This window comes from Myxine glutinosa, chromosome 12 (genome assembly GCF_964187855.1).
Source record: "Myxine glutinosa chromosome 12, kmMyxGlut1.1, whole genome shotgun sequence".
NCBI classification, from domain to species: Eukaryota; Metazoa; Chordata; class Myxini; order Myxiniformes; family Myxinidae; genus Myxine; species Myxine glutinosa.
The window spans coordinates 6,153,474-6,225,562 of NC_136272.1; the positions used below are offsets into that span (position 1 = coordinate 6,153,474).

General features: G+C 40.8%; 1 protein-coding gene across 1 annotated transcript; it reads left to right on the forward strand.

The window, feature by feature from the left end:
• The first annotated feature begins 24,069 nt into the window (after positions 1-24,069).
• On the forward strand, positions 24,070-57,525 carry LOC137418521 (ubiquitin-conjugating enzyme E2 E1). Its single transcript, XM_068104605.2, has 5 exons — positions 24,070-24,309; positions 25,131-25,181; positions 47,510-47,642; positions 47,864-48,011; positions 56,158-57,525. The coding sequence occupies exons 1-5, from the start codon at positions 24,221-24,223 to the stop codon at positions 56,253-56,255; spliced, it is 519 nt and encodes a 172-aa protein (XP_067960706.1). The 5' UTR covers positions 24,070-24,220; the 3' UTR covers positions 56,256-57,525.
• The last annotated feature ends 14,564 nt before the right edge of the window (positions 57,526-72,089 follow it).

The following is a 72,089-nucleotide window of genomic DNA, read 5'->3' on the forward strand; positions in this document are numbered from 1 at the left end:
GATAATGGGTAGTTTATAAGATTAAACTCTGGGTAGATTATGCGTAGTTTATAAGATCAAACTCTGGGTAGATTATGGGTAGATAATAAGATTAAACTCTGGGTAGATTATGGGTAGATAATAAGATTAAACTCTGGGTAGATTATGTGTAGATAATAAGATTAAACTCTGGGTAGATTATGGGTAGATAATTTTAAACTCTGGGTAGATTATGGGTAGATAATAAGATTAAACTCTGGGTAGATTATGGGTAGATAATAAGATTAAACTCTGGGTAGATTATGGGTAGATAATAAGATTAAAATATGGGTAGATTATGGGTAGATAATAAGATTAAACTTTGGGTAGATTATGGGTCGATTATAACATTAAACTCTGGGTAGATTATGGGTAGATTATAACATTAAACTCTGGGCAGATTATGGGTAGATTATAAGATTAAACTCTGGGTAGATTATGGGTAGATAATAAGATTAAACTCTGGGTAGATTATAACATTAAACTCTGGGTAGATTATGGGTAGATAATAAGATTAAACTCTGGATAGATAATGGGTAGATTATAACATTAAACTCTGGGTAGATAATGGGTAGATTATAACACTAAACTCTGGGTAGATTATGGGTAGATTATAACATTAAACTCTGGGTAGATTATGGGTAGATTATAACATTAAACTCTGGGTAGATTAGGGGTAGATTATAAGATTAAACTCTGGGTAGATTATAGGTAGATAATAAGATTAAACTCTGGGTAGATTATGGGTAGATAATAAGATTAAACTCTGGGTAGATTATGGGTAGATAATAAGATTAAACTCTGGGTAGATTATGGGTAGATAATAAGATTAAACTCTGGGTAGATTATGGGTAGATAATAAGATTAAACTCTGGGTAGATTATAGGTAGATAATAAGATTAAACTCTGGGTAGATTATGGGTAGATAATAAGATTAAACTCTGGGTAGATTATGGGTAGATAATAAGATTAAACTCTGGTTAGATTGTGGGTAGATTGTAAGATTAAACTCTGGGTAGATTATGGGTAGATAATAAGATTAAACTCTGGGTAGATAATGGGTAGATAATAAGATTAAACTCTGGGTAGATTATGGGGAGATAATAAGATTAAACTCTGGGTAGATTGTGGGTAGATAATAAGATTAAACTCTGGGTAGATTATGGGTAGATAATAAGATTAAACTCTGGGTAGATTATGGGTAGATAATAAGATTAAACTCTGGGTAGATTATGTGTCGATCATAAGAATAAGCACTGGGTAGATTATGGGTAGTTAATAAGATTAAACTCTGGATAGATTATGGGTAGATTATAAGATTAAACTCTGGGTAGATTATGGGGAGATAATAAGATTAAACTCCAGGTAGATTATGGGTAGCTTATGGGTAGATTATAAGATTAAACTCTGGGTAGATTATGGGTAGTTTATAAGATTAAACTCTGGGTAGATTATGGGTAGTTTATAAGATTAAGCTCTGGGTAGATTATGGGTAGATAATAAGATTAAACTCTGGGTAGATTATGGGTAGATAATATTAAACTCTGGGTAGATTTATGGGTAGATAATAAGATTAAACTCTGGGTAGATTATGGGTAGATTATAAGATTAAACTCTGGGTAGATTATAAGATTAAACTCTGGGTAGATTATGGGTAGATAATAAGATTAAACTCTGGCTAGATTATGGGTAGATAATAAGATTAAACTCTGGGTAGATTATAAGATTAAACTCTGGGTAGATTATGTGTAGATAATAAGATTAAACTCTGGGTAGATTATGGGAAGATAATAAGATCAAACTCTGGGTAGTTTATGGGTAGATTATAACATTAAACTCTGGGTAGATTATGGGTAGATTATAACATTAAACTCTGGGTAGATTATGGGTAGATTATAACATTAAACTCTGGGTAGATTAGGGGTAGATTATAAGATTAAACTCTGGGTAGATTATGGGTAGATAATGAGATTAAACTCTGGGTAGATTATGGGTAGATAATAAGATTAAACTCTGGGTAGATTATGGGTAGATAATAAGATTAAACTCTGGGTAGATTATGGGTAGATAATAAGATTAAAATATGGGTAGATTATGGGTAGATAATAAGATTAAACTCTGGGTAGATTATGGGTCGATTATAACATTAAACTCTGGGTAGATTATGGGGAGATTATAACATTAAACTCTGGGCAGATTATGGGTAGATTATAAGATTAAAATCTGGGTAGATTATGGGTAGATAATAAGATTAAACTCTGGGTAGATTATAACATTAAACTCTGGGTAGATTATGGGTAGATAATAAGATTAAACTCTGGGTAGATAATGGGTAGATTATAACATTAAACTCTGGGTAGATTATGGGTAGATTATAACACTAAACTCTGGGTAGATTATGGGTAGATTATAACATTAAACTCTGGGTAGATTATGGGTAGATTATAAAATTAAACTCTGGGTAGATTAGGGGTAGATTATAAGATTAAACTCTGGGTAGATGATGGGTAGATAATAAGATTAAACTCTGGGTAGATTATGGGCAGATAATAAGATTAAACTCTGGGTAGATTATGGGTAGATAATAAGATTAAACTCTGGGTAGATTATGGGTAGATAATAAGATTAAACTCTGGGTAGATTATGGGTAGATAATAAGATTAAACTCTGGTGAGATTGTGGGTAGCTTATAAGATTAAACTCTGGGTAGCTTATGGGTAGATAAGATTCAACTCTGGGTAGATTATGGGAAGATAATAAGATTAAATTCTGGGTAGATCATGGGTCGATAATAAGATTAAACTCTGGGAAGATTATGGGTCGATAATAAGATTAAACCCTGGGCAGATTATGGGTAGATAATAAGATTAAACTCTGGGTAGATTAGGGGTAGATTATAAGATTAAACTCTGGGTAGATTATGGGTAGATAATAAGATTAAACTCTGGGTAGATTATGGGTCGATAATAAGATTAAACTCTGGGTAGATTATGGGTCGATAATAAGAATAAACTCTGGGTAGATTATGGGTAGATTATAACATTAAACTCTGGGTAGATTATGGGTAGATAATAAGATTAAACTCTGGGTAGATTATGGGTAGATTATAACATTAAACTCTGGGTAGATTATGGGTCGATAATAAGATTAAACTCTGGGCAGATTATGGGTAGATAATAAGATTAAATTCTGGGTAGATCATGGGTCGATAATAAGATTAAACTCTGGGAAGATTATGGGTCGATAATAAGATTAAACCCTGGGCAGATTATGGGTAGATAATAAGATTAAACTCTGGGTAGATTATGGGTAGATAATAAGATTAAACTCTGGTGAGATTGTGGGTAGCTTATAAGATTAAACTCTGGGTAGCTTATGGGTAGATAAGATTCAACTCTGGGTAGATTATGGGAAGATAATGAGATTAAACTCTGGGTAGATTATGGGTAGATCATAAGACTAAACACTGGGTAGATTATGGGTAGATAATAAGATTAAACTCTGGGTAGATTATGGGTAGATTATAAGATTAAACTCTGGGTAGATTATGGGTAGATAATAAGATTAAACTCGAGGTAGATTATGGGTAGATTATGGGTAGATTATAAGATTAAACTCTGGGTAGATAATGGGTAGATTATAAGATTGAACTCTGGGTAGATTATGGGTAGTTTATAAGATTAAACTCTGGGTAGATTATGCATAGTTTATAAGATTAAACTCTGGGTAGATTATGTGTAGATAATAAGATTTAACTCTGGGTAGATTATGGGTAGATAATATTAAACTCTGGGTAGATTATGGGTAGATAATAAGATTAAACTCTGGGTAGATTATGGGTAGATAATAAGACTAAACTCTGGGTAGATTATGTGTAGATAATAAGATTTAAATCTGGGTAGATTATGGGTAGATAATAAGATTAAACTCTGGGTAGATTATGGGTCGAAAATAAGATTAAACTCTGGGAAGATTATGTGTAGATAATAAGATTAAACTCTGGGTAGATTATGGGTAGATAATAAGATTAAACTCTGGGTAGATTATGGGTAGATTATAAGATTAAACTCTGGGTAGATTATGGGTAGATAATAAGATTAAACTCTGGGTAGATTATGGGTCGATTATAACATTAAACTCTGGGTAGATTATGTGTCGATCATAAGAATAAGCACTGGGTAGATTATGGGTAGATAATAAGATTAAACTCTGGATAGATTATGGGTAGATTATAAGATTAAACTCTGGGTAGATTATGGGTAGATAATAAGATTAAACTCCAGGTAGATTTATGGGTAGCTTATGGGTAGATTATAAGATTAAACTCTGGGTAGATTATGGGTAGTTTATAAGATTAAACTCTGGGTAGATTATGGGTAGTTTATAAGATTAAGCTCTGGGTAGATTATGGGTAGATAATAAGATTAAACTCTGGGTAGATTATGGGTAGATAATATTAAACTCTGGGTAGATTTATGGGTAGATAATAAGATTAAACTCTGGGTAGATTATGGGTAGATTATAAGATTAAACTCTGGGTAGATTATAAGATTAAACTCTGGGTAGATTATGGGTAGATAATAAGATTAAACTCTGGCTAGATTATGGGTAGATAATAAGATTAAACTCTGGGTAGATTATGTGTAGATAATAAGATTAAACTCTGGGTAGATTATGGGTAGATAATAAGATCAAACTCTGGGTAGTTTATGGGTAGATTATAACATTAAACTCTGGGTAGATTATGGGTAGATTATAACATTAAACTCTGGGTAGATTATGGGTAGATAATAAAATTAAACTCTGGGTAGATTATGTGTAGATAATAAGATGAAACTCTGGGTAGATTATGGGTAGATAATAAGATTAAACACTGGGTAGATTATGGGTAGATAATAAGATGAAACTCTGGGTAGATTATGGGTAGATAATAAGATTAAACTTAAAGGTAAGATAATAAGATTAAAAATAAGAAAAATAAGATAAAACTGGGTAGATTATGGGTAGATAATAAGATGAAACTCTGGGTAGATTATGGGGAGATAATAAGTTTAAACTCTGGGTGGATTATGGGAAGATAATAAGATTAAACACTGGGTAGATTGAGGGTAGATAATAAGATTAAACTCTGGGTAGATTATGGGTAGTTAATAAGATTAAACTCTGCATAGATTGTGGGTAGATAATAAGATGAAACACTCGGTAGATTGAGGGTAGCTAATAAGATGAAACTCTGGGTAGATTATGGGTAGATAATAAGATTAAACTCTGGGTCGATTATGGGCAGATAATAAGATTAAATTCTGGGTAGATTATGGGTAGCTAATAAAATTAAACTCTGGGTAGATTATGGGTAGATAATAAGATTAAACTCTGGGTAGATTATGGGTAGATAATAAGATTAAATTCTGGGTAGATTATGGGTAGATAATAAGATTAAATTCTGGGTAGATTGTGGGTAGATTGTAAGATTGAATTATGGGTAGATTATGGGTAGATAATAAAATTAAACTCTGGGTAGATTATGGGTAGATAATAAGATTAAATTCTGGGTAGATTATGGGTAGATAATAAAATTAAACTCTGGGTAGATTAAGGGTGGATTATACGATTAAACTCTGGGTAGATTATGGGTAGATAATCCGATTAAACTCTGGGTAGATTATGGGTAGATAATAATATTAAACTCTGGGCAGATTATGGGTAGATAATAAGATTAAACTCTGGGCAGATTATGGGTAGCTTATAAGATTAAACTCTGGGTAGATTATCGGTAGATCATGGGTAGTTTATAAGATTAAACTCTGGGTAGATTGTGGGTAGATTATAAGATTAAACTCTGGGTAGCTTATGGGTAGATAAGATTAAACTCTGGGTAGATTATGGGTAGATTATAAGATTAAACTCTGGGTAAATTATGGGTAGATTATATGATTAAAATCCGGGTAGATTATGGGTAGATAATAAGATTAAACTCTGGGTAGATTATGGGTAGATTATAAGATTAAACTCTGGGTAGATTATGGGAAGATTATAAGATTAAACTCTGGGTAGCTTATGGGTAATTTAGAAGATCAAACTCTGGGTAGATTATGGGTAGATTATAAGATTAAACTCTGGGTAGATAATGGGTAGATAATAAGATTAAACTCTGGGTAGATTATGGATAGATTATGGGTGGATTATAAGATTAAACTCTGGTCAGATTGTGGGTAGATAATAAGATTAAACTCTGGGTAGATTATGGGTCGATAATAAGATTAAACTCTGGGTAGATTATGGGTCGATAATAAGAATAAACTCTGGGTAGATTATGGGTAGATTATAACATTAAACTCTGGGTAGATTATGGGTAGATAATAAGATTAAACTCTGGGTAGATTATGGGTAGATTATAACATTAAACTCTGGGTAGATTATGGGTCGATAATAAGATTAAACTCTGGGCAGATTATGGGTAGATAATAAGATTAAATTCTGGGTAGATCATGGGTCGATAATAAGATTAAACACTGGGAAGATTATGGGTCGATAATAAGATTAAACCCTGGGCAGATTATGGGTAGATAATAAGATTAAACTCTGGGTAGATTATGGGTAGATAATAAGATTAAACTCTGGTGAGATTGTGGGTAGCTTATAAGATTAAACTCTGGGTAGCTTATGGGTAGATAAGATTCAACTCTGGGTAGATTATGGGAAGATAATGAGATTAAACTCTGGGTAGATTATGGGTAGATCATAAGACTAAACACTGGGTAGATTATGGGTAGATAATAAGATTAAACTCTGGGTAGATTATGGGTAGATTATAAGATTAAACTCTGGGTAGATTATGGGTAGATAATAAGATTAAACTCGAGGTAGATTATGGGTAGATTATGGGTAGATTATAAGATTAAACTCTGGGTAGATAATGGGTAGATTATAAGATTGAACTCTGGGTAGATTATGGGTAGTTTATAAGATTAAACTCTGGGTAGATTATGCATAGTTTATAAGATTAAACTCTGGGTAGATTATGTGTAGATAATAAGATTTAACTCTGGGTAGATTATGGGTAGATAATATTAAACTCTGGGTAGATTATGGGTCGATAATAAGATTAAACTCTGGGTAGATTATGGGTAGATAATAAGATTAAACTCTGGGTAGATTATGTGTAGATAATAAGATTTAAATCTGGGTAGATTATGGGTAGATAATAAGATTAAACTCTGGGTAGATTATGGGTCGAAAATAAGATTAAACTCTGGGAAGATTATGTGTAGATAATAAGATTAAACTCTGGGTAGATTATGGGTAGATAATAAGATTAAACTCTGGGTAGATTATGGGTAGATTATAAGATTAAACTCTGGGTAGATTATGGGTAGATAATAAGATTAAACTCTGGGTAGATTATGGGTCGATTATAACATTAAACTCTGGGTAGATTATGGGTAGATTATAACATTAAACTCTGGGTAGATTATGGGTAGATAATAAGATTAAACTCTGGATAGATTATGGGTAGATTATAAGATTAAACTCTGGGTAGATTATGGGTAGATAATAAGATTAAACTCCAGGTAGATTTATGGGTAGCTTATGGGTAGATTATAAGATTAAACTCTGGGTAGATTATGGGTAGTTTATAAGATTAAACTCTGGGTAGATTATGGGTAGTTTATAAGATTAAGCTCTGGGTAGATTATGGGTAGATAATAAGATTAAACTCTGGGTAGATTATGGGTAGATAATATTAAACTCTGGGTAGATTTATGGGTAGATAATAAGATTAAACTCTGGGTAGATTATGGGTAGATTATAAGATTAAACTCTGGGTAGATTATAAGATTAAACTCTGGGTAGATTATAAGATTAAACTCTGGGTAGATTATGGGTAGATAATAAGATTAAACTCTGGCTAGATTATGGGTAGATAATAAGATTAAACTCTGGGTAGATTATAAGATTAAACTCTGGGTAGATTATGTGTAGATAATAAGATTAAACTCTGGGTAGATTATGGGTAGATAATAAGATCAAACTCTGGGTAGTTTATGGGTAGATTATAACATTAAACTCTGGGTAGATTATGGGTAGATTATAACATTAAACTCTGGGTAGATTATGGGTAGATAATAAAATTAAACTCTGGGTAGATTATGTGTAGATAATAAGATGAAACTCTGGGTAGATTATGGGTAGATAATAAGATTAAACACTGGGTAGATTAAGGGTAGATAATAAGATATAACTCTGGGTAGATTATGGGTAGATAATAAGATTAAACTTAAAGGTAAGATAATAAGATTAAAAATAAGAAAAATAAGATAAAACTGGGTAGATTATGGGTAGATAATAAGATGAAACTCTGGGTAGATTATGGGGAGATAATAAGTTTAAACTCTGGGTGGATTATGGGAAGATAATAAGATTAAACACTGGGTAGATTGAGGGTAGATAATAAGATTAAACTCTGGGTAGATTATGGGTAGTTAATAAGATTAAACTCTGCATAGATTGTGGGTAGATAATAAGATGAAACACTCGGTAGATTGAGGGTAGCTAATAAGATGAAACTCTGGGTAGATTATGGGTAGATAATAAGATTAAACTCTGGGTCGATTATGGGCAGATAATAAGATTAAATTCTGGGTAGATTATGGGTAGATAATAAAATTAAACTCTGGGTAGATTATGGGTAGATAATAAGATTAAACTCTGGGTAGATTATGGGTAGATAATAAGATTAAATTCTGGGTAGATTATGGGTAGATAATAAGATTAAATTCTGGGTAGATTGTGGGTAGATTGTAAGATTGAATTATGGGTAGATTATGGGTAGATAATAAAATTAAACTCTGGGTAGATTATGGGTAGATAATAAGATTAAATTCTGGGTAGATTATGGGTAGATAATAAAATTAAACTCTGGGTAGATTAAGGGTGGATTATACGATTAAACTCTGGGTAGATTATGGGTAGATAATCCGATTAAACTCTGGGTAGATTATGGGTAGATAATAATATTAAACTCTGGGCAGATTATGGGTAGATAATAAGATTAAACTCTGGGCAGATTATGGGTAGCTTATAAGATTAAACTCTGGGTAGATTATCGGTAGATCATGGGTAGTTTATAAGATTAAACTCTGGGTAGATTGTGGGTAGATTATAAGATTAAACTCTGGGTAGCTTATGGGTAGATAAGATTAAACTCTGGGTAGATTATGGGTAGATTATAAGATTAAACTCTGGGTAAATTATGGGTAGATTATATGATTAAAATCCGGGTAGATTATGGGTAGATAATAAGATTAAACTCTGGGTAGATTATGGGTAGATTATAAGATTAAACTCTGGGTAGATTATTGGTAGATTATAAGATTAAACTCTGGGTAGCTTATGGGTAATTTAGAAGATCAAACTCTGGGTAGATTATGGGTAGATTATAAGATTAAACTCTGGGTAGATAATGGGTAGATAATAAGATTAAACTCTGGGTAGCTTATGGGTAATTTAGAAGATCAAACTCTGGTCAGATTGTGGGTAGCTAATAAGATTAAACTCTGGGTAGATTATGGGTCGATAATAAGATTAAACTCTGGGTAGATTATGGGTCGATAATAAGAATAAACTCTGGGTAGATTATGGGTAGATTATAACATTAAACTCTGGGTAGATTATGGGTAGATAATAAGATTAAACTCTGGGTAGATTATGGGTAGATTATAACATTAAACTCTGGGTAGATTATGGGTAGATTATAAGATTAAACTCTGGGTAGTTTAAGGGTAGATTATAACATTAAACTCTGGGTAGATTATGGGTAGATTATAAGATAAAACTCTGGGTAGATTAAGGGTAGATTATAAGATTAAACGCTGGGTAGATTATGGGTAGATTATAAGATTAAACTCTGGGTAGATTATGGGTAGATAATAAGAATAAACTCTGGGTAGATTATGGGTAGATTATAACATTAAACTCTGGGTAGATTATGGGTAGATAATAAGATTAAACTCTGGGTAGATTATAACATTAAACTCTGGGTAGATTATGGGTAGATAATAAGATTAAACTCTGGGTAGATAATGGGTAGATTATAACATTAAACTCTGGGTAGATTATGGGTAGATTATAACATTAAACTCTGGGTAGATTATGGGTAGATTATAACATTAAACTCTTGGTAGATTATGGGTAGATTATAACATTAAACTCTAGGTAGATTATGGGTAGATTATAAGATTAAACTCTGGGTAGATTATGGGTAGATAATAAGATTAAACTCTGGGTAGATTATGGGTAGATAATAAGATTAAACTCTGGGTAGATTATGGGTAGATAATAAGATTAAACTCTGGGTAGATTATGGGTAGATAATAAGATTAAACTCTGGGTAGATTATGGATAGATAATAAGATTAAACTCTGGGTAGATTATGGGTAGATAATAAGATTAAACTCTGGGTAGATTGTGGGTAGATAATAAGATTAAACTCTGGGTACATTATGGGTAGATAATAAGATTAAACTCTGGGTAGATTATGGGTAGATAATAAGATTAAACTCTGGGTAGATTATGTGTAGATCATAAGAATAAGCACCGGGTAGATTATGGGTAGATAATAAGATTAAACTCTGGGTAGATTATGGGTAGATTATAAGATTAAACTCTGGGTAGATTATAGGTAGATATTAAGATTAAACTCTGGGTAGATTATGTGTAGATAATAAGATTAAACTCTGGGTAGATTATGGGTAGATAATAAGATCAAACTCTGGGTAGTTTATGGGTAGATTATAACATTAAACTCTGGGTAGATTATGGGTAGATTATAACATTAAACTCTGGGTAGATTATGGGTAGATAATAAAATTAAACTCTGGGTAGATTATGTGTAGATAATAAGATGAAACTCTGGGTAGATTATGGGTAGATAATAAGATTAAACACTGGGTAGATTATGGGTAGATAATAAGATGAAACTCTGGGTAGATTATGGGTAGATAATAAGATTAAACTTAAAGGTAAGATAATAAGATTAAAAATAAGAAAAATAAGATAAAACTGGGTAGATTATGGGTAGATAATAAGATGAAACTCTGGGTAGATTATGGGGAGATAATAAGTTTAAACTCTGGGTGGATTATGGGAAGATAATAAGATTAAACACTGGGTAGATTGAGGGTAGATAATAAGATTAAACTCTGGGTAGATTATGGGTAGTTAATAAGATTAAACTCTGCATAGATTGTGGGTAGATAATAAGATGAAACACTCGGTAGATTGAGGGTAGCTAATAAGATGAAACTCTGGGTAGATTATGGGTAGATAATAAGATTAAACTCTGGGTCGATTATGGGCAGATAATAAGATTAAATTCTGGGTAGATTATGGGTAGATAATAAAATTAAACTCTGGGTAGATTATGGGTAGATAATAAGATTAAACTCTGGGTAGATTATGGGTAGATAATAAGATTAAATTCTGGGTAGATTATGGGTAGATAATAAGATTAAATTCTGGGTAGATTGTGGGTAGATTGTAAGATTGAATTATGGGTAGATTATGGGTAGATAATAAAATTAAACTCTGGGTAGATTATGGGTAGATAATAAGATTAAATTCTGGGTAGATTATGGGTAGATAATAAAATTAAACTCTGGGTAGATTAAGGGTGGATTATACGATTAAACTCTGGGTAGATTATGGGTAGATAATCCGATTAAACTCTGGGTAGATTATGGGTAGATAATAATATTAAACTCTGGGCAGATTATGGGTAGATAATAAGATTAAACTCTGGGCAGATTATGGGTAGCTTATAAGATTAAACTCTGGGTAGATTATCGGTAGATCATGGGTAGTTTATAAGATTAAACTCTGGGTAGATTGTGGGTAGATTATAAGATTAAACTCTGGGTAGCTTATGGGTAGATAAGATTAAACTCTGGGTAGATTATGGGTAGATTATAAGATTAAACTCTGGGTAAATTATGGGTAGATTATATGATTAAAATCCGGGTAGATTATGGGTAGATAATAAGATTAAACTCTGGGTAGATTATGGGTAGATTATAAGATTAAACTCTGGGTAGATTATTGGTAGATTATAAGATTAAACTCTGGGTAGCTTATGGGTAATTTAGAAGATCAAACTCTGGGTAGATTATGGGTAGATTATAAGATTAAACTCTGGGTAGATAATGGGTAGATAATAAGATTAAACTCTGGGTAGATTATGGATAGATTATGGGTGGATTATAAGATTAAACTCTGGTCAGATTGTGGGTAGATAATAAGATTAAACTCTGGGTAGATTATGGGTCGATAATAAGATTAAACTCTGGGTAGATTATGGGTCGATAATAAGAATAAACTCTGGGTAGATTATGGGTAGATTATAACATTAAACTCTGGGTAGATTATGGGTAGATAATAAGATTAAACTCTGGGTAGATTATGGGTAGATTATAACATTAAACTCTGGGTAGATTATGGGTCGATAATAAGATTAAACTCTGGGCAGATTATGGGTAGATAATAAGATTAAATTCTGGGTAGATCATGGGTCGATAATAAGATTAAACTCTGGGAAGATTATGGGTCGATAATAAAATTAAACCCTGGGCAGATTATGGGTAGATAATAAGATTCAACTCTGGGTAGATTATGGGTAGATAATAAGATTAAACTCTGGTGAGATTGTGGGTAGCTTATAAGATTAAACTCTGGGTAGCTTATGGGTAGATAAGATTCAACTCTGGGTAGATTATGGGAAGATAATGAGATTAAACTCTGGGTAGATTATGGGTAGATCATAAGACTAAACACTGGGTAGATTATGGGTAGATAATAAGATTAAACTCTGGGTAGATTATGGGTAGATTATAAGATTAAACTCTGGGTAGATTATGGGTAGATAATAAGATTAAACTCGAGGTAGATAATGGGTAGATTATGGGTAGATTATAAGATTAAACTCTGGGTAGATAATGGGTAGATTATAAGATTGAACTCTGGGTAGATTATGGGTAGTTTATAAGATTAAACTCTGGGTAGATTATGCATAGTTTATAAGATTAAACTCTGGGTAGATTATGTGTAGATAATAAGATTTAACTCTGGGTAGATTATGGGTAGATAATATTAAACTCTGGGTAGATTATGGGTAGATAATAAGATTAAACTCTGGGTAGATTATGGGTAGATAATAAGATTAAACTCTGGGTAGATTATGTGTAGATAATAAGATTTAAATCTGGGTAGATTATGGGTAGATAATAAGATTAAACTCTGGGTAGATTATGGGTCGAAAATAAGATTAAACTCTGGGAAGATTATGTGTAGATAATAAGATTAAACTCTGGGTAGATTATGGGTAGATAATAAGATTAAACTCTGGGTAGATTATGGGTAGATTATAAGATTAAACTCTGGGTAGATTATGGGTAGATAATAAGATTAAACTCTGGGTAGATTATGGGTCGATTATAACATTAAACTCTGTGTAGATTATGGGTAGATTATAACATTAAACTCTGGGTAGATTATGGGTAGATTATAAGATTAAACTCTGGGTAGTTTAAGGGTAGATTATAACATTAAACTCTGGGTAGATTATGGGTAGATTATAAGATAAAACTCTGGGTAGATTAAGGGTAGATTATAAGATTAAACGCTGGGTAGATTATGGGTAGATTATAAGATTAAACTCTGGGTAGATTATGGGTAGATAATAAGAATAAACTCTGGGTAGATTATGGGTAGATTATAACATTAAACTCTGGGTAGATTATGGGTAGATAATAAGATTAAACTCTGGGTAGATTATAACATTAAACTCTGGGTAGATTATGGGTAGATAATAAGATTAAACTCTGGGTAGATAATGGGTAGATTATAACATTAAACTCTGGGTAGATTATGGGTAGATTATAACATTAAACTCTGGGTAGATTATGGGTAGATTATAACATTAAACTCTTGGTAGATTATGGGTAGATTATAACATTAAACTCTAGGTAGATTATGGGTAGATTATAAGATTAAACTCTGGGTAGATTATGGGTAGATAATAAGATTAAACTCTGGGTAGATTATGGGTAGATAATAAGATTAAACTCTGGGTAGATTATGGGTAGATAATAAGATTAAACTCTGGGTAGATTATGGGTAGATAATAAGATTAAACTCTGGGTAGATTATGGATAGATAATAAGATTAAACTCTGGGTAGATTATGGGTAGATAATAAGATTAAACTCTGGGTAGATTGTGGGTAGATAATAAGATTAAACTCTGGGTACATTATGGGTCGATAATAAGATTAAACTCTGGGTAGATTATGGGTAGATAATAAGATTAAACTCTGGGTAGATTATGTGTAGATCATAAGAATAAGCACCGGGTAGATTATGGGTAGATAATAAGATTAAACTCTGGGTAGATTATGGGTAGATTATAAGATTAAACTCTGGGTAGATTATGGGTAGCTTATGGGTAGATTATAAGATTAAACTCTAGGTAGATTATGGGTAGCTTATGGGTAGATTATAAGATTAAACTCTGGGTAGATTATGGGTAGTTTATAAGATTAAACTCTGGGTAGATTATGGGTAGTTTATAAGATTAAGCTCTGGGTAGATTATGGGTAGATAATAAGATTAAACTCTGGGTAGATTATGGGTAGATAATATTAAACTCTGGGTAGATTATGGGTAGATAATAAGATTAAACTCTGGGTAGATTATGGGTAGATTATAAGATTAAACTCTGGGTAGATTATGGGTAGATAATAAGATTAAACTCTGGGTAGATTATGGGTAGATAATAAGATTAAACTCTGGGTAGATTATGGGTAGATAATAAGATTAAACTCTGGGTAGATTATGGGTAGATAATAAGATTAAACTCTGGGTAGATTATGGGTAGATAATAAGATTAAACTCTGGGTAGATTATGGGTAGATAATAAGATTAAACTCTGGGTAGATTATGGGTAGATAATAAGATTAAACTCTGGGTAGATTATGGGTAGATAATAAGATTAAACTCTGGGTAGATTATGGGTAGATAATAAGATTAAACTCTGGGTAGATTATGGGTAGATAATAAGATTAAACTCTGGGTAGATTATGGGTAGATAATAAGATTAAACTCTGGGTAGATTATGGGTAGATAATAAGATTAAACTCTGGGTAGATTATGGGTAGATAATAAGATTAAACTCTGGGTAGATTGTGGGTAGATAATAAGATTAAACTCTGGGTAGATTATGGGTAGATAATAAGATTAAACTCTGGGTAGATTATGGGTAGATAATAAGATTAAACTCTGGGTAGATTATGTGTAGATCATAAGAATAAGCACCGGGTAGATTATGGGTAGATAATAAGATTAAACTCTGGGTAGATTATGGGTAGATTATAAGATTAAACTCTGGGTAGATTATGGGTAGATAATAAGATTAAACTCTAGGTAGATTATGGGTAGCTTATGGGTAGATTATAAGATTAAACTCTGGGTAGATTATGGGTAGTTTATAAGATTAAACTCTGGGTAGATTATGGGTAGTTTATAAGATTAAGCTCTGGGTAGATTATGGGTAGATAATAAGATTAAACTCTGGGTAGATTATGGGTAGATAATATTAAACTCTGGGTAGATTATGGGTAGATAATAAGATTAAACTCTGGGTAGATTATGGGTAGATTATAAGATTAAACTCTGGGTAGATTATAAGATTAAACTCTGGGTAGATTATGGGTAGATAATAAGATTAAACTCTGGGTAGATTATGGGTAGATAATAAGATTAAACTCTGGGTAGATTATAAGATTAAACTCTGGGTAGATTATGTGTAGATAATAAGATTAAACTCTGGGTAGATAATAAGATTAAACTCTGGGTAGTTTATGGGTAGATTATAACATTAAACTCTGGGTAGATTATGGGTAGATTATAACAGTAAACTCTGGGTAGATTATGGGTAGCTAATAAAATTAAACTCTGGGTAGATTATGGGTAGATAATAAGATTAAACTCTGGGTCGATTATGGGTAGATAATAAGATTAAACACTGGGTCGATTATGGGTAGATAATAAGATGAAACTCTGGGTAGATTATGGGTAGATAATAAGATTAAACTTAAAGGTAAGATAATAAGATTAAAAATAAGAAAAATAAGATAAAACTGGGTAGATAATAAGATGAAACTCTGGGTAGATTATGGGTAGATAATAAGATTAAACTCTGGGTCGATTATGGGTAGATAATAAGATTAAACACTGGGTAGATTGAGGGTAGATAATAAGATTAAACTCTGGGTAGATTATGGGTAGTTAATAGGATTCAACTCTGCGTAGATTGTGGTTAGATAATAAGATTAAACACTGGGTAGATTGAGGGTAGATAATAAGATGAAACTCTGGGTAGATTATGGGTAGATAATAAGATTAAACTCTGGGTCGATTATGGGTAGATAATAAGATTAAATTCTGGGTAGATTATGGGTAGATAATAAAATTAAACTCTGGGTAGATTATGGGTAGATAATAAGATTAAACTCTGGGTAGATTATGGGTAGATAATAAGATTAAATTCTGGGTAGATTATGGGTAGATAATAAGATTAAATTCTGGGTAGATTGTGGGTAGATTGTAAGATTAAATTATGGGTAGATTTTGGGTAGCTAATAAAATTAAACTCTGGGTAGATTATGGGTAGATAATAAGATTAAATTCTGGGTAGATTATGGGTAGATAATAAAATTAAACTCTGGGTAGATTAAGGGTGGATTATAAGATTAAACTCTGGGTAGATTATGGGTAGATAATCCGATTAAACTCTGGGTAGATTATGGGTAGATAATACGATTAAACTCTGGGTAGATTATGGGTAGATAATACGATTAAACTCTGGGTAGTTTATGGGTGGATTATAAGATTAAACTCTGGGTAGATTATGGGTAGATAATAAGATTAAACTCTGGGTAGATTGTGGGTAGATAATAAGATTAAACTCTGGGTAGATTGTGGGTAGATAATACGATTAAACTCTGGGTAGTTTATGGGTAGATTATAAGATTAAACTCTGGGTAGATTATGGGTAGATAATAAGATTAAACTCTGGGTAGATTATGAGTAGATAATAAGATTAAACTCTGGGTAGATTGTGGGTAGATAATAAGATTAAACTCTGGGTGGATTGTGGGTAGATAATAAGATTAAACTCTGGGTAGATTATGTGTAGATAATAAGATTAAACTCTGGGTAGATTATGTGTTGATAATAAGATTAAACTCTGGGTAGATTATGGGTAGATAATAAGATTAAACTCTAAGTAGATTGTAAGATTTATCCAATCCCAGGTGCTAAACTTTAGGACTTCGAAATAGAAATCTGGAATAGTTCACAAACTTTTCCCAACATGCCTGTCGTCATGGTTCATATGCATCACGTGACTGCAGGTTAGCAGCAGTTGGTGTAGGGGTGCAACTGTGCTGCTGATGCAGTGTCCCCTTTATAGCATGTTAGATCAGAAATTTGGAATTTTGGCCAGGTTGATGGCGACACCATGGGATTTTTTTAACGTTCATCGACTAATGCTGGCAGACGCGACACCCAGTTTTTTGTCGATCCGAGAGACAACGCATGCGACGTATGAAAACAACAGGATGATGGTTTATGGCTGGGCCACGATTCGAACCCAGGCCAGAGAGCACAGAGACTAGTGCACGTTCCTGTTGGCTATCCTGCCAGCCCGGTATATCAGTAGCATTTGTATATCAGAGTTGGAAGAACTTGGAGTACGAGGCAAGTAGTTTGTTACTGGCAGAGAACCTTTCCCACACTTAATAATCCTGAAACGGGCACCATTGCATGCTGGGTGCAGGCTTCCTGGCATTGTAAACTTCGCTCTCTCTCTCTCATGCAGCTGTGTCTAACATGGCTGAAATCTTGGACCAGATGCACTCTGCACACTCTCGGCAAAGCACCAGCTGTTACACTCAATATTCTTTGAAAGAACAGTGTACAAGGTTAAAGGCTGCAAGTTAGTTTAACCCTCATTCTATTGGTTGTTGCTGGTGCACGAGATCACGTCCTTTTTACACTACTAGTATAAAATCCCGTCAAAAATGACGGGTTCAAACAGTTTATTCGACGGTGCAGCCTCATGGGCATGTCAAAGTCTGAAGCCTCGGCCTAGTGTCAGGTGTACTTATATCTTCTATATTTATTAGACATCCTGCGGATGTAGATGAAGACTCGGTTTACTCTGCACGCATTGCACATCATGTGCAGCGAATTTCACCTCCCTGCACCTTGTATTTATTGTTTATTTGTTGTTTTTTAAACACTTCTGTACACCAACCACCCTTGAGGCTCAGTTTGCAAGCCACTGTCCACAATTCCAAAAGAAGAGACTTGATTACTCTTTTGTGGAAAATGCTTTCGAGTTTGTTTTATCCTCAAAAATAGACCGTAGTGAAGACACCTTAGTGTTAAAAGATTGGTCTTTAAAACCTACCCTCACGAAGGGGGACGGACACCTGTACAACTGACATTGCGTTATATTTGGTAGATAAGCATGATTCTCGATATGGACACAGTTTTGTCCCTGTGGAATGAGGTGAACAGCAAAAACGAAACACCCAGAATGTGACCACTTTGAATGTTACTTTCTGTTCGACGAATTTTTATGAAATAGTTTGCAAGTGTCGTAACAAAAATTGGGTACCGTATGTGTGAAAGTAAACTTGTTGCATGTTTTTTCTTTATACCCTGAGAGAGACACAATAGTGGGACAGTACGTGACTTCCTAAATGACATGACATGTGAATGCTGACGAGGCTTTCCGCGCATGCGCCGTGTGTGCATTTTCAGCAACTCGCTCTTGCTAGCGCAGGCACATTTAGCCTGCCATGGGTTGGGAAAACTCTGCAATTCAGTCGTTTTAATATAATTTTCAGCACTTAAATGAAGGAGTGGCAATTTCAAAATAGTTCACCATTCCCATTATGTTCATGGACATAAATCGGGTTCACGGAAATATAGGAATACGAGAAATATCCCTGGATGAGAGGTGTATTGTTCCTAATATTTCCTATAAATACAAGTGAGCAGCGGCAGGGGATAAAAACACACACACACACACACACCTTTTCGGGTTATTTGTTTTTAACCAGATGTTTGAAAATAGCCAGAAAATAATCTATGGAAACAAAAGCAAAATCTATCAAGTCCCCCCCCCCCCCCCCTGAGAAAGATAAACTTGAAGATTTCTGGAAAGTAATTTATGAGGATCAGAAAATAACACAATAATGAGGCGGAATGGATCGCATACTTAAAAAATAAAACGAGCAACATGTAAGCAAAATACCCCCAGTGATAATTGATAAAGAAAAAAAGAACTAGCCACAAGAAAGAGCAATCAGAGATTGCAAGCCCTCGCCAGGATGTATTTTCAGTGGTTTTTTCAGACTTTTGTGTTAAAACAAATATGTCGGCCGAACCACGTGGCCGATGACGTCATCATTTTTTTTTTCTAAACTAATTTATTCCCAGTTTATGCTCAAGAAATGTCATCCTGATCGGATGAAGTTTTGTATTTGTCGAATTATGACGTCATAATGGAGGCACCTATGAGATCATTATTAACATTTTATTCCCCATGAAGAGTTCTTTACAATGAGCCATGTCTCAATTTTTTATATTCAGCACTTTCGGAGATATGGAGGTGAAAAGTTTTTCGGTTTTTCCAAGATGACGGCCGAACCACGTGACCTATGACGTCATAATTGTTGTAAAAAAAATTATACAGGTGGAGTTGTACCTATGGTGAAAATTTCCTGTCAATCGGACCAACGCTTGCAGAGAAAATCATATTTATTCTGCGCGGACAAACAGACAAACAAACAAACAGACAGACAGGCAAACGGACTCAAATGCAATACCCCCTCCTCAGCGAGGGAATTGAAAATTTCTGGAAAGTAATTGATGAGGACTCAAAATAACACAATAATGAGGCGGAATGGATCGAATACTTGGAAATAAAACAAGCAACATGTAAGCAAAATTTAGCTCAAAATTTAACTTTTTAGCTCTTTCACAAGCCTCGATTCAGTATACAAAAAAAAAAAAAAATACCCCCAGTGATCTATATAAGAGAGATGTCTGTCTGTCTGTGTCTGTGTCGCCATTTTTCTCAGAGATGGCTGAACGGATCTTCGTCAAACTTTCAGAGGTTCATCAGTGAGTGCCTGGGAGTGTTTTAGGCAAATATATATATATATATATATATATATATATATATATATATATATATATATATATATATATATATATATATATATATATATATATATATATATATATATATATAAAAATATATATATGAAAAAAAAGATCGTTTTTTAGAGTTAAAAAAAAATAAAAATTGCTCGATAGTGCATAAGCCTTTTTAAATTAATGACAGTTATATCCAAGTACACATTCGCATAAATAAATACAAAACAATCACCAGACATTTGAACACAAATAAATCAAACAATTCCAGAAGTGTACGAAGTTGGTAGTACGGCTTCTTCTTCTTCTTCCTAATCGGCATCACTGTCAACTCAGAAACGTGATGAACGGCACATTCACAAACCAGCATATACATGAACCCCCTTCCTCTCGTGCATCCTCCCCCCCCCCCCTTTGCCCTCCCCTCCCCTTCCCCCCCACAACCCAATCCTCCCCCTACCCCCCTGCCCCCCTCCCCCGCCCGGCAACGCCGGGTACTTCTGCTAGTAATTGATAAAGAAAAAAACAACGAGCAAAAAGACCTTAGGTCTTAAAAAAACGGCTTAGGCCGGGATGGATGGAATTCCAAACTTTGGCTAAAGCTACCAGATGGTCTCCACAATCACTTCGCTCGAGCATTGAACAAACTTATCAAAGGGGAGGAGGCCTTGGATGAATGGCTCACGGAGGGTAACACCTTACTCACAGAGGGTAGCACCTTGCTCACAGAGGGTAACACCTTACTCATAGAGGGTAACACCTGACGCACAGAGGGTAACACCTTACTCACAGAGGGTAACACCTTACTCATAGAGGGTAACACCTGACTCATAGAGGGTAACACCTGACTCATAGAGGGTAACACCTTACTCACAGAGGGTAACACCTGACTCATAGAGGGTAACACCTGACTCATAGAGGGTAACACCTTACTCACAGAGGGTAACACCTTACACACAGAGGGTAACACCTTACTCATAGAGGGTAACACCTTACTCATAGAGGGTAACACCTTACTCACAGAGGGTAACACCTTACTCATAGAGGGTAACGCCTGACTCATAGAGGGTAACACCCGACTCATAGAGGGTAACACCTTACTCACAGAGGGTAACACCTGACTCATAGAGGGTAACACCTTACTCACAGAGGGTAACACCTTACTCAGAGGGTAACACCTTACTCACAGAGGGTAACACCTTACTCATAGAGGGTAACACCTTACTCATAGAGGGTAACACCTTACTCACAGAGGGTAACACATTACTCACAGAGGGTAACACCTTACTCATAGAGGGTAACACCTTACTCACAGAGGGTAACACCTTACTCACAGAGGGTAACACCTTACTCATAGAGGGTAACACCTGACTCATAGAGGGTAACACCTTACTCACAGAGGGTAACACCCGACTCATAGAGGGTAACACCTTACTCACAGAGCATTGGAAAAATTGGGGTCTGAGGAGGTACACGTGGTGGGTGGGGGGGAGGGCGAGTTACCCCCCAAAATAGGTATTTTTTGTTTGTTTGTTTAAAGTCTTATGATTATGTTCGTATGATTCTACCTGCTGCCCTGTCTTGTAGCAACCAATGAAATTGGTTAAAACACCTTTAGTTGGTGCAGTATACTGTTTATTCTACCAGGTGAGCGCCAGGGGTGTTGCCCCTATCTTTATATTGCAGGCACCTGCAACTCACCCCAGGTGAGTTCAATTCCAAAGTAAGGGAGAATCATCTGCTTGAAATCTAATGATTTCTAACAACTTGTAAAAGGTGCCAATAATATTGTCCGGGCCATGTCAGGATTTCTGTGTGGAATAAGCTCAGATTTAGTAATTTTTCACCTTTTATTGTTTTGTTCCACTGAAAACCAGAGATACAAATGTGGATACCTAAAGATTTGTTATGCAAGGTGAGAGGGTGCTAATATTTTTGGCCACGACTGTATATCACCTGAGGTGGACCTCTTTTCCTCCCACCTTGTTCCCTCAACCTATCCGCTCTCTTTGCCATTCTCTGTTCCCCCGTCCGCACCAGGTGTCCAGCCCATCTCAGCCCGCATTTCACCAATCTCCCCATCAAGCTCACCTGCACACCAATCTTCACCCGTGAGAACATTCTCCTTCTATCCACCCTCTTCACTCCCACAATCCCGCTGACCCAGTTGTTCTTGCAAACCTGTTACCTGTTGTCGTCTCTCTGTCAGTGCCAACATCTCCAGACCGTAAAGGTAGGCAGGTGCTACCCAAAAGATCAGAACCTTTACTTTCAATCTTCTGTCTGCCATTACTCCCTCCACACTCCTCCACGCATTCACACTCACCTGAATCCTTCTCCACACCTGTGCCTCTGACTTGCCATCCCTGGACATTGCTCCATCGGTTTTCCTTTTGTATAAAAGATAAAAAGGTAAAAAAATAAATAGATTTTAAAAAAATACAAAGGAGAAAATAAATCACCGATGAATATTATTCATGTCTGATGCATTTCTCATCAAATCTCTTCAGATTCCATGAGAAATGTATCACAACCTGACATCGAGGTAGTGATGGTTACCTGGGAATGCACTTCTCCACAGCTAACATCGAGGTAGTGATGCTTACCTGGGAATGCACTTCTCCACAGCTAACATCGAGGTAGTGATGCTTACCTGGGAATGCACTTCTCCACAGCTAACAACGTGGTTGTAAAGAGTTACCTGGGAATGCACTTCTCCACAGTTAACATCGTGGTTGTAAAGAGTTACCTGGGAATGCACTTCTCCACAGCTAACAACGTGGTTGTAAAGAGTTACCTGGGAATGCACTTCTCCACAGCTAACAACGTGGTTGTAAAGAATTACCTGGGAATGCACTTCTCCACAGTTAACATCGTGGTTGTAAAGAGTTACCTGGGAATGCACTTCTCCACAGCTAACATCGAGGTAGTGATGGTTACCTGGGAATGCACTTCTCCACAGCTAACAACGTGGTTGTAAAGAGTTACCTGGGAATGCACTTCTCCACAGCTAACATCGAGGTAGTGATGGTTACCTGGGAATGCACTTCTCCACAGCTAACAACGTGGTTGTAAAGAGTTACCTGGGAATGCACTTCTCCACAGTTAACATCGTGGTTGTAAAGAGTTACCTGGGAATGCACTTCTCCACAGCTAACAACGTGGTTGTAAAGAGTTACCTGGGAATGCACTTCTCCACAGCTAACAACGTGGTTGTAAAGAATTACCTGGGAATGCACTTCTCCACAGTTAACATCGTGGTTGTAAAGAGTTACCTGGGAATGCACTTCCCCACAGCTAACAACGTGGTTGTAAAGAATTACCTGGGAATGCACTTCTCCACAGCTAACATCGAGGTAGTGATGGTTACCTGGGAATGCACTTCTCCACAGCTAACAACGTGGTTGTAAAGAGTTACCTGGGAATGCACTTCTCCACAGTTAACATCGTGGTTGTAAAGACTTACCTGGGAATGCATTTCTCCACAGCTGACGAGATTAAAACTCGGACGAACTCCGTTCGCGTCTTCACGATGAACACCGGTCGAACACACCACCTTGTTTACACTAAGCTCCTCCACTGTACCATGCTAACATGGTATAAACATCCCGTACCACGCTTTTTTCACGCCTCTGAGAGGAACGGAAGACTTTGAAATGAGCGGGAAGGGCATGCGTGAGAGAAAGGGCGGAGCGATCGAAGGGGCGGAGAAAAGGGAGGATCGAAGGGGCGTGTCCGTGAGTCATTGCGCCGTGGGAGGAGCGAAGGGTGAATAGTACAAGGTGGAGTGAGGAGAACGTTTGGATACTGGATAGGAAGAATACGACGAAGAAAGAAGAAGAAGAGGCGAGGTTATTGTAGGAAGCGAGGAAAAGAAGGAATCAGCGCTCGGCGAATAAAGAGGGAAGTAGGGGGGACTTGATGATTATGTCGGATGAGGAGACACCGAGCGTTGCGCGGACAGAGACGGGCAGAAAGCTTCCCAAGCTGATGTCTACAAGCGCTAAACGGTCAGACTTTGCCGACTACTTGCGGTCACTCTAGTCTTACGCACCTTGTCCACGAATTTGTCCTTGTCCTCGTGTCTCTATGCGAGCGGTTGTCCGCCAGGCGCTAACGCCAGACGGTCAGGCAATCTGTTTGTATGATGTGATGTCTCTTTGTGTCTCTGTGTCTCGTCTTTATTAGTAACCATATTTTACGTGTCACCTTCGTTATGCCCTCGTGTGTGTGTGTGTGTATCGACTCTCCGTTGGGCTGGCAGGGTAGTCTCGAGGTGGCACAGGTAGGCATACTCACCTGTGAGCCGTGTAGCCTTGGTTGGAATTTCGGCCTGAATGTAAACTGCCGTCCTGGTGTTGCTCAGGTATCGATGTGTGCTCGTCCCTCAGGTGGACGTTAAACGGGGCGTCCCGTCTGTCGGGATTAGTAGGTGGACGTTGAAGATCCCAGGTGTCTTTCACGAAGAGGAGGCGAGTTATCGCCGGCACCCTGAACAAGTTACAAACTCCAGGTATAACCTACAGGGGGCACTGCATCAGCGGCACAACTGCACCCTCAGGAAAATGATGCTACCTGCAGCCATTTGCTACAATTACCAAAGAACGACCTTTTGCCTTGTCCTACCTGGGACACCTGTCCATCTGTGACATCCTGCCTGACAATTCCATCAACGATATAACATCCTTCCCAAGTCCCTCTCCCACACCTGTCCACTCCACATTCCCTTCATCTCCCCTATTTTCCAAATTCACCTTCATCGTCTGCTTTATCCATACTGTCCTTTTAATACCTGTCTCCATCTACTCACCTTTCCTTTTCCCCCATACAGCATCCAGAAAGAACTTGCAGACATAACACTTGATCCACCACCAAACTGCAGGTACAGCCAAGCGTCATTACATCTCCATTGTGCTAACCTGTGTACCTGTTGTTTATTACCTTGGGCAGCCAATCGTGTCACCTTAAGTGTGCTATGGGTAGAAACGTGGAGAGATGTGTCTACCTTCTTAGTCTCTCGGTGTTCCCTCATAGCGCTAACGGAATAACCAATCCCTACCTGTTGTATATTCTTACTATTATTGTCCAATGCTTGCCCAGGTGGGGGTGTATTCATGGTGTGGGTGGGGAGATGACGTATGGTGATGTTGTGTGAAAAACATGAAGCAAACACCGTGAAAATGAGTCATCAGAAAGAAAAGTTTATATTCATAGTTATTAGACTTTCTTATTTTAACTACAGTGTCTAAGTCACCTGGAGATGCTTGTATATGTACATCACACAGGTACAAGGACATTTGAGGCACAATTAAACTTTTGTGTGAATTACAAGGACAAACAAAAAGGAAATCCAAATTGCGGAAATCATAAACAAAAAATAACAAAAAACAAATCAAATCAATAAAATAAACAAAAAACAAACAAATCATAAACATAAACAAAAAGGAAATCCAAATTGCGGAAATCATAAACAAAAAAATAACAAAAAAAATCAAATCGATAAAATAAACAAAAAACAAACAAATCATAAACATAAACAAAAAGGAAATCCAAATTGCGGAAATCATAAACAAAAAAATAACAAAAAAAATCAAATCGATAAAATAAACAAAAAACAAACAAATCATAAACATAAACAAAAAGGAAATCCAAATTGCGGAAATCATAAAAACAAATCAAATCAATAAAAGCAACAAAAAAAATCATAAACATAAACAAAAAGGAATTCCAAATTGCAGAAATCATAAACAAAATAATTAGAAAAAACAAATCAAATCAATAAAATAACTAAACAAATAAACATAAACAAAAAGTAAATCCAAATTGCGGGTTTTTAATTTTCATAATACAAGCGTGAATGAGCAAATTGAAGGCTGGAGAGAAGATTGATATTGATTGATCGATATTGAAGATTGATTGATAACCAATACATCAATAAATGTGTAATTCACTGACGAGCCAAGCCTGGTGTTGGCTCAATGCTTAAGATCTAAAGGGTCTTACCAGCTTACGGTAATATGGGCACTGCATCAGCGGCACATGCACACTCCCAGCAATGATGCAACCAGCAGCTGCAGGCTGCATACGAAACAACAACTGCCAATCCCAATCTGCCGCTGCTTTGTGGTTCAGATTTGGAAACCTAAGGCGAAGGGCAGCACTTCTTCCTGTGTGTCACCCTTGGGCAAGGTGTACTACCCAATTTTAGCCTCCCGATCAAGGTTACGTGAAGCCGTGGAAGCAGGTGGTGCATGGCCGTAATGGCTGCAAGGTGTACTACCCAATTTTAGCCTCGCAATCAGGATTACCTGAAGCCGTGGAAGCAGGTACTGCATGGCTGCAAGGTGTACTACCCAATTTTAGCCTCCAGATCAGGATTACCTGAAGCCGTGGAAGCAGGTGCTGCATGGCTGCAAGGTGTACTACCCAATTTTAGCCTCCAGATCAGGATTACCTGAAGCCGTGGAAGCAGGTGCTGCATGGCTGCAAGGTGTACTACCCAATTTTAGCCTCCCGATCAGGGTTCCGTGAAGCCGTGGAAGCAGGTGATGCATGGCTGCAAGGTGTACTACCCAATTTTAGCCTCCCGATCAGGGTTCCGTGAAGCCGTGGAAGCAGGTGATGCATGGCTGCAAGGTGTACTACCCAATTTTAGCCTCCCGATCAGGGTTCCGTGAAGCCGTGGAAGCAGGTGATGCATGGCTGCAAGGTGTACTACCCAATTTTAGCCTCCCGATCAGGGTTCCGTGAAGCCGTGGAAGCAGGTGATGCATGGCTGCAAGGTGTACTACCCAATTTTAGCCTCCCGATCAGGGTTCCGTGAAGCCGTGGAAGCAGGTGATGCATGGCTGCAAGGTGTACTACCCAATTTTAGCCTCCCGATCAGGGTTCCGTGAAGCCGTGGAAGCAGGTGATGCATGGCTGCAAGGTGTACTACCCAATTTTAGCCTCCCGATCAGGGTTCCGTGAAGCCGTGGAAGCAGGTGATGCATGGCTGCAAGGTGTACTACCCAATTTTAGCCTCCCGATCAGGGTTCCGTGAAGCCGTGGAAGCAGGTGATGCATGGCTGCAAGGTGTACTACCCAATTTTAGCCTCCCGATCAGGGTTATGTGAAGCCGTGGAAGCAGGTGATGCATGGCCGTAATGGCTTCAAGGCAGAGGATTCTCTTATGGAAATCGATGGCCAGGATCACCCGTCTAGTACAGATACTGCCCAGAAGAAGGCAAAGGGAAACCACTTCCGTGCATGCCAAGAAAACAGTAGTGATCAGACGTCTAAGAGGTAAAACTATGATGCCGGATTATGAGCTCCCCCGGTTTGAAAGCACCCAAATGGCTACCTGTGTGTGGAAGGGCAAACAGCTCGGTTTTGACGACTAGAACTGGCAGTTATGACCAGATTGGATCAAACCGGCAAGGAAATCCAGTCGCTTTGGTCGCCAGAACTGAAAGTCGAGCTCTGAGCTTCTCAAAAGTCCACAAAAGTGGAAAATGGAATGTAAGGTTGATGAACCGGGGAATGTGAGATGTTATAAAGAGGGAGGAGAGGAGAGGAGGACAAGAAGTGAAATTTTGTGCATAAGTGTAAACTTAAATGAACTGTTTTGGGGAAGTTTGCTTCCCTCCCACCTCCCAACCACTGTACATGTACATGAATATCCCCATCGTTTTGGTGTTTGTACAGTATTGATACAGATACAGAAGTTTCAATGTGATGGTTATATTGTGTTCTTTTCTGGTCACGAAACCACGATTTGGAATATGAAGACGGCAAACTCAGTACTGGGATATAACCCGGTCAATGAGAGGTTAATATCGGTGAGGTTGAGAGGACATCCAGTCAACACCACCATCATTCATGTATATGCTCCAATTTCTGCAGCAGAGGAAGAAAATGTGGAGGAGTTTGATGGAAAGTGGCAGGAACAGGTCCAACAGGTGCCTAAAGGACAAGTTTGAATTATTATTGGAGATTGGAATGTAAAAATTGGAAAAGCAGGAGCACCAGGTGTTGCAGGAAAGCACGGACTTGGTATCCAAAATGACCAGGGGAGCAAATGTTGGAGTTTTGTGTGGAGAATGATCTCGGAATTGTACAAATGGACTTCACCTGATGAGCAACATAGAAACCAGATTGACTACATCCTAATCAACAGAAGATGGGGAAGTGCTGTGCAATCGGCCAACACTGCCAGGCAGACTGTGGGACAGATCATGAACTCCTTGTGGCAAAACTACGAATTAACTTGAGAAAGGTGAAAAAAATGAAAACTCCGACCTTGAAAACATATGTAAACAAGAAAGAGCAATCGGAGATTACAGACCCGCACCAGGACGTGTTTTAAGTGGTTTTAAGGCTTTTGTGTTAAAACAAATATGGTGGCCGAACCACGTGACCGATGACGTCATGCTTATTTTTTCCCCAATTTATCCATAGATGATGCTCAAGAAATTTCGTCTTTATCGGATGATGTTTTGTATTTGTCCAATTATGACGTCATAATGGAAGAACCTATGACATCAACATTAACATATATTATTCCCCATGGAGAGGTCTTTACAATGAGCCATGTCTCATTTTTACATCCGCCACCAAAGGTGGATGGAGGTTATGTTTTCACCCCTGTCTGTTTGTCTGTACGTTTGTCTGTGACTAAAATATCTCAAAAAATTGTGGACGGATTCAGACGAAATTTGGCAGCGATGAAGCGTATATGACACAGACAAAAGGATTAGATTTTGGTGAAGATCCAGATCCGGCTACTAGAATTTTTTAAGTGATTCTTCACCATTGGGAGATAGGGCCAAAAACGATACTTAGCAGGATATCTCAACGTTATCGATGGATTTGGACGAAACTTGGTGGACAGGTTGTGTGTGTGACAAGGAAGAATCGATTCGATTTTGGTGACGATCTGAATATGGATCCGGATATGAGAATTTTTTTGTTTGTTTTTTTAAGTGATTCTTCACCATTGGGAGATAGGGCCAAAAACGATACATAGGAGGATATCTCAACGTTATCGATGGATTTGGACGAAACTTGTTGGACAGGTTGTGTGTGTGACAAGGAAGAATCGATTCGATTTTGGTGAAGATCCAGATCTGATCCTAGGTAGTAGAATGTTTAAGTGAATCTTCACCATTGAGTGATATGTCGAACCAGACGGATGTATGCTCTCTACTGAGTGCGGTCCTAGTTTTATATGCAGTGCTTTCAGAGATATAGAGGTGCGAAGTTTTTTGGGTTTTCCAACATGGCGCCCACACCACGTGATCTACAACGTCATAATTATCATTAAAATATTTGTACAAGAGGAGGTGCACCTACGGTGAAAATTTCCTGTCAATCGGACCAACGGTTGCAGAGAAAATCATATTTATTCTGTGCGGACAAACAGACAAATAAACAAACAAACGGACTGAAATGCAATACCTTCTCCTCTGAAAAGGGTAACTAGAACGGCACTCAGTAGAGCGCATAGCTCCACCAGGCTGAACAGTTTATGTTTTGTATCCCACTAATAGGCCACATCTCGATTAGGACCTGGACCAAAATTGTTCTTGTCGCCTAACCAACTCGTCCACCAAGTTTCGTCCAAATTCGTCCACAAATTTTTGAGATATCCTGCTATGTATCGGTTTTAGCCCGATCCCCCCCCCCCCCCCCCCCCCGTGGTGAAAAATCACTTTTAAAATTCTATTAGCCGGATCCGAATCCGGATCTTCACCAAAATCTAATCATTTTGTCCTTGTCACATACGCTACCTCTCGTATGTGATTTCGTTCGTATGTGATTTCGTTTGAATCCGTCCACAACTTTTTGAGATTTTTTGTTCACAAACAAACAAACAGACAGGGGTAAAAACATAACCTCCATCCACCTTTGGTGGTGGAGGTAACAACATGCTAAGAAGGTTTAAAAAAAAAAAACATTTTGCAGAGCTGGACTTGGTTGACAGAATGTAGGACAAATTGTGACAAGAGGTTGAAGACATTGTAAATGAAGAGGCCAAAAACAACATCCTAAAAGCAAGCAGAAAGAAGAAGGCTAAATGTCTGTCAGAAGAGGAAATAAATATTGTAGAGACAAAAAGAGAGATGAAAACCAAAGGCTCGTCAAGAGAGGACATTAAGCGGCTAAATGCCGACTTCCAAAGATAAGTTCAGAAAGACAAAGATAAATATTTCAGAGGCATAGACATAGAAAGTGTCAATAGAGCTGTAAGAACAAGATATCTTTTTTTAAAGATCAGTAAAACCACAGGAAATTTAGGTATGGGATTGGGGTCTTTAGGAATAGAACAGGAAAAGATCCGACAGAAGAAACACAGTTGAAAGAAATGTGGAAGGGCTATACAAAGGAGATAGCAACATGATGGCAACCTTCGAAGAAGGAGAATATGAACAAGTTCAGTTCAGTCACTCAAAGTCTTGGGTCTCACTATCGGCCATGACATTTCTTGGACAAACCACATTTCAGAGTTGGCCTCCAAAGCCAGCTGCCAATTGGGCATCCTCCGTCCTTCCTTGGCACACCTGAACTCCTATCCACCTGCAAGACAGTGAAGCAGCTTGACGGAGTACTGCTCCCCCCTGGGCTGGCGTCACAGCCTCACATCTTGCTCACCTTGACGCTGTGGAAACCAAAGCCTTCAAGATCATTGAAATCTTTCACAATGAAGCTGAGTCTATACTCTGTGGGCTTATCACTTAGACATCGCTGATGGGTCGGTGGTCTCTCTGTTTCATTCTTCCTCCTTTCTGATCTTGTACCCTCTGCCCTCTCCATGCTTTATAACCCCCAGCTATCTGGAGGGCACACGCGGTCCGCCATCGACCCCCTTCTCGTGAAACTTCCAAAAGCCCGAATCGCTGCTCACCTCTACTCGTGTGTTGTGTGTTCCTCTTTTTTCCCCGCCTGTGGAACCACCTTCCGCATTCTCTTCAATGTCATTCTTCCCTCTAGGTCTTCAAGGCAGCTGATCACCACCACCTCAGATCACCCCCAATTCCACGACCACCCACAATCACCACCGATTCCAAACCATGATATTTTCTACACCCATTAAACCACCGCATCCTCCACCCCCAAACTTTGTTTCTGTCGTATCCATTTTGTCGACCCCTTGCATCCTCTCTTACCCCTCATCGTTATCCTGCATCCCTTGTCTGTCCATCTGTCCATCTGTTCATTTTCTCCTTTGGCCCTGTTGTTTACATTTCCCCCTTCCCTTTCTGCTGTTCCTTCTGTTATGTTGTATCCTCATGCGTTCTGTGTTCCAGCTCTTCCACGAGCCTTGACTCTGTATTTTAAAATAAGAACAGTCAGAGCTAGTGAGATATGTAGAACCCTGAAATTGCTGGCAAATGGAAAAGCACCAGGCACGGACAAAATGAAAATACAAATGTTTAAGGTAGTTGGAGAGGAGACAATCAAAAATTTAACTATCTGTACAGTGTACACAGAGCAGGATTGTATGGCCTAAAAGGTGGAAGCGGTCAGAGTAGCTGATGTGTCTGATAAGCCTGCACAACAAAGAAGTAGCTACAGGAAGGATAGAGTATGAAGATAGAGAACGCTTTGGTACTGGAATAGGGGTTAGACAGGGGTTCATTCTCTTCCCTTACCTGTTCAATCTTTATAGTAAGTATATCACGAGGAAATTAAACTCGGATGATAGAGGCTGGAGTCGGGATTGAAGGAAGATTTATCGACAACCTAAGGTACGATGACCATACCACTCTGTTGGCCGGAAGTGAGGAGGGCTTGCTTGATTAAACTGCTGCAGACAATGAAGAAGGAAAGTGAAAAATCTGGTCTTGATTTAAACTTTAAAAAAGACTAAAATTTTGGGAAGGAGAAGATGGATGTGTTCAGGTTGGGAGATGATCACGTGAAAATGGTGTAAAGTTTCGTCTTCCTGGGTTCTTAGATTGAAGTGAATGGAGAATGTAGAGGAGAAATTAATAGGCAGTTAGTATTGGGGAGAACAGCAATGTCAGGATTGTCAAAGATCTGGAAGTACAAAGATTTGACAAAACAAACCAAGAGGAAGCTCGTGGATGATCTGGTATTTCCAGTTGTAATGTGTGGATGTGAGTCATGGACGGTGAAAAAGAAAGAAGGGAAGAACATAGACAGTTTTCCATTGACTTATACATCAGACCAATGTAAAAAGTCCCATGGACTGAAAGAAGAACAAACAAATCGGTGGTTGAAGAAATTAAGCATCACAAGTCCTGATGTTAAAACAGAAACTGTCATACTTTGGACAAGTCATGCATGCAGATGCAGGTAAGGAAAGTCTAGAGGAATCAACCCTGCTGGGTAAGGTTTAGGGAAGAAGAGGAATAGGCATTGCTTATATGTGATGGATAGATAAGGCAAAGGCTACAACCAAGCTGTCTCTGCCAGAGCTTCGACAATCGGTGCAGGGTCTTGATGTTTGAAGAAATCTGCTCATGAAGCTCGCCACAGGTCGGATGCGACTTGACGTAACCAGATAACTAGACAATCCACTGCCATAGACTCATGCTGCTTACCACCAGAGACATTTCCAGAAGCAGTTTGAACACCTATCAGAATATCTTATATATCAGAATATCAAGTTTAGGAACTTGGACACCACTTATGGGTGCCCTTATTTTTTTTCATGGGATACAAATGTGACGACGATTCAAAGTTGACGTTAGGGTTAGGGTTAGGTTTAGGGTGTTGGGGGGGAATGAGGGTTAGGTTTAGGGTTTTGGGGGGGTTAGGGTTCGGCTTAGGGTTAGGGTTAAGAACTTGGACACCACTTATGGGTGCCCTTATTTTTTTTCATGGGATACAAATGTGACGACGATTCAAAGTTGACGTTAGGGTTAGGTTTATGGTTTTTGGGGGGGGTTAGGGTTAGGGTTGTTAGGGTTAGGGTTAGGAACTTGGACACCACTTATGGGTGCCCGGATTTTTTTTAATGGGATAAAAATGTGACGACGATTCAAAGTTGACGTTAGGGTTAGGGTTAGGTTTAGGGTGTTGGGGGGGAATGAGGGTTAGGTTTAGGGTTTTGGGGGGGTTAGGGTTCGGCTTAGGGTTAGGGTTAAGAATTTGGACACCACTTATGGGTGCCCTTATTTTTTAAATTGGATAAAAATGTGACGAAGATTCAAAGTTGACGTGGACTTTTTATTATAGAAAATATAAAAGTAAATGCCCCATGATTATATATTTCCTGAGCTAGTTATGCAACAAGTAACATCAATGCAGGACAAATAATTATAGGTAAAACCAAGATGGCGGCTCACACGGATTGGAAAACTAGTCTTAATTGTGAAGGCTCGTGTCGATCTGCGTCAGTGGACAGGTATAACGATGGATGAAATGAACAGAATATTGATCGAAGCATGCTAACTGCTGCCGTAAGTTGCCATAGTTCGCTTCCCCCTCGTGGTTGGCACACTTCCATCAACGCTCTTTTGATTCCCTTCAATCTTCAGGTAACAGAGGTGTGTTATTTCGTTTTTTTGTGAAGGGGAACATCAAACCAGATGATGTTCACAGAATAATGGGTTTTACCAACTAAAGGTTGACAAAGGTGTGCTAACCCCAAAGTAAAGCTAATGTTTTCGGGCATGATCTCTAAATCTCGTTTATGAACCACAACTACGTCCTAGTAAGAGTGTTAACGCCTTAAAGTGTCCGCTTTACTTTGCTTCCCACGGTGGTTAGCACACCATTGTCAACATTCAGTTAATCAAACCTACAATTCGATTTGTCCACTGAAGCAGACCGACGCTAGCCGTGCGGAAGTCTAGTATTCCTTGATATTCACAGGAGACTGTCGTTCACATGTTTTTGTGTTTATGTGGTGCAAACAAGGAGCAAACTTCAATGTTTTCATGTGCAACCAACTACTGCCCATCAAGCAAACATTACACGTTTTAAAATAGAGACATTTGGAGAATTGTTAGATTACCGTACATTAAATTACAGAGGTAATGGATGTAAATGTTGCAAGCGTGGAAACAGGTCGTTCGGTTTCACTTGAAATTCTATTCGGTTAGCGCAAGGTGGGAACAAAGGAACCTCTAGTCTAGCAGTAGCAGACCTAATAGGACCTGGGTACTTGGGTTAGGGAGTTCTAAATGAAACTCCACACTGCTCAGACTTGTCGCCTCGTCATTTTCTTCTATTTCGACCACTCAAACAGCATTTGAGTGGCAGTGAGTTTATGAATGATTATAATGTCGGAATGATTAAGCACAGATCCTGAAATGGCTGAGTACCCATCCCAACATTCCGATATCGATATCGTCGAGGTGCTACCCCATCAATGGCACAGTTGTCTGCATGTAGTGGTGGACAACTTGAGAATTAGAAGACGTTTGACCAACTCCTCTGTACTTTTAGATTTTATAGAATAAAAAGTCCACATCAACTTTGAACTACTCTCATGCCAAGAAAAGTGCGTAAATGAAATGCAGCACAAACGAGAAAGACTAAGTAATTATATTGTACCTCTGAATCTCATTGGCAAGTTTGGTTGACAGTATGATGTTGTTAGATTACTGTACATTTGTACATCTTACCACCACAGACATTTGTACAGTGTACATCTGTACTGTACATCTTATTCCGACTTCTTTCCTGGAAGTCCTAGCAATGTCCATGTGTTTTATACCTCTCCCACCCCCCCCCCCCCCCCTTCCCGTGCCTCCTCACTCCAAGCCCTCTCCCTCCCACAGATCTCCCGATGTCCCTGCTCTCAAATGTTGTACTTGTGTGCTTCCGTCTCTCTCCCCAAATTGTCTCCCGTTCCCTTTATCTTATGTTTTATGTGTCAGTTTGTCTTTCTGTGATTAATGTTAGCTCTTACACGAGCCTCGATCTTGTACACAAAAAAAAAATATATATATATATATATATATATATATATATATACTAAAATACACAATTTGGCGGCTGTCTGATGGTGTTTTGACCATGATACATTCTGTCTTTACTTATCCAATCTCAACCAAACTTGACAGGATGATCAAGGGTTACATAATGAAGTTTGTAGCACATTTATTTGCCCCCCTCCCCAAGGGGGGTTTCTCCCCCGAGCGGGGTTTCCCCACCATTGCCGTCATTGAGGTTGCATTTTGAGTTGTATATCCATGTTAAGTTAGCTTTATCGGGGCGTTTTTCCGAGGCCGCTTATAATGACAAAACTAACGACAATAGCATAATACGATTGCCCTACTGCAAAGCCGCAATGAGCCGGCGAAGCCAAAGCCCCTTGCCATTATTTTACCCATCACTATGGCTTCAGTAGGTTAGGTAGTTGGTAGTAGGTAGGTGTAGTAGGTACCGTACCTAGTTCAAAATGACACCACTTGCATTCTGGATGAGATTAAAATTTATAAAATTTCCTTCTTGATTAATTCGGTGAATTCCATCTCAACTTCGGATATTTCCGGCCGTGAAAAACTATCCCCTACGGGCGCGAGATTTCTAAAAAATAATTCTTCGTCAATTTTAGAATATTTGACGCCGTTTTCAACCTCCGAAACGGTAAAAAGCTTTTTTGAAATATTTTTTCAAATGCTCGAATCTCATTGGTTCCGGTGTTTGGTGACGATTTTCGTTGAAGATAACCAGGACCCGTGTGGGCCCGGGGAACGAGGTTGGTCTTAAAGTATTTTAATTACAAATTAGAGGTGCATAAGATTGTGGATCAAACAAAGACGGGTTAAACAATCTCCTATTGAACTTTTTCGCAATTGTTTATGCATACTTCCACATCCGGAAGACGGCGGCCTCCATTGAGCGATTTGGTGCGTCAAAGCTTCGAAATTCTCAAGGGATCCAGCAAAATCTGGCTTTTCAACATAATACTACGCGTTCATTTACAACACCGGCTTTGCCGGCTATTAATGTTATTACAAAACAATATTAATACTAATAATATCCCACCTCCCCAAGGGGTTTTTCCTCCTTGAACAAACGTGGAGTAAACGTTTATAAATAGCTTATCATGGCGTTTTGGTGGGAGCAATGGCCTCTACCAGAAGTAAAAAATATTATAAACCACAAACACGTATGATTAGCATTTTAAACAGTCACCAATGCTGTTTATAACACTAAATGAAGAAATTTGGAGGCATCCTGACATCCGTGAGGTAAATTTAACTTTCATAACTGAGCGAAGATCTACAGTACTCTATATACCCCACAAGGGTTGGTTTAATAACATGGCCCTTCCTGCCGCTAACATAGCGTTTTTCATTGCAAACTTTTTAAACTCACTCCTGCTGTTTAATACGAAACTGAAATTGAGGAAGCTCGAGTTGTGCTCATTTACCAAGCAGCTACCTAGCGCTTGCCAAGCCGGCCGTTCCTTAACGGTTTTGAATGGAGTGCTTATTCGAATGCTTAAACCACTTGGTGATCCCTCCACAAGAAACTTGGTAAATGAACACACACCCAATATTCTTGAGACCCAACCATAGATCATCTTTAATCTATATACCCCAATGAGGAATGACCCTTCTTGCCGCTCCCGTAGTGATCGGGTGTACTAGTCATACTAAAATACGCAATCTGGTGTCTGTCTGTCTGACAATTTTTGACTGCAATACATTCGGTCATTACTTATCCAATCTCAACCAAACTTGACAGGAGGACTAAAGGTTAAACAATGAAGGTTGTAGCGAATTCATTTCCCGCCCCTCCCCAAGGGGGTTTTCCACGCCAATGGGGTTGAATGTTGAGGTGTATATCTATGTTAAGATAGCTTTATCGTGGCGTTTTTCAAGACCACTTCTAATAACAATACTAATGATAATAGCATAATATTAATGATATTACAAAACAATATCAATCTTACTATAATTCACCAAATGTCCATCCGTCTGTCTGTCTGTTTGAAGGTACCGTAAAAACTGCTGAACCGATCGCAACGATATTTTGGGTGGATAATCCTGGGATCTCCAGGAGTAAAATAGGCTATTTAGTTTTCCCAATTTCAGCTTTGGTCTCCAGCATTCTCAGGTTTGGACTCCCGCATAACATTGACGTTCGCATAACGTTCATTGTGACGATGTTTTCATTGTGACGATCTTGTTTTCCCGGGTGCCGCACAAACGGCTGCACTGATTGCTGCACAGCTGCACCAATCGAACTCGGTGACCTCGGACAAAGACCTTTTATAAGGACACGGGTTGAATCCCTGCTTGAGAGAATTCCACCCCCCTCTCCCCCCGCCATCACGGCCGTCTATCCAACTTACAATCCCACGAGATATGTGGAAAGGCCGACCCAAAACCAATATATACATCATTAAACATCATTCGTATATAAACATCATTAAAAGTAAATAATGACCTCGGCCAAAGTTCAAACGACATTTAATCTCTACATGAGAGAATTCCACATAGCTATTTTGGCGGTGAATACGCTAACAGATCGCTGTCTCCATCGATCTTGCCCAGGCCGTAACAGCTATCGGCTCAAAATCCTTTTAACTGTTGATTTGGTAGTTTTTACAATGAAGGAAACGTTAACAATCTTGTTAAAAGTTTATTTTGTGATTGGAGATATGTTATTTGGAATTATAAAAGAGATATCGAGTTCAAGTGAATGACGACATGCCGTGATGGTTTCTACTTTCTGAACGTGAACTTCGTAGATCGCCATTTGCAGATTCGCCACGGTCCCACGATCGATGTTTCTATACGTGAACGTACTCGTTTGTTTGCGAACGGGTACGTTTTTCATGGAAGTCATTCACGAACTTGCTGTCCATGTCTGACGTGCGACTGAAGGTGCTACAGGAATGTGGAATTTATTGGTTTCATGCTATAGCATTCGCCGTATCTGCATTGCCTGTTTGCTTCTGGCCTCCCACCCGTGCATAGCATGGGTATCTCCCTAGTACTCATAATACTAATGTCCTGTCTCTCCAAGGGATTTTTCCTCCTTGAACAAACTCTGTTAACATGTATAAATAGCTTATTGTGCCGTTTTTGTGGGAGCACTTCCTACCAGAAATAAAATTATTATAAACCACAAACACATATGATTACCTTTTTAAACAGTGCCTAACGCTGTTTAACACTAAACTGACATACATTTGGAGGACTCCCGACATCAGTCTATGCTTATCACGTCGACAAATGCACCGGATTGAAGATCTACTGCAGTCTACCCCACAAGGGTTAATAACACGATCCTTCCTGCCACTTCCGTGGAGTTCTTCCAAGGAGTTTTTCGTGGCGTTTTCCCAAAGCCGCTTCTCATTACAAAAGTAATATCAACACTTATGATAATAGCATAATATTATTGATATTAAGAAACAATATCTCTACTCCCCAAGGGGTTTTGTGACTTCCTTATTGATATTAGGAAACAATATCTCTACTCCCCAAGGGGTTTATTGCCCCCCCCCCCTCCCCTGCACGAACACCCCAACGGAAGTACATTTTATTCTGAAACCATTTGGCAAAATATTTTGTCGTCTGACAAAACGAAGATGGAACTTTTTGGCCTAAATGCAAAACGTTATGTTTGGCGCAAACCCAACACAGCACATCACCCAAAGAAGACCATCCCTATAACTGTGAAGCATTGTGGGGGCAGCATCATGTTATGGGGATGTTTCTCATCAGCAGTGACTGGGGCACTTGCCAGGATAGAAGGGAGGGAAAATGGAAGGAGCAAAATGCAGAAAAATCCGAGAGGAAAACCTGCTGCCGTCTGCAAGAAAGCTGGAATTGGGACGGAAGTTCACCTTTCTGCATGACAATGACCCGAAGCACACAGCCAAAGCTACATTGGAGTGGATACAGAACAAAAATATTGTCCTGTCACCAGCGATTAACACCGCCAGATGACGAATAGCCAAACGCGTGCGAGGTGGAGGCTGCGAGACGTTTACCTGAACGGAGCACACGGGTTTATACTGAAACCGCAACGAATAAACAACACGACAAATAAAATGCAACAATAATGAATTTAATGAGAATAAACCAAGGAATAAAATAAATGTTGAGGTAAACTAATTGAAATTCCTACTTTGAGGATCCTCACACACTGTCACAAATACGAACACACAGGGGAAAGTAAAATGAAAATAAAATGTTCCTTTTTAGTGCCAGCGCTTAGCTCGTCCAAACGAGTTCGTTTGATGAGGTCGGCAGTGGTGGCTGAGTCAAACGCTTCCCGCGCCTGAGCACCCAGTTGGCGCTGGCCGATGACTAGAGCACAGAGAGCCGTGAAGCGAGCAATGAGGACGGCCCTCTTTCGCTCTCCACTCTGTCCACAAACGCCAAGACCTGCCACCTTTATTGCTCCTCGAGTGCCACAAAAGTGTGCCCAACTCCATCCAGCTCACGATTGGAAACGGCCAAGATGGCGTAGCTTCTTGTCCAAAAACCCCCAAGAGAGCAACTCTTCCTCTTCCTCTCTAGAAGCTTCTTGATGACATTACACCGACCAATGGCGAAGCTCTTTCCAAATCACCTCATGCTCGGACCACGTCTACTGGGCCAATCATGACCTTCAGGGGCGTGGCCTGTTGGTTCTTCTTGACCACCCATTTCTCCGCCTCTCGTGGGCAGATTTTCGCCTATTGGGTCCTTTGGGCGGGGCTTAATCCGGGAACCTGTTTGCTTGCAGTTGACGGTTGTTGTTGGTTAAGGGAGGTTTTGCATGGCCGGCCTTGTCAGCAAAAACGTGAGGGGAAAATTACAGAACTGGGGAAAACACGCATTGGGGAAAGCTAACCTTAATCCCTACCGATAATTAGCACAACACAACCCCCCGTGTGGTGTACACATAAACAAGCTTATGCTTCAGTTTCCCTACTTATTACATCGAGATTTCTCCTCTGCATCCACGATCCATGCTACAATTATACAGTCCTACCTTCCCTATGATATCCTTTCACCTACCCCCATAAACGTAACAATATACTGGTTTTTCTGGTTTGTATGGTTGTTGTTCCCATTGAAGAGCATCTCTTGATGCTTTAAACATGAGCTTAAGTCGCATAATCATTGTCTGCCTTCCCTCGACGAAGGTCGGAGACGGGGACATTGAAATGAGCTCCGTCCGACCGACAGTTCATCCGTCCATGTACATTTTGTACGTGATATTTCAGAAACCGTTGAACATTTAGCTTCCATGCTGCAGTTGTCTACTCCTCATGACATTGCCTCAACCTGATTAGATAATTGAGGTGCTTGGCTGAATTATGTTGCCATGGCAACTATCTCGATAACTTGGCTTGTGTACGTGATATTTCAAGAACTTTATTGTTTTTTTATTTATACAGAATCGAGGCTCATGTAAGAGCTAACACATTGAATGAACCTGTAAATTATCCTGATCACAGAACCATGTAAATGTGTAACAAAATTTGTAAAACCTTGTGTGGATTTGTGGTGGCCACTGATTTCATGTAAAGAACAAACTAAAGGTTTTTTTTAATTGAAACTAGTGCACCCACTCTCTATGGGAGTGGCAGGAAGGGTCATGTTATTATCCTCTATGGTGTATATATATTACAGTGGATCTTGGCTCTGTCCAAGAATGTCCGGATTCCCCCAAATTTCTTTCAGTTTAGTGTTAACCAGGAGTAGCGACTGTTTCAAATGGTAATCATATGTGTTTGTGGTTTATAATATTTTGTACTTCTGGTAGCGGTACCCCCACAAAACGCCTTGATAAGCTATTTTTAAATGTTAACACGGCATTTGTCCAAGTAGGAAAACCCCCTTGGGAATGGGGGAAAATGAAGTCGCTACAACCACCATTGTGTGACACTTAGTCCTCCTGTTAAGTTTGGTTGAGATTGAATAAGTAACTACCGAAAGTATTGCGGTCAGACAGACAGACAGACACCAAATTGCGTATTTTAATGTGATGATTGGCAGGGACATGCCTCGTCCTTTTAAAGAGCTCGTTACTAATCCAAATCTGCTATCTATACTAATTGCATACAGTATATCCTTCCCAATATTATTGCCTTTTTGCCTTCACCGTAAGTACAAATGGGCCTTATTTATGGCCCGTCCGCTGCACAGAGGCGATACCTGGGTTTTTTTAATCATAAAGTACGAGTACCAAGCTTCCGTGTTTATTTATTTATTTTGTCCGCTTGTATTTTGAGATACTTTCTACTTTACCATTTGAGCTTTGGTCATCAAATTTTCAACAAACCTTTATGGAGAACGCTAATTAATAATTTTTACATTTCATGGAGAGAAGACCATGTGTTGGAAGAGAAAGACTTTCAAAACTCGATTTGCAGCCATAAAATGTCAGAGTTGTTTGATTTCATGGAGGGAAGACCTTTTTGCAGCCAAATACAAATCCTATGTTGTTTTGCATTCAAACAGCACATATGGTGGAACATAATAAAAGGGGGCAAAGGGTTAACAAACACGAATTGGGGCAAGGGGAAAACAGGAGGGTAAGAACATCTGGATGCATTAGCACACGACAGGAGGAGTTTCAGGTGGAAGGGGAAACAAGATCACAGCGCGTTGTAAAGTTGAGGTTGAAAGAGGAGAGACAATGGCGGGATGGTGGTGGGCAACAGATGTGCAATCCCGGGGGGAAGAGCTCCAGAATAACAGATTCAGGAAGACGGTTCCATAGGCGAGAGAAGATTTTGATTTATAAAATGTCGGCAACAGCTGAAAATGGTTTTTCATTTTTCAGGCCATGTCCACTTTCAAACTTTTTCATTCTGCAACAACTACAATGACAACAACAACTCCTACTACTACTACTACTACTACTGCTTGTTTTATTTCGTTTGTCTCTCTCCCTTATTATCTATCTTGGTCGTGCTTTCTCCTAAAATGCTCCGCCTTGTCCACTGCAGTTCTAACCATGGACTTGTAGGAACCAGGAAGTCAAGTGGCATTAAACAGCAAACGTGTTTGCCTGAGCTTTAGTGCACCCTGAGTGCAAACCACAAAGGCCATTCTATCAAAAACACTACAACTACTTTAATGGCCTCAAGGGAATGTTTTTGGCCCAAGTCTTTCACCAACTGGTGGGCCTGACTAAACGTTCAACTCAGGGTCGTTTTGGCAGTCATTTGTAATTCGTCCAGGGTGCTGGCGATAACGTGCCTGCTCTTCGTGAAAGATACCATGGCATCTTTAACATCCACCAACTAATGCTGGCACATAGCCATATAACATCCATCCGATGAACGGCGCACACACGATGTCCTGCCAGACCCGACATGCGGAACACCAGGTGACATTTTATAGCTGCGTAGAGATTCAAACCCAGGCTATACAGCTCAGATGAAAGGATGCATACCTCGAAGTGTAAACGATCCTGCCAGACCCTTGTTTTTGTTTTAAAAAAAAGAAAAAGATAAAATACATTATTATTGCAAATGTTTAAAAACGTTCAATAATAATACCTTTATCATTATTATTACTATCATTATAGTAATAATAATGCTCTTTCACGAGCCTCGATCTTGTATACAAAAAAATAAAAAATAAATAGTATAATTACCCCATGCACACAAAGCAAAAATCAGGGTTAAGTAAATGGTTCCTGTCCGTCTGTCTGTCTATAAACGTCAGTTTATGATCAAGAGTTGAATTGAAATTGAATGTTATATTTTGAACATTAATTGGAACATGAATAGGAAGACCAGTCTGCCGTTTCATCGTATTTTGGCTCTGGATCGCCCACGCTCAGAGAGGAGTGCTAAGTAGTTTCACTCTGTCTGTCTGGCAAAATCAAACAAAATTTAAAATCGTTCCAAACAGGAAACTTACTGTTTTTAAGGTTGTCATAAAAGCCACATACAACAGGCACAAATAACTAATGTATCTATCGTGTTACATAGGGTGGCGTAATCGTGTTACATAGGGTGGCGTAATCGTGTTACATAGGGTGGCATAATCTACACTGTGTCAATGGGGGTAAATCCCGGAACTATATGTATTTATACAACCTTTACAATCTTTATTTTATTTAAATTTAAATATACTAGGGCATGCCCGTACTATATATATATCTAAAATTATATCCCCCCCCCCCCTCTATTTACATGAAATGGTTTGGTCCAAAGCGAACGGCTTGCGAGTACGGTGACAATCCCCCCCCCCCCCTCTATTTACATGAAATGGTTTGGTCCAAAGCGAACGGCTTGCGGAGTTTGGTAAAGAAATCGCCATAGCATGCACAAACGCGCAGGAAAGCGAAAGAATCGCAAATTAGTTTTAATTAGTTTTAAAACATAGTTTAACGCCAACATAGTTTGCCAACGTGAAATAAATGAATACGCTCTCAAATGTGCCGTCCGAGGCAGAGTCTGTTCGGCACGTTCGGCACACGTGATAGCTTGCTGCTCTCTGATTGGTTGAATCGTTTTTTGGACATAGCTCGGTAACTACTTGTCCGATTAATATGAAACCTTGAAAAGGCACATCCTCGGGACCCCAGCAATATACCTGGCAAGTTTAAAGTATATCGGACCCGTGGTTGTCGAGAAACAACGGTCACAGACATACAAACATACAAACATACACACAGAGATTACTGGAATTATAGATAGATTCAAACCCAGGCTATACAGCTCAGATGAAAGGATGCATACCTCGAAGTGTAAACGATCCTGCCAGACCCTTGTTTTTGTTTTAAAAAAAAGAAAAAGATAAAATACATTATTATTGCAAATGTTTAAAAACGTTCAATAATAATACCTTTATCATTATTATTACTATCATTATAGTAATAATAATGCTCTTTCACGAGCCTCGATCTTGTATACAAAAAAAAAAAAAAAAAAAAAAAATAGTATAATTACCCCATGCACACAAAGCAAAAATCAGGGTTAAGTAAATGGTTCCTGTCCGTCTGTCTGTCTATAAACGTCAGTTTATGATCAAGAGTTGAATTTAAATTGAATGTTATATTTTGAACATTAATTGGAACATGAATAGGAAGACCAGTGTGCCGTTTCATCGTATTTTGGCTCTGGATCGCCCACGCTCAGAGAGGAGTGCTAATAGTTTCACTCTGTCTGTCTGGCAAAATCAAACAAAATTTAAAATCGTTCCAAACAGGAAACTTACTGTTTTTAAGGTTGTCATAAAAGCCACATACAACAGGCACAAATAACTAATGTATCTATCGTGTTACATAGGGTGGCGTAATCGTGTTACATTGGGTGGCGTAATCGTGTTACATAGGGTGGCGTAATCTACACTGTGTCAATGGCGGTAAATCCCGGAACTATATGTATTTATACAACCTTTACAATCTTTATTTTATTTAAATTTAAATATATACTTGAACACAGTAGAACACAAATCGCCTTCTTTGCGCTTTCAAGAACATCCAGTTTCGCCGTGCTCGGACATGTTAAATAAGGGTGATGGATAAGACTGCTTCAATCGTGCTGGAATTTTTTTAACCTTCTTTAAAATCATTCTTTTATTCAAATTGAAGTATATACTGAACACTACGTGGGGTATCGTGTTCTATGGACTCACTAGTTATTATTATTATTATTATTATTATTATTACTATTATTATTATCATCATTATAATTAGAAGACATAATACATTGCAAGAACAAAGTTTTATTGAAAAATGGTTTATTGATTTCACAATGTGTACGATATAAAGTTAATTAACAAGAGCACTCATTACTGCCAAGTAGAATAATGATGCAAACCAAGGCTATCATTTTAATGATGTAAAAAGTTTTTTGAGGTTCCTACTTTATCCCGCACACAGTCATGACAAAAGCAAAATCTGTTTTCATTTTAGAACTGAGAGGCAGCAGCTGCAAGAACGCTTTTTCTGGACCTGATAACATCAGCTAATTCAACACTATTTATATACTATTGCTCCCTGCCAGACAGGGAAGTTGTTTGCAGGTTATCTTGTATTATATGACTGTTTTAGAGATGAGAAGTTGAGCTAATGAATTTCAAGCATTTCATCTTCCATTTCTAATTGGGTGCACACAGAGCTGGAAGAAGCTTCTTGAATTGAAAATATTGGAGTTGACTGAGACTGAATAAGGTTTGAATGCAATGGCTGTCAGTTACCCTCACAATAGCTGAAAAGGTGTGGAAAGTGTTAACAACTAATTGTGAACATGCCATGAGTCGATCTTCAGGTTATAATGATGGAATTCCCAAGAAAATATGTTGATGGGTTTGGGGGGGGGGGGGGCAAGGAAAAGGTTTGGAAAATGAATGGAAAAGATGGAAAAGACTGAGGATTAAAAAATGATTGGAAAATACTGTCAAGAGTTGAGAAAGGGTTGGGAAAGACTGAAAATTATTGGAAAATAATGAGTGGTTGGAAAAGATGGAAGAATTGGAAAAAACAGAGAAGGCTTGGAAAGTGTTTGGCAAAGGGTTGGGAAAGACTGAAAATTATTGGAAAATAATGAGAATGGTTGGAAAAGATGGAAGATTTGGAAAAGACAGAGAAGGCTTGGAAAGTGTTTGGCAAAAGGTTGGAAAGACTGCAAAGGGTTCTAAATGACTGAGATGGGTTGGAAAAGACTGAAAATTATTGGAAAAGGGTGAGAATGGTTGGAAAATGTTTGGCAAAGGGTTGGAAAAGACTGAATACTCGTAGAGTGTTGCCGTCGTTCAGGTCCTCAAGGCAGAGTGTAGCGAGCGTCTGAGTGTACAGGTACCACCTGTCCCTTAAAGAGACACTCGCAATGCATCCAACTGTGACACTCCTGTCGGACCCCCACGTGCGCACATGTGCAGACTGTCTTTCAAGGCTGCCTCTTTGAAACAATCACAGCGCGTCCGAGTGTCCAGGCTATTACCCAAGCCTCCTGGAAACACTCAAGTGCTTGGATCCCCAAGCCACTTGTACCCACCCTTATCCTTAACAAATCTCTGCACCGTGTCCATTCCATTTACCTTTCCTTCGAATCTGCGCCGGAGATCAAGCAAAGACAGAATCCTTCATCCAATGGCAGCAAGAAGTTACCATTTTACCGAGAAAGTTCTCACCTCTTTGTAGGGCGCCCGGAAACCTTGCCGCCATCGAGCAACGACGTCATCTACCCCCCTCCCCACCCCCGCCCCCCCCCCCCCGGGTGAATCCCATCCCTCGTCACCAGCTTTGTCGTGGGTTTGAATCCCTTCCCCCAGAATAAGCACCTTGTTAAACTCGGACAGTGTACAAGAGGTTTATTAATAGATAAGGATACATGCATGGAAGACGTGGCGTTTAGGCCAGTAACACCACTTGGTATGACATCACGGTTCTTACACAGCCGGCACCAACATCTCAGCGAGCCACAACCCATAGTCGGCTTAATATACTTTTCTCGAAGATCAAAGAACTCAAAACATCGTCCCAAGTTTATCCCTCCCCAATGCCACAGATTGTCGCCTCGAAGAAAAGTTGTACAGAGTTGACAAGCAGGCTAAGCCTCATAGGGAAAGAATGTTTTGCGGGATTTGGTTAGAAACATGGGATTTGGTCAACAGTTTTTCTCAAAGCCAAACAACCAGACGCTGGATGGAAATAGGTCACAGTGTGACGCTGCTGCCACCATCAGGATAGGGAATCTATGAAATCTTCTTCACGGGTACCAGGAACGTCACAACAATGGCCTCACCTTTATCATCACACTCAGTGGAGCATTTCCTCCTCCCCATCAATACTAACCTATGGGGATTGTCCGTGCTTTTATCCTTCTTTTAAATGCTGAACGTCAAGCGAGGAAGCAGCACGTTTAACTCTTTGCTATGATTCGGCCTGGATTTGAACCGCTGACATCCCAGACTCTGAGTCTGAGCAGACTTCAAACTTGCTTTTAATCTGTGACTAATTTGACCTTCAAGTACTTCCTTCTGTCTCCTCCTACTATAACTACTTTTGTTCTACTCATCAATTATCTATTGAGTCATGAGTGCTATTTACAGATCACCAGCAGCATTTTGTTGACATATCTGCATATGGTGTCAGTTCCTCACTGTCCTTGGATCTAACATTTTGTAGGATCTTGTCGATAGGATCTAACATTTTGTAGGATCTTGTCGATAGGATCTAACATTTTGTAGGATCTTGTCGATAGGATCTAACATTTTGTAGGATCTTGTCGATAGGATCTAACATTTTGTAGGATCTTGTCGATAGGATCTAACATTTAGTATTAAATATGATGTAAGTGAGCATGAAAACTTTATTTGCAATGTGTGCCCCCAGCGCCGGGCCCAAAGGAGACAACATCTATGAATGGCGCTCAACTATCCTCGGACCCCCTGGCTCCGTGTATGAAGGAGGAGTCTTCTTCTTGGACATCTCCTTCTCCTCCGAGTACCCCTTCAAGCCTCCCAAGGTTGCTTACTCAGGATGTGAATGCAGACGTTTATGAAATGCTCAATATTTGCAATTTAATTATAAACCACTTTTGATAATAATTTGCCAATTCGTCCGCATGACAAGAAGCATTATTAAAATTAATGGAGTTTTTTTTATGTAAACATTACAAAACCAATGTTCAAATAGAGTTGAGTCAAGTCCCGTACGTAATACGTATGCAAATGTGTTCACGGACAGGTGACATTTCGCACACGAATATACCACTGTAACATCAACAGCCAAGGAGTCATCTGTCTGGACATCCTTAAGGACAACTGGAGTCCAGCTCTAACCATTTCCAAAGTTCTGTTGTCTATCTGCTCTCTTCTTACTGACTGCAACCCTGGTATGTACATCTTCCCTGGTAAGACACGTGTTCATAAATATTATCAAAACAAAAAGCTGTTTTTGGTTCTCAGTCTACCTGAACAATTTGAAGCAACGTTTGATCCTAGGTATTCAAACCAGTGGATGTTGAGGGGTCTTGGCCAAAACAAAATGATTGCTTCTGATTTCTAACTCGCCATAATTTTTCCAACAATGCCTGTGGTGATCCAAAATGCAAAAGCATTATGTTATTGCATTGGCGCATCCTCGGCCTTGGGCAAATGTTACTGGAGTGATGTCCCATGGTGAATTGTACACTGTAATGGTCTGTGCAACGTTGTTGTTCGGAGTAGCCTTGTATGCAACAAACTCTTTCTGTCATGTGTGAGCTCACATGTCGCCATGTCGCATAAATATTATTATGGTAAAAAATACAAGTTTTTAATTTATTGAAGAGAAAGGGGGGAGGTCTTCTAGCTCTTCCATGAGCCTTGATCATCTTACTATAATTCACCAAATGTCCGTCCGTCTGTTCCCAGGTACCGCAAAAACGGCTGAACCGATCGCAACGATATTTTGGGTGGGTATTCCTGGGACCCCTGGGAGTAAAATAGGCTATATTGCTTTTCCAATTTTCCAAGTTTTCCAGGTTTTCCAAACACGATGGAATAATATTTACCGATATGAACAGTGATGTGGCTTTTATTGAAATTCTACAAATACTGTTTAGATTTTGATGAGAATTATGAACCTGCCGCGAATGCGGAAGTAGACAGATTACGGCAATGAGCTGGTTTGATAATATCCCAATACAACCGTCATTTAAAACAGTATTTTGTTAAAGTATCAAATGATGATTCTAATCGCCATTGACTGGGCATGGAACAAACGTACCCGTTTGTTTGCGAACGGGTACGTTTTTCATGGAAGTCCTTCACGAACGTGCTGTCCATGTCTGACGTGCGACTGAAGGTGCTACAGGAATGTGGAATTTATTGGTTTCATGCTTTAGCATTCGCCGTTTCTGCATTGCCTGTTTGCTTCTGCCCTCTCACCCGTGCGTAGCACGGGTATCTCACTAGTGTGTACAAAACAAAGGAAGAGAGAGAGAGCAAACACTGAAATCAGCAAGTAAGACGATTGGGTTAGGAAGGGTAACTTTGGGTATTAACGGCCGTGATTCAGGATGGGAGGGGGGAGGTGGCACGAGGTGGTGGTGTACTGCCCAATTGAAACCTTGGAGGGAAGAGCGAGACAGAATGGAATATGAAACGTGGTTCCATAATAAGGAGAAGTGAGGAATAAAAGAGTTGAGGTGTTTAGTCAATCTAGATTTTGGATGTTTAACCAGGAGAAGTTACTGGAAGAACACATGCATCCTGGAGTTGCAAGGGATAGTAGGACGACTGTGCAAGTAGAACAGAACCAGAGAGAGATAAAGAATAATCAGAAACTTCCTTTGAGAGAAACGTTTCTATTAAAAAATACAAAGTCTGGAGCAGCCACTGCAGCCTGAATGGAGAGATCGGAAATATTAGAGCTGAGACCTCCGATATTTAAAAGATTTATACAATGTTCCTTTACATTAAATGATTCATTTAGGTTCAATAAGGTTCCAGGACATGTGAGCGATTGCCCTTTCTGTGCAGTGTTATCTTGAGTGCATTTGTTGGACAACCATACGCAGATGAGCTGTCGGTATATGAGGTGGCCGAGGTTAGTCAAGCAGTACTTTTTATACTTTTGAATTTACTTTCATAAACCTGTTAAAAATAAATAAAAATTCCCTTTTTAAGGCCGTTTTCCCTGCCAGAGCGGGGGTTGGCCTTGCGGGCCCCATGAGAATCATGACGGTTTCCTGTTTGAGGCAATGTTTTTATGGCCGGATGCCCTTCCTGATGGGATACAGTGTACCTATTCTTGGCCGGGACACACACGAGCACATTCATCCCAGCAAGCTGGTGCTCAATTTGCCGACCGCGGAAGGATGGTCGGGCTGAATCAACCCCCCTGGCGTTAATTCAGCGATCGACCGGGATTCGAACCCAGGATCCTCGGATCCCAAGCCGGCACCCTAACCGCTAAGCCAACACCAGGCTTATTTCATAAACCTGTGAACCTTTTATTTTCTTACAAAGGTATATTTCTTTGAATATGAGGGGGTTGCACATTTTAAATGGAGAGCGTGAGTAAAGGAAGGTACTATTGCAGGGCTAGCTGCTGGCTGTCCTTTCCAACTACTATGGTGTGCTACCCTTGAATGCACACCACAGGGTCATCCTACTCCTGCCCTACTGCGCGGTTGTCCTTCAATTGCTGATATCCATAATGTCGCTTCAGAATTGCATGCCTGAGCGCATGGTCATGCCTGAAAAACCATTTGGTGACAATTCCTCAATTCACCTTGTCCGATCCACCTCACCCCCTCCCACCCTATCCATGTATGCTCCACACGTTCCCAATTCCTCAATTCCCAATTCCTCCAATTCCTCAATTCACCTTGTCCGATCCACCTCACCCCCTCCCACCCTGTCCATGTATGCTCCACACGTTCCCCTTCCATATTTCCTCCCACTACTCCTATCATTCCCACTGTTCTTTTCCTTCTCTCCACATTCCTCCGCCTCTCTGCTGCCATCCGCCCCTTATCCGCCTTTTCTTATTTTAGCACCCTCCCTCTCCCCCACCCTATTTGTACATGCATAATAAATAGACAGCCCCTAACCTGGTAGACTTTATTCGTCTCCCCTCAAACAGGAAGGGAAGATGTATGGTTATGCCTCTGCTGACTAAGTAAGGAGGCAGAGGCATTACGTTTTCGGATTGTCCGTCCATCCGTGCTTCCATGATCACTTTTCCTTACTGCGATAACTTAAGAACAGCTGAAGGAATCTTTGTCAAACTTGGTACAAGTATTATAATGACTAGCAACGGTACCCTCCCTACGGGCGGGGCTTCAATTGGGAGACCCAAATGAAAAGGCAAAATATCAGAAATTGAAGGCTTTTTTTTTATTTTAAACGATTTATATAAACATCCGTTAAATCATTTCACACGCAAATCATCAAAATCTAAACAGTATTTGCAGAATTTCAATAAAAGCCACATCACTGTTCATATCGGTAAATATTATTCCATCGTGTTTGGAAAAACTGGAAAATTGGAAATTGGAAAAATTGGAATAAAATTGGAAAAACAATCTAGCCTATTTTACTCCAGGGGGTCCCAGGATTACCCACCAACAATTTCGTTGCGATCGGTTCAGCCGTTTTGCGGTACCTGGGAACAGACGGACAGACATTTGGTGAATTATAGTAAAATGTAAAGATGAACTGATTAGATTTTGGCCTCAATAGTTCAAAGGTCAGATATCTCGTTAGGTAAAGATTGTGTGATCATGCTAACTTGTGAACCAGTGATGGCATTTTGACCAAACTTGATATAAATGTATATCATGATGATGAAAGGATGAACTGATTAGATTCCGGCATCAAGAGGGCAAAGGTCAAAATCCATGATAGGTTTTCGTTACCGCGATAACCTAAGGACGGCTGAAGGGATCCAAGTCAAACTTGGTGCAAGTGTGTATCATGAGGTACAGATGAACATTAGATTTTGGCGTCAAGAGGTCAGAGGTCATGTCAGGTAAAAATGAGATACTTGAGAACAGCTGACGGGATTTAAATCAAACTTATTGCAAGTATGTACAAACCTCCGTCAATGCGTCCATCCATGATATATTATTTGTACCCAAAGGTCAAGGGTCGAAGGTCACATTAAAACTCCTGTTAATGTGACACCATTGGCTATGGGATTTAACTAAACTAAGTACATGCACCATGACGTATATGTATATATATATATTTAATGTTAGTTCTTTCACGAGCCTCGATCTTGTATGCAAAATATATATATATATGTACATACAGATTAGATATTGAGGTCAAATTGTCATGAGGTTTTCCATCAAAGTTGGAGTAAGCAAAGACCTCATGTGGGAGGAGGCATATAATAGGTCTTGATGTCGACTTTGGCTTAGTGGTTAGGGTGCCGGCTTGGGATCCTCGGATCCTGGGTTCGAATCCCGGTCGGATGTCTAGTTTTTCCGTTATTTCTTCTTTCTTTCCAACAATAACGAGTGTATTTCTGAGCCAACCTTCTTTAAATGTGGCACGACAGTAAGTCAATGTATGCAGGTGTGTGCAGGTACCTTGATCCAAGGACCGATTTTTAAAATATATATTTATTTATTTGTCTGTGTGATGTTGGCCCCACATTCCAATTTTAAGAGGTCAAAGGTGAAACGGTAAAAATCATACATTTTGCTTTCGCATTCTCTTGTATTAGGGGAAAAAAGTCGAGATTAATGTGGGCACAAATACCCCCAGATCCACTTTCTTGAAATACCAACTTCTTTCCTGGAAGTCCTTGCAGTGTCCTTGTGTTTTATACTTCTCCCAACCCCCTCCCCCCCTTCCCATGCCTCCTCCTCCAAGCCCTCTCCCTCCCACAGATCTCCCGATGTCCCTGCTCTTAAATGTTGTTTATGTGCTTCCCCATCTCTCTCCATCTTGTCTACCGCTCCCCTTATTATATGTTTTATGTGTCCGTTTGTTTATTTTTGTGCTTAATGTTAGCTCTTTCACGAGCCTCGATCTTGTATACAAAAAAAAAAAAAGTTGCTCTCAAAAATCCCATCTAGGGATGCGAGGGGAGAACAATCGGATTAGTGGTTTTCAGGATTGCACAGGGGTGAACAGTGAAAACCGGTCATAAAAGTAAGGTTTTGGCTTGCCCATGCATCAATTTCAACCAATTTAGGCCACAATTGGCAACATGTTACCTTACCACAGCCCCTAGAGAATAAAGCAGGTGGACATTGCTTTGGCATCTTCTTTTAGATTTCACAGGGGTCAAAGGTCAAAATTTGTCCGACAATTAAGGTTTTTGACATGCCAAGTCTTTTATTTTAACAAATGTGGACAGGACCCAGTACAAAATCCCTGCCACAACACCTACAGAGAAAGATTGAGCACATATCGGTCCAGTGTATTGTTTGCAATTCCACAGGGATCATAGGTCAAAAATAGTCTTGCAATTCATGTTTTTGGCTTGCTGTACTTTATACCGTATATAAATCAGACAAGACAAAATTACCTCACCATAACCCCTTCAGATTAAAGCAGGTAAACATTGTTTTGGGCTCTTATTCTCGATTTTACAAGGGTAAAGTGGATAAGCGGGGGAGGGAGGGGTGAAGGAATCTTGTTGCAGGTTGGGTGTGTGACAAGGGCAAAATGATTAGATTTTGGTGAAGATCTGCATCTGGATCCGATACTTACCCTGCGCTGCAAAGAGAAAATCAGGGTTAAGCGATCTGTTGCATCCATACGTACAGTGCATTGAGAAAGTATTCAGACCCCTTCACTTTTTTCACATTTTGTTATGTTGCAGCCTTTTGCTGAAATCGTTTAAATTCATTTTTTCCCTCATCAATCTACACTCAATACCCCATAATGACAAAGAGAAAACAGGATTTTAGAAAGTTTTGCAAATTTATTAAAAAGAAAAAACTGAAATATCACATTTCCATAAGTATTCAGACCCTTTGCTATGACACTTCACATATAGCTCAGGTGCCTCCCATTTCTCTTGATCATCTGTAAGATGTTTCTTCACCTTGATTGGTGTCCACCTGTGGTAAATTCAATTGATTGGACATGATTTGGAAAGGCACACACCTGTCTATCTAAGGTCTCACAGCTGACAATGCAAATCAGAGCAAAAACCAAGCCATGAGGTTGAAGGAACTGCCTGCAGAGCTCAGAGAAAGGATTGTGTCGAGGCACAGATCTGGGGAAGCCCACAAAAAAAATCTCTGCTGCATTGAAGGTTCCCAAGAGCACAATGGCCTCCATAATTCTTAAATGGAAGAAGTTTGGAACAACCAGGACTCTTCCTAGAGCTGGCCGCCCGGCCAAACTGAGCAATCGGGGGAGAAGGGCCTTGGTAAGAGAGGTGACCAAGAACCCGATGGTCGCTCTGGCTGAGCTCCAGAGATCCTGTGTGTAGATGAGAGAAACTTCCAGAAGGACAACCATCACTGCAACACTCCACCGATCTGGGCTTTATGGCAGAGTGGCCAGACGGAAGCCTCTCCTCAGTGAAAGACACATGAAAGCCCACAGAATCTTGTTTATCACAGTCTGAGAGTCCTTTAGGTGCTTTTTTGCAAACTCCAAGCGGGCTTTCATGTGTCGCAAGGCCCTTCTCCCCGGATTGCTCAGTTTGGCCGGGCGGCCAGCTCTAGGAAGAGTCCTGGTTATTCCAAACTTCTTCCATTTAAGAATGATGGAGGCCACTGTGCTCTTGGGAACCTTCAATACAGCAGAATTTGTTTGTAGGCTTCCCCAGATCTGTGCCTCAACACCTTCCTGTCTCTGAGCTCTGCAGGCAGTTCCTTGGACCTCATGGCTTGGTTTTTGCTCTGATATGCATTGTCAGCTGTGAGACCTTAGATAGACAGGTGTGTGCCTTTCCAAATCATGTCCAATCAATTGAATTTACCACAGGTGGACTCCAATCAAGGTGGACAAACATCTCAAAGATGATCAAGAGAAATGGGAGGCACCTCAGCTAAATTTCAAGTGTCATAGCAAAGGGTATGAATACTTATGTAAATGTGATGTCAGTTTTTTCTTTTTAATAAATTTGCAAAACTTTCTAAAATCCTGTTTTCTCTTTGTCATTATGGGGTATTGAGTGTAGATTGATGAGGGAAAAAATGAATTTAAACGATTTCAGCATAAGGCTGCAACATAACAAAATGTGAAAAAAGTGACGGGGTCTGAATACTTTCTCAATGCACTGTGTGTCGTACTTGCGTGTCTGCATTTTTAAAATTCATTTTATCGTCAACCGTTGGTCCGATGACACAAAATTTGACCATGGGAGCGCCTCCGTCTGCAGAATGTTTTAAATTCATAATTATGACGTCATAGGTCACATGGTACAGGCGTCATCTAAGGGAAAAAATCGAAAAACGTTGCACCTCTATATCTTCGAAACCACTTCATGGAAAAAAAAATTGAAACATGGTGCGTTGTCAAGTACTCCCCATGGGAAATAAGATATGTTAATGATGACGTCATCGGTGCCTTAATTATGACATCATAATTCGACAGAGACAATGTTTCGTTCGATCAGTTTGAAATTTCTTCAGCTTGATCAACACAATTATATTAGCGAATATAAATTTATGATGTCATTGGTCACATGGTCTGGCAGCCATATTGGATCAAATTTAAAAATCCTTAAAAAAACACAGAGGAGTTGGCTCACACCAGGTTGACTGCATGGGGTAAGTATGCCATGAATACCATCGATTTTTAAGTGATTCTTCACCATTCAGGGACAGGGCCGAAATCGATATATAGCACGATATCCCAAAATGATATGGATCGGTTCGGACGAAACTTGGTGGATGAAGTTGGGTCGGAGAGAAGAACAAGCTGATTCGATTTTGGTCCAACTGAATGCAGATCCGACCTCTCAGTGGGATAGAAAACATAAACTGGTCGACCTGGCAGAGGTGTGCGCTCTACCGAGTGCCATTGTGGTTTTAATTGTGAACTAGCCGAAACCCGTGGAACATCCACGGAAGGGAGGATGTGGTGTATGGATAGAGTGTACCATTATGGATGGCATAGGGGATTTGCTTGTCCGTATGGTAAACCCACCTGATGAGGTTAGCGTACACCGCAATCGACGACACCGGCACAAATGCATGCTCTGGATTGTCCACTCAGTGGACGGCTTGCTTTCGCCTTCGACTGTCCAATCAGCGGACGGCTTGCTTCGCCTTCACCCAGCAGACACCAATAAGATGGCGTCGTATCGGCAGTTAATCGGATGCTTTTGGGCCCCAAAGTCGACTAATTCAGATTTTTCGAGTATGGCTGTACGTGATAAACAAAGAGCGCGGTTCGTAGATCGTAAATCCATTCGTGCCGTGGGCATCGGGTCACTGGGTGCGGCATAAAAGGGATAACAAAGTCGATTCCTTACGCTATTATTATATAGATGTTGGTGATTCCAGTTATAATTTTATCTTGACCTGTACTCCCATGCACCTTTATTGATGTCTGCTCCTCCTCTTATGCCAGCGGACCCTCTGGTTGGCAGCATTGCCACTCAGTACCAGACGAACCGGCCAGAGCATGACCGCACGGCACGCCAGTGGACCAAGCGGTACGCCACATAGTCCCTGCCTTGAGCCGCACCACTCCGCTGCTTCCAAAGGAACTTAAAGGAACCGCAGGCGGTGGTCAAACCCCAGACGCAAAATGAAGAATGGAATGTACTCCACATCAAGATTGGATCGGTGGGCGGAAGAAGAAGTGAGAAAGAGAGAAAATGTCTAATGTGGTTTTTAGTGACAAGTGACTGGAGGAATGATGAGCATTGCAAAACCTGAACACTCCGAATCTCCTGGATGAGGGGATGTATGTTACAAGTTGGCCTTCTCTATCAATGACTGTCGCATTGTTTCCCATGTACCTGTTGAGATGAATGCCACTGTGACATGTTGTCCTCTTGGATTGCTTCCCATCTCTTTAAGTGATTTAATCATGTGATTTGATGTTTATATTGTCTTTTCTCCTTTGTTGCAAACACTCTATTCTTGCTATATGTACTTCAGTAACGCTCCGGTCTGTTTTTGTAACTGCACTCTTCAGCTTCCTCCAAACCCACACCCAATCCTCCGCACATCTACACTCCCAACTCCAATCAATCACAAAAAAAACATTTTCATACATTTCTCACCCTCACCCTCCCTCTCCCCCTCCCCGTCCCCAAAACCCTCTCCCTCCTCCTCTCCCTCTCCGTCTCACTCCTCCTCTCACTCCTCCTCTCCCTCCTCCTCTCCCTCTCCCTCTCTCTCTCTTTCTCTCTCCCCCTCCCTCCCTCCCTCTCTCTCTCTCTCTCTCTCTCTCTCTCCGTCTCACTCCTCCTCTCCCCCTCTCCCCCCTCCCCCCCCCCCCTCTCTCTCTCTCTCTCTCTCTCTCTCTCTCTCTCTCTCTCTCTCTCTCTCTCTCTCTCTCCACCACCACACACCCATTCCCATCATCCTTATCCTAAAGTAATCCATCCTTCCCTATTAAACATGATATCAAGGAAAGCCATGCAATTTCTCAGTGCTTGTTAAACACGATGTGCTCCCAACATGAAGCATCACAATGGATGAGCGAGCTTCCTCCCACCCCCATGCCGCTTCGATACAACACGGTTGAGGAAGCGCAATGTTCATGACAAGATAGCATTAGCGATGGATCGAGCCTTACACGGGTCCGGGTCCGCGGTGTTCGGAAATGTCCCCGATGTGTTGCTGATTCTTCAAAATCTTTCTAATCTCTGCAGATACCTTTGTAGCACGTCGAGTTATTCCTTCAGGTGTGCAGCTTATGATGAACTGAACTTCAAGTTTCTGTATAAAAATAAATAGATAAATAAATAAATAACTGTGCACTTGCGGCTGGTGGTTATTTTTTGTCATTTTAGACATCCGAACTGCATCGCTTTCCTATCGGATCGCTATGAATCGGTTAAGATGTAAACGTGACATTTGTGTTGCGAAATGTTTTCTTGGTTTCACTTTTGCTGAAGAAGCGATTGACGCTTTGACAAGCTTCCGTTTGTTTGTTGTCAGCGACATGTGCCACCCCAAGGATGCTTTTCTGCCCTGGGTACCCGGATACATCGGGTCGTTCCTGGGTGAACAAAACCACAGCACCAATATTTGGGTAATCCAAACGAGTTCTTCAATCCAACAAGTTTTATTACTCCCGAGCTCCATTTTCACGCACTGTTTTTACCTCCGCCACCGAAGGTGGGTGGAGGTGATGTCTTCACCCCCGTCTGTTTCTCTGTGAACAGGATATCTCAAAAAGTTGTGGACGGGTTGGGTGTGTGACGAGGACGAATGATTCGATTTTGGTGAAGATCTGGATTCGGATACGAGAATTATTTCAGTGATTCTTCACAATTGAGGGATAGGGCCAAAAACTATAAATAGCATATCTCGAAGTTGTGGATGGATTCGGATGAAACTTGGTGGATGAGTTGAGTAGGTGAGAAGAAGAAGCCGACTAGATTTTGGTTCAGGTCTGAATCCAGATCAGGCCTATCGGTGGATACAAAATGTAAACTGTCCAGCCTGGCGGAGGTGTGAGCTCGACCAGGTGCCGTTCCAGTTCACTCATGAATTGATGAAAAAAGGGATGAATGCTTAAATTGATGAATGGTGGAATGTGAAAACTGAAAAAAAACGAACAAATATATCTGAGCTCAAGGAAATAGGAACAACGAACATGTCCTTCAATCCCATAAAAATCTCACCCGATCACTGCAGAAAGATCATCAAACAATCCCACTTGTCTATTGGTCATCCACTGGAAGAGGTTCGGTCTCTTGACCTTATAGGTCTCTCCATCAGCTATGGCCTTTCTTGAGCGGACTACTTGGCAAAGCCGGCCTCCAAAGAGAGCTGCGGACTGGGAATACAGCATCGATCAGTCTTTCATTGGAAAATCACAGCAGAGGAAGCAATATTGCAGAATAGACAGTATAAAAAGAGGAAGACCACCGACTTTCCTCACAGTCTTCAAGACCTTTGTCCATCGCTCAATGGAGTGTTAGTCTCCACTATGAGCTGGTACACCAGCTTCAATTCTGCCTCTCTGGGATTCTGTGGAATCTAAAGTTTTCAAAATTATTGGATGTCCCATGATGAGGCTGAAACACAAGGTCTGTGCTCATGCATCGCAGGCAAGCCGGTGGTCTTCCTCTTTTAATACCGTCTAGTCAACAATATTGCTTCCTCTGCTCTCTCATTCATCCGACGCTGGCCCACAACTCCAGGATGCCCGCGCTCTTCCAATAACCTCTTCCTGATCGAACTCCTCAACTCTTATTCCTCGCTTCTCCCGTCTATGGAATCTTCTTCAGGAAGCAGTTGTCTCGCACTCTTCCCTCCAGGACTTCAAGCAAGCAATGCACCGCCACCTTTTGTCATCCCCAATTGTGACGCATGATCTTTATTTCCCACATGAACCCTTCATAACCCAAACATCCTTCTTGCTAGTTTCCGTTCCCTCCCCTCTACCCTCTCCTCCTTTTCCTGTTCGTTCATTCCCTTTTTTTTTTTTTTTTTTTTTCGTCCGTTGATGTTTGTCCCAATCTCAGTTCTACCTCGCTCTTCCATAAACCTCCCTCCTATAAATAAATAAAAATACAAAATGAAGCTTCAATGCAACAATCCAGTCTTCATTCCGAGCATTTTTACGGCGTATCACTTCCACCGGCATTTTGCGGGTTTAGTCCCTTTTAAATTCGTTTTCTCTGCAACCGTTGGTCTGATTGACACGGAATTTTCATGATAGGAGCATCTCCTCTTGTAGTTTAAAAAAAAAATGATAATGATGACGTCATATGTGACATGGTGCAGGCGCCATCTTGGAAAAAACGAAAAAAATTGCACCTCTATATCTCCGAATCCGCTCCATGGAAAAAAAGACAAACATGGTATGTTGTCAAGTACTCCCCATGGGGAATAACATACGTTAATGATGATGTCATAGGTACCTTCGTTATGGCGTCAACGATCTACAAATAGAATTATTGATCCGATCAGTATGAAATAACTTGAGCGTGATCTCGGGATAAATTGGTCCAGAAAAAAAAGTGATTATGGCATCGGTCACGTGGTTCGGCAGCCATATTTTTATGGCGTGGATCTTAGGACGACGCCGTTTGGAAGAGCGTTTGTCTGTCCGTCCGTTGTATGTATTATGTCCCTCACAAACATCCACCAATCGGAGCTGAGTATCTGGTCACATGACAGGGGGACAGCAGATCCTCCACTCAGCAGATCCAAGCCCGGCTACGCCTCTTTTAGACGATCCGTCTTGTTTTTCATACATGTGAAGGCTCGTGAACGAGCTGGGATACAGATCAGATCGGGACACGACATAACAAAGGCAACAGCAGGAGAAAGGGGAAAAGCCGATAGCATGGTGGAAGGAGAAGGTAGATCGAGACAGACAAAGAAACACAAGGGGTGGACAAAGTGGATACGTAAGCAAAATTTTCTGTTTTGAAGACCTGGAGGGAAGAAGCAGATTGAAGTGAGTGTGGAATGTGGTTCCACAGGCTGGAAAAAGAGGAATAAATGAGTGGAGGTGAGCAGTGATCCTGGATCCTTAGATTCTTACCAGAAGGGAGTTTATGTTGGACAGTGTGTGCCCTGCAGATACCTAGGGGGGGAGGAGGGAAGCACGGAGAGGACAGAGGGTGCCAGACCAGGAATGAGGTGGAAGAAGACAGAGACCAGCCACCTGTCATCGATGGTGAAGTGTTCGGCCCGTTGACAGCTGCATCACAAGAGATTCCAATGATCTTGAAAGCCTTGGTTTCCACAGTATCAAGCTGGGCAAGATGTGAGGCAGGGGAGCCAACCCACAGGGGAGAGCAATACTCCATCAAGCTGCGGATGAAGGTCTTGTAGGTGGATAGGAGCTCAGGTGTGCCAAGGAAGGACTTTGCACGATGGAGGATGCCCAATCCGCATCTGGCTTTGGGGGCCAACTTTAAAATGTGGCCTGCCCGAGAGAGATCATGGCTGAGAGTGAGGCAGTTGTTGAGAAAGTAATTGGGAGGATTTGCAGAATGGTCCTTTTGGGGAGAGAGAGTGTGAGAGAGAGAGAGAGAGAGAGAGAGAGTGTGTGAGAGAGAGAGAGTGTGTGTGAGAGAGAGAGTGTGTGAGAGAGAGAGAGTGTGAGAGAGAGAGAGTGTGAGAGTGTGAGAGTGAGAGTGTGTGAGAGAGAGAGTGTGAGAGAGAGAGTGTGAGAGAGAGAGAGTGTGAGAGAGAGAGTGTGAGAGAGAGAGTGTGTGAGAGAGAGTGTGTGAGAGAGAGAGTGTGAGAGAGAGAGTGTGAGAGAGAGAGAGTGTGAGAGAGAGAGTGTGTGAGAGAGAGAGAGAGAGTGTGTGAGAGAGAGAGAGTGTGTGTGAGAGAGAGAGTGTGTGAGAGAGAGAGAGTGTGAGAGAGAGAGAGAGAGAGTGTGTGTGTCGGCTTTATCAGGAGTGAAAGACGTATTCCAAGTGTTTGACCAGTTTGTGAAATTGTCAACGTTTGAGGAGAGGTAAGAGGCTGCTACCTGTCTTTCCGAAGGATGAGGGATGTCACGGCAGAGGGTGGAGTCATCAGTGAAGAGATAAAGAGCATTTGGGATAGAGTTAGAGAGATCATTGATGAATATTAGGAATGCGGATGGGGCCCAAGAACACTGCCTTGTGCCTTGGGGTGCTCCAGACTTACCAGGGAGAGGAGAAGAAAGGTTTCGTTCAGAGCCACACTTTGGCTATGAGAGTGTAGGGAGTCAAGTATGCAAGAGTGTAGTTGGCCTTGGATTGCGTAGGCAGACAGTTTGGAGAGCAAGGCCGGATGCCAAACTGTATCAAAAGCTTGAGATATGCCAAGAGAGCCGGCCTGGTCTCATGTCTGATATTGAGTGCCTCCGTCCATTGTTGGGAGAGTTGAATCAGCATGTCCAAGGTAGAGCAACTAGGTCTGAATCCGAATTGATGATCTGCGATGAGGTTGGTGGAGAAAAGGAAGCTTTTCATATCAACTGTGATGATGAATTCCATGACCTTGCTGATGATTGGAAGTGAACTACTTGGTCTGTAGTTGAGAGTTTCCGTTTGTGCACCTTTTTACCCTCGCCAGAGGAGAGGGTATTGCATTTGAGTCCTTTTGTCTGTTTGTTTGTCTGTCTGTCTGTTTGTCCACACAGAATAAATATTATTTTCTCTGCAAGCGTTGGTCCGATTGACAGGAAATTTTCACCATAGGTGCACGGTCTTCAAGCAGCCATCAATCATCTGGACTGGTCTCCCATCTCTACCGCCTCTGACATCAACTCATCCTGGGAATTCTTTCAAAGTAAATTGCTCTCTCTCATGCACAGATTTATCCCATCTCGTCTTCAGTTGTCATACCCTTCCTCCCGTCCATGGTACACGGAATCTTGTGGTGAGGCTGTTGCCCAGAAACAACTTGCTTTCGTCTCCTGGAAAGCAAATCCAACGGCAGGGAATCTCATTTCCTTTCACAAAGCCCGAAACAAGTGTGTGTCCACCCTCAGGAGAGCCAGGAAACAATATCTCACCGTTCTCAAGACCGAACTCTCTTATCTGTCTCCCTCTTCCAAATCCTGGTGGCGTCTGGTCAAATCTGTTTCTGGTGTTTGTTCCTCCTCCATCCCCTCCCTCACCTCAAACGGCCACACGGCTGACTCCGCACGTGAAAAAGCTGAATGCCTCAACTCTGTGTTTGCCTCTAAATCTTGTGTCCCAAACCCATCCCTCTCTGTACCCACCGTACCCAGTCGTACCCAGCTGCTCCTGGACTCCGTGTTCTTTCCTCCTGACAAGGTGGAAAAGTTTCTGTCAACCCTCGACTCTGATTCTGCAACTGGTCCTGACGGCATCAGCCCACGGGTCCTAAAATCATGTTCTTCCGCTCTTTCACTCCCTCTCTCTGTTCTCTTCACCCTCTCTTTTGCTCAAGGTCATCTGCCATCTGCTTGGAAATCAGCCAACATCACCGCTTTCCACAAAAAAGGTGCAAAAACAGATCCTAGCAACTACAGACCAATCAGCTTTCTCCCAATTATCAGCAAAGTCATGGAATCCATCATTGCTTCAGATATGAAATCTTTCCTCTTCTCCAGTGGCTTGATCTCTTACCATCAATTTGGTTTCAGACCTGGTCACTCGACTCTGGACATGCTGCTTCTGCTTTCTCAAAAATGGATGCAGGTCCTCAACACCAAACAGGAAATTAGAGCTGTCTCTCTTGACATTTCACGTGCCTTCAATGCGGTCTGGCACCCCGCTCTGCTCACCAAACCCTCCTCCTTTGGTATCCATGGAAATCTCCACGCATGGCTGGCGGACTTCCTGTCTAGTCGTAGTCAACGTGTGGCCCTGAATGGGCTTCTCTCATCTCCTCTTCCTGTTCAGGCTGGAGTTCCCCAAGGCAGTGTTCTGGGCCCTGTGCTTTTTCTGGTCTTCATCAATGATCTCTCTGACTCTCTTGAAAATCCTCTCTATCTCTTTGCTGACGACTCTACTCTCTGTCGCTCCATTCCTCATCCCTCAGATCGGCAGTCTGCAGCCTCCTCACTCTCTGCAGACCTGGACAAAATCACAGACTGGGCAAACAAGTGGAACATGTCTTTCAATCCTGACAAATCTCACACTCTTACGGTGTCTCTCCGAAAAGACCGACTGGACAACCCTCCCATCCACTTTCTGAATAATTCTCTCCAAGAAGTTCTGTCACTCAAGCTTTTGGGTCTCACTATCTGCCATGATCTTTCCTGGGAAAACCACATTTCAAATCTGGCCTCCAAAGCCAGTCGTCGACTGGGCATCCTCCGTCATGCGAAGTCCATCCTTGGTACACCTGAGCTCCTTACCACTTACAAGGCTTTCATCCGCAGCTCTATGGAATACTGCTCTCCCCTCTGGTCTGGTGCTCCTGCCTCACACCTAGCTCGTCTTCACGCTGTTGAAACCAAAGCGTTCAGAATCATTGGAATCTCCCGCGATGAAGCTAACTCCAAGGGCCTTTCACTCACTCACCGCAGGCAGGTTGGTGAATTTTCCGTCTTCTACCGACTCCTCTCTGGCCTTGCCCCCCCAGCTCTCTCTGGGCTCTGTCCCCCAAATATTCCTACAGGTCGCACAAGATCTGCCTGCAACCCTCTTATGGTTAAACTGACAAAATCAAGACTTTCTGCTCACCTTCACTCCTTCATTCCTCTTTTCTCCCGCCTCTGGAACAAACTCCCTCACTCTCTTCAATCCCACTCCACCCTCCAGGTCTTTAAAACAGCTGTTCACCACCATCTCTTATCTTCCCCCATCCAAAACCTTGATCTTTTCTACCCCCGCTAATTTCACACAAAATCCTACACTATTTTTTATTTTTTATTCCAGCTTCTGTCCTGGAAGTCTTTGGTCCCCTTGTGTTTTATACCTCTCCCCCCCCCCCCCCCTTCCCACGCCTCCTCTCCCCAAGCCCTCTCCCTCCCACACTTCTCCCTGCTCTCAAATGTTGTGTTTGTGTGCTTCCCCTTCTCTCCCCATCTTGTCTTCCGCTCCCTCTTTTTATATATTTTGTTTGTCTGGTTGATTTGTTTGTGAAATAAATGTTAGCTTTCACGAGCCTCGATTCAGTATACAAAAAAAAAACAAAAAAAAAAAACTCCACCTGTATAAATTTTTAATGATAGTTATGACGTCAGGTCACGTGGTTTGGCCGCCATCTTGAAAAAACAGAAAAAAATTGCACCTCTATATCTCCGAAAGCGCGGAATATAAAAAATTGAGACATGGCTCATTGTAAAGAACTCTCCACGGGGAATAAAATATGTTAATGATGATGTCATAGGTGCCTCCATTATGACGTCATAATTCGACAAGTACAAAACTTCATCCGATCGAGATGAAATTTCTTGAGCAGCATGTCGGCATTAACTGGTGGAGGAAAAAAAAAATAATGATGACGACATGGGTCACATGGTTCGGCCGCCATCTTGGAAAAACCGAAAAACTTTGCACCTCTATATCTCTGAAAGTGCTGAACAGAAAAAATTGAGACATGGCTCATTGTAAAGAACTCTCTATGGGGAATAAAATATGTTAATGATGATCTCATAGGTGCCTCCATTATGACGTCATAATTGGACAAGTACAAAACTTAATCCGATCAAGATGAAATTTCTTGAGCATAATCTAGGAATAAATTAGTTTAGAAAAAAAGTAATGATGACGTCATCGGTCACGTGGTTCGGCCGCCATATTTGATTTTACACAAAAGCCTTAAAAACCACTGACAATACATCCTGGCGAGGGCTTGCAATCTCTGATTGCTCTTTTTCTTATGTAATGCAGTGATGTTGGTGGATTTCTGAGCACAAAGGATGGTGAAAAGGGCAGAGAGAGGCATTAGTGCAAGCGCAGCAAAACCGGTTTTTAGGACAGATGAGTGATGCATTTTAGGACAGGTGAGTGATGCATTTTAGGACAGGTGAGTGATGCATTTTAGGACACGTGGGCTGTTGCAATTTAGGACAGGTGAGTGATGCATTTTAGGACACGTGAGCTGATGCATTTTAGGACACGTGAGCTGATTCATTTTAGGACAGGTGAGCTGATGCATTTTAGGACTCGTGAGCTGATGCATTTTAGGACACGTGAGCTGATGCATTTTAGGACATGTGAGCTGATGCATTTTAGGACACGTGAGCTGATGCATTTTAGGACACATGAGCTGATGCATTTTAGGACACGTGAGCTGATGCATTTTAGGACACGTGAGCTGATGCATTTTAGGACACGTGAGCTGATGCATTTTAGGACAGGTGAGCTGATGCATTTTAGGACACGTGAGCTGATGCATTTTAGGACAGGTGAGCTGATGCATTTTAGGACAGGTGAGCTGATGCATTTTAGGACTCGTGAGCTGATGCATTTTAGGACACGTGAGCTGATGCATTTTAGGACACGTGAGCTGATGCATTTTAGGACACGTGAGCTGATGCATTTTAGGACACGTGAGCTGATGCATTTTAGGACACGTGAGCTGATTCATTTTAGTACACGTGAGCTGATTCATTTTAGGACACGTGAGCTGATGCATTTTAGGACAGGTGAGCTGGTGCAGTAAACGTGCATAACCATTCTTTAACTTCAACCTGTCGGTGCAATCCGCAGGTTTCTTTGGCTCCCATTTTGTGCAAATCAATCTACCTGGCAAACTGCTCCGGGTTTAAGTAAGAGGCCAAAACCGAATTCAGATTATCCTCGATCTGTCAGGATGTCTTTTCCAATCCCACGTAGGAAATAATGATTAATTGGCGCCAAAGGCTCAAGGCTTGCACCAGCTACCTTGGCATCACCTGATAGGCCTGGTGGGGGAAATCGATGCCGAGCTCGTTGAGGAATAAGTCAAACAAAATCCAAATACAAGGAGCCATGCGCATGTGCACTCATTTTGAGGAATATTTGATAAATATCGATACCTGTTTGGTATTTACCTGATTATAGCAAATGGTGACTGATTTTGTTTACCAAGTTCATAAAAAACCTGAAAACCTTGGATCCTCCATGGTATTCCCTAATATATAGTTTGCCTGATTAAAGAAATTGTTTTGGGAAAACGCGCCAATGTTTTAAAATCCCATCCGAGTGTGCTTTCATCCCATCCGAGTGTGCTTTCATCCCATCCAGGTGTGCTTTCATCCCATCCAGGTGTGCTTTCATCCCATCCAGGTGTGCTTTCATCCCATCCGAGTGTGCTTTCATCCCGTCCAGGTGTGCTTTCATCCCATCCAGGTGTGCTTTCATCCCATCCAGGTGTGCTTTCATCCCATCCGAGTGTGCTTTCATCCCATCCGAGTGTGCTTTCATCCCATGCAGGTGTGCTTTCATCCCATCCAGGTGTGCTTTCATCCCATCCAGGTGTGCTTTCATCCCATCTGAGTGTGCTTTCATCCCATCCGCGGGTGCTTTCATCCCATCCGAGGGTGCTTTCATCCCATCCAGGTGTGCTTTCATCCCATCCAGGTGTGCTTTCATCCCATCCAGGTGTGCTTTCATCCCATCCGAGTGTGCTTTCATCCCATCCGAGTGTGCTTTCATCCCATCCAGGTGTGCTTTCATCCAATCCAGGTGTGCTTTCATCCCATCCGAGTGTGCTTTCATCCCATCCAAGGGTGCTTTCATCCCATCCAGGTGTGCTTTCATCCCATCCGAGTGTGCTTTCATCCAATCCAGGTGTGCTTTCATCCCATCCGAGTGTGCTTTCATCCCATCCAGGTGTGCTTTCATCCCATACGAGTGTGCTTTCATCCTATCCGAGTGTGCTTTCATCCCATCCAAGTGTGCTTTCATCCAATCCAGGTGTGCTTTCATCCCATCCGAGTGTGCTTTCATCCCATCCAGGTGTGCTTTCATCCCATCCGAGTGTGCTTTCATCCCATCCAGGTGTGCATTCATCCCATCCGAGTGTGCTTTCATCCCATCCAGATGTGTTTTCATTCCATCCAGGTGTGCTTTCATCCCATCCGAGTGTGCTTTCATCCTATCCAGGTGTGCTTTCATCCCATCCAGGTGTGCTTTCATCCCATCCAGGTGTGTTTTCATCCCATCCAGGTGTGCTTTCACCCCATCCGAATGAGCTTTCATCCCATCCAGGTGTGCTTTCATCCCATCCAGGTGTGCTTTCATCCCATCCGAGTGTGCTTTCATCCCATCCAGGTGTGCTTTCATCCCATCCGAGTGTGTTTTCATCCCATCCAGGTGTGCTTTCATCCCATCCAGGTGTGCTTTCATCCCACCCAGGTGTGCTTTCATCCCATCCAGGTGTGTTTTCATCCCCCGCAGCAGTTTTCATTCTTCCCACCATCAATCACCTGCTTGTTGTGTCCCATGTCCGATAGTTGTAAAACATGAAACGTCTCATGATGCACAGGAGATGTGAACGACATTTGTCACCTGCAGATCTTTTTCCGTCCCTTCCTTTGTGTCTTTCCATCTTTACCTGTACAGTTTATCTTTTTTCCAGGATTAGCTGGTTTAAAAAACACCTTGTGCTGAATTCCTTACATTGTTTCCTGCATTTTTTTAACATTTAAAATGTCTACCTTTATCTCTACCTTTGTTCCTGCCGTCACCACTGAACGTGTTTGCTGTTTTAGCATCCTTGAATTGCTCTTGGGTAGTCAAAGCTACCTGTAGTCAAAGCTACCTGTTTACATGAAACATGTGAAGCGTCTGGTGAATTCCTTTGGAGTGCAGATGCTGCTGCCCAATGAGGAACCACACACTAAGAGTATAGCAAGCGGGGTAACCTGGGATCAAGGAGGGTCCAAGACGACCAGATAACTTGCCACCTGCATTACAGGCAGGAACCACATACTAAGATAGCAAGCGGGGTAACCTGGGGTCAAGGAGGGTCCAAGACGACCACGTAACTTGCTACCTGCATTACAGGCAGGAACCACACACTAAGAGTATAGCAAGCGGGGTAACCTGGGGTCAAGGAGTGTCCAAGACGACCAGGTAACTTGCTACCTGCATTACAGGCAGGAACCACACACTAAGATAGCAAGCGGGGTAACCTGGGATCAAGGAGGGTCCCAAGACGACCAGATAACTTGCCACCTGCATTACAGGCAGGAACCACACACTAAGATAGCAAGCGGGGTAACCTGGGGTCAAGGAGTGTCCAAGACGACCAGATAACTTGCTACCTGCATTACAGGCAGGAACCACATACTAAGATAGCAAGCGGGGTAACCTGGGGTCAAGGAGGGTCCAAGACGACCAGATAACTTGCTACCTGCATTACAGGCAGGAACCACACACTAAGAGTATAGCAAGCGGGGTAACCTGGGATCAAGGAGTGTCCAAGACGACCAGATAACTTGCTACCTGCACCATTACATGCAGGAACCACACACTAAGATAGCAAGCGGGGTAACCTGGGGTCAAGGAGTGTCCAAGACGACCAGATAACTTGCTACCTGCATTACATGCAGGAACCACATACTAAGATAGCAAGCGGGGTAACCTGGGGTCAAGGAGTGTCCAAGACGACCAGATAACTTGCTACCTGCATTACAGGCAGGAACCACACACTAAGATAGCAAGCGGGGTAACCTGGGGTCAAGGAGGGTCCAAGACGACCAGATAACTTGCTACCTGCATTACAGGCAGGAACCACATACTAAGATAGCAAGCGGGGTAACCTGGGGTCAAGGAGTGTCCAAGACGACCAGGTAACTTGCTACCTGCATTACAGGCAGGAACCACACACTAAGAGTATAGCAAGCGGGGTAACCTGGGATCAAGGAGTGTCCAAGACGACCAGGTAACTTGCTACCTGCATTACTGGCAGGAACCACACACTAAGAGTATAGCAAACGGGGTAACTTGGGATCAAGGAGGGTCCAAGACGACCAGATAACTTGCTACCTGCATTACAGGCAGGAACCACACACTAAGATAGCAAGCGGGGTAACCTGGGATCAAGGAGGGTCCAAGACGACCAGATAACTTGTTACCTGCATGACAGGCAGGAACCACACACTAAGAGTATAGCAAGCGGGGTAACCTGGGATCAAGGAGTGTCCAAGACGACCAGATAACTTGCTACCTGCATTACAGGCAGGAACCACACACTAAGATAGCAAGCGGGGTAACCTGGGATCAAAGAGGGTCCAAGACGACCAGATAACTTGTTACCTGCATGACAGGCAGGAACCACACTCTAAGATAGCAAGCGGGGTAACCTGGGATCAAGGAGGGTCCAAGACGACCAGATAACTTGCTACCTGCATTACAAGCAGGAACCACTTACTAAGATAGCAAGCGGGGTAACCTGGGGTCAAGGAGTGTCCAAGACGACCAGGTAACTTGCTACCTGCATTACAGGCAGGAACCACACACTTAGATAGCAAGCGGGGTAACCTGGGGTCAAGGAGTGTCCAAGACGACCAGATAACTTGCGACCTGCATTTACAGGTAGGAATTTGCAATTATCCCACGCATGTCAAGGGAAAAGTGGGGCTAAGCAATTGGTTCATGTCCGTCTGTCCACGATAACTTGAGAACGGTGAAAGATCAGCGGTCATGTCAGGTAAAAATCCTGTTGCCGCAATAACTTGTGAACCAGTGATGGGATTCTGACCAAATTTGGTGCAGGTATGTATAATGATGTAAAGATGAACTGATTAGATTTTGGGGTCAAGAGGTCAAAGGTCAAATCTAATAGTTCTATTTCTTGAGAACGGCTCAAGTGGTCTAATTCAAACTTGCTACAGGTATGTATAATGTTGTAAAGATTACCTTATTCGATTTTGGGGGTCACGAGGTCAAAGGTCAGAGGTCATGTCAGGTAAAAATGCTGACATTTCTAAAGTCAATAAGTATTCAACCTCTTTGCTATGGCACTCCAAATTGAGCTCAGGTGCATCCAATTTCCTTTGATCATCCTTGAGATGTCTCTACAATTTGATAGGGGTCCACCTGTAGCGAACTCCAATTATTGATTGGACATGATTTCGAAAGAAACACACCTTTCTATATAAGGTACCACAGTTGGCAGTGCATGTCAGAGCAAAAACTCTACCATGACGTCCAAGGAACTGTCCGTAGAACTCCGAGATAGAATTGTGAGGAGGCAAAGATCTGGGGAAGGGGATAAAACCATTTCTAGAGTGTTGAAAGTTCCCAAGAGCACAGTGAGCTCCATCATTAGGAAATGGATAGAATATGGAACAACCAAAACTCTTCCTAGAGCTGGCCGTCCGACCAAACTGAGCAACTGGGCAAGACGAACCTTGGTCTGGGAGGTGACAAAGAACCCAATGACCACCCTGACAGAACTTAAGAGTTCCTTGGTGGAGATGGGAGAACCTGCCGGAAGGATAACAGTCTCTGCAGAACTTCACAAATCTAGGCTTTCTGGGAGAGTGGACAGACGGAAGCCACTCCTGAGAAAAAGGCACATGACAGCACACCTGGAGTTTGCAAAACGTTATGTTATGTTATGCCAAGGGTGTACTTACTTTTTCTACATGCGAAATTTGCATTTATGTTTATTTAAATTATACAATGGACTACAAAATGTAAATGTTTCATGATATTTGTTATATTATATCACCTTTATCTATCAATATTGTTGAAATGAAGATCAAATATCTGTATGTTGAAATATGTTGAAAAAGTCAAAACTTTACATGGGGTGTACTTACTTTTTCACGTGACTGTATAATTGATTGTCTCACTATGTTCCCATTGCTGTAGACCTACATTTTATGAATCACTATAAAGGGTTTAGGGTCAGCTACAAGTTGGTAGGAACCTTTTTGATGGGGTCACCGAGTGCAGATTTAGGGGTCAAAGGTTCATGCTCAGGAAGGGTAGGTGAACATCTCGGGGTAACTTGGGTAACCATAGCCTTGCTGTAACCAAACCAATGAACATGAATGAATCAAAATGACACCAAATTAAGGGTTCTATATGACAAAGTTTTTAATAACCAAAGGATGTTAGATGCGCCCACAGATTTTAGGGTTAACCCCTTAGTATCTATGACCAGAATCGCAAAATTGACAAAAATGGAGGTTTTTTACATAATAGTATTTCTGCACAACCTACATGATCAAAAAGAGGAGCAAATGTTGATAAAATGTATAAATTGATCAATTCAACCTATTTCACTCTTTACTCTTGTATCAAAGGGAGGTGCAAAGTGCCCCTCCCTTTATATTCTTTGGGAATATGCCAGGGGCATAGAAAAGACCCCTTTATATGGGATGTTCCATGTAGCAAAGTATAGAAAAGAAGGGACATTCCATAGTTGTAGAAAATGTTGAACAATAGAAAATAAATGGCATTCAAAAAATATCGTGTGCATGCTGGACTACCCTTGTGTTCTTAGGAGGAACCAAGTAATGTTCTAGAAAAGGTCATACAACAACAACAACAACAACAACATGCATTTTAAGGCCATTTTCCCTGCTAGAGCGGGGGTTAGCCTTGCGGGCCCCATGACAATCTTCTCCATTTTGCCCTATTTTCTAAATCTCCCCTTGTATCCCCCCTACCATCCTTACTCATCTTACTCATCTCCATCTCCCTTACCCGCATTTCTTCTTCCACCACCTTTAGCCAAGAAATATAATAAAGGAGCGCCAATTTGATTCATACACCTGCATGAAGAAGTAAATGTAGTTTATTTGCCAGATGTAGAGCACCCCTTTATATTAACTTTTCTAGAGCATTACTTGGTTCCTCCTAAGAACACAAGGGTAGTCCAGCATGCACACGAGATTTTTTGAATGTCCCTTATTTTGTATTGTTCAACATTTTCTACAAGCTATGGAATGTCCATTCTTTTCTATACTTTGCTACATGGAACATCCCATATAAAGGGGTCTTTTCTATGCCCCTGGTATTT

Coding starts and splice junctions, on each gene's coding strand:
- LOC137418521 (XM_068104605.2), top strand. CDS start 24,221: ATGATTATGTCGGATGAGGAGACACCGAGCGTTGCGCGGACAGAGACG. Junction 25,182..47,509: donor GATCCACCACCAAACTGCAG/GTACAGCCAAGC, acceptor GTGTGCCCCCAG/CGCCGGGCCCAAAGGAGACA. Junction 48,012..56,157: donor TCTTACTGACTGCAACCCTG/GTATGTACATCT, acceptor CTCTTATGCCAG/CGGACCCTCTGGTTGGCAGC.